The sequence below is a fragment of the Leptonychotes weddellii genome, chromosome X, assembly GCF_054177405.1.
Source record: "Leptonychotes weddellii isolate Sample4059 chromosome X, ASM5417740v2, whole genome shotgun sequence".
In the NCBI taxonomy this organism is placed as follows: Eukaryota; Metazoa; Chordata; class Mammalia; order Carnivora; family Phocidae; genus Leptonychotes; species Leptonychotes weddellii.
The window spans coordinates 66,115,345-66,185,913 of NC_138385.1; the positions used below are offsets into that span (position 1 = coordinate 66,115,345).

Consider the following 70,569-nt stretch of genomic DNA (forward strand, 5'->3'; position numbering starts at 1 on the left):
AGGCAGGGGATCTAAGCTAAAGGGAGTGAGTCAACCCCTCACTCATATACGCACAAACACCGGCTGCCTTAGTTTACCATCTATACCTAGCTCTAGTGAATGGCTGCCATTTGGCACTTCACGTTGGAAAGCAATTGCAGTTCTGGGACTCTAGGCAGGGGAAACTGTAGCATCAGCAGCACCCACCACAGGGCCTGGCCCAAAGCAAGGGCTCTAAAAGGTGTCAGCAGGGTTTGTAGAACGAGGAGGAACATGGAGGGCAGTTCAGGTAAGAATTTCAGTGGGAGGGGCGCCTGGGTGGCTCAGTTGGTTAAGCGACTGCCTTCAGCTCAGGTCATGATCCTGGAGTCCTGGGATCGGGTCCCGCATCGGACTCCCCGCTCGGCGGGGAGTCTGCTTCTCCGTCTGGCCCTCCCCCCTCTCATGCTCTCTCTGTCTCATTCTTTCTCTCTCAAATAAATAAATAAAATCTTAAAAAAAAAAAAAAAGAATTTCAGTGGGAGCAAGGGCACTGAGGCTTGAGGCATGCTGGGAACTGGGAGTGGTATTGAGAGGCCTAAGGGATAAGGCTAGGAAAGGAACTTTATCCTGAGGGCAAAGGGGAACTATGGAAGGGTTTATTAAGCAGGGGAATGATGTGCTCAGAGGTGGGTGTTTGGGAGATCCCCATAGCTACATGTGGAGAGTGGATGGTAGGGATGCAAGAATGGGAACAGGGAGACAGGCAGGTGGCGGTCATAGTCATCCCAGTGATGGGTGATCATAGCTTGGGTTAGAGTGATGGCAATAGGAAGGACAATAAGATCTGAGAGATATTTAGGGGCTAACATGGACAGGCCTTGGTGGTGGCTTGGATGTACAGGCCAAGGAAGAAGGAAAAGTCCAGGATGAGTTTGGGTTGTTGTCTGAAACCAACTACAGTGACCCAGTGGTTGGTGCTGGGGCCATCTACCTGCAAGAGAAGGAGCAGGTTTGAGGGAGGATATTGAGTTTGAAAGGCCTTGGGGGACATCCAGGTGGAAGCGGCCAGCAGGCATCTCGATGTAGGGTTGGAAAGCTCAAAAGAGAGAGGACTGGGCCAGAGATGTTTGGGAATTCTCACCACCAATGCATACCGTGGATCACAAAGCAGCTCATGGGGAGAAGTGTGTGCAGTTCTGGGGGCCAGTCCCATCCCTGAAGACATAGATAGTGAGGTCAGCAGAGTCACACTCAGGTGGGTCATTCATTACCCGCCGAAACTTTGCCTTAGAAATGCCTTGAGGGGGGAGGGCAGTGTTTTAAAGCACATTGGCATAAAGCTGAGACCCATTTCACAGATACCCAGGCTAGTGGCTTGTTGCAAAGAACTGAGGCAGTACTCCTGAAAAGCAAATCAAACACTGATAAAGGAAATTCCTGTGGCTCCCTCAATGTTCTCCCTTTTGAGGGCATCCTGAGAGGTCACAGAGGAAGGTCGCTTTTGGGAAGAAGAGGGGGCTTATGACAGGGGGCGGGGGTGGGCTCTGCTGGGGGTTTTTGGAGAGCAGCAGTTTGAGATTCTGAGGGAATGTCTGGGAAAAGACCCAGATTTGGTTCAGTAAGCTGGGGTCTTCCAAACAAACACAACAAAACATAAAAGACTCTGGATAGCTGGAAAAAGGACTTCCCCAGACAGGACTAAAGGAATTGAAGCTTCCAAGTTGCAGATGGTTGGTACCCCGTTCCTCGGCCCTTTCAGGTACCTCTGTCCCTGTGGGAGGGCCTGGTGGGAGCTACCTGCCTCCTCAGCGGTGAGTGGCAGCTGTGTCCGAGACAGACTCCAACCACAGCTTTCTGGGGGCCAGTTAGCTAAATGCCTTAGGCAGATGTTGAGCTGGCCAGATCCTGGCTGGGTGGGGCTAGGACCTGTCTGGAATGAGGGCAGGAAGCACAGTCTGCCATTGGCCAGCCCAGCAGAGTTATGTTCCCTCCTCTGGAGAGAGCAGACATCCTTGGAGCAGTAAGTCCAGACTCTGGGTTCTAATACCCAGTTCCTTGGACTTGGAAGGCATTGCATCTCCAAAAGGTGCTTCAAAACCCACACAGAGCTGAAGACAAGGATGCAGGACAGTAGCTGAAGGAACCTCAGTGCTCCTGGCTCTGCCACTGGCGCACTGTACCCCACCCCGGGGTCCTTTCCCCTCTCAGGGCCTTAGTTTCCCCATTTATAACCCTGGGACCTGATTATCACATTTGTCTGGTGTATAACACGGCATCAATGAATACTTGGTAATAAATAGTTGGCAGATAAGGGAAAGTGAAAGGGGAGGAAGAAGGGCATTTCTTTATTCAACAAATGTTTATTGAAGAGGTACTATGTGCGTGGCCCTGTGCAAGAAGACAGAGCTTCTTCCTAGCAGGGAAGATCTACATGACAAGTAATTGTGAGCACAGATGCTGCAGGAACATATGAGGAGTGGCGTAAGCAGGGAAAAGAGGACACTTGAGTTGAGACTCCAAGGATAAATGGGAGTCCAGAGGTAAGGCAAAGCGGAAAAGCCATTCAGGCCACGGGAACAACATGTGCCAAAGCCCCAGGCGGAAGAGAGCACTTTCGAGGAACAGACAAGAGGCCATTGTAGCTGGAGGGTGGGGGCGGGGAAGTGTTCTTGAGCTGGGCCTTACTTGTCCCCAAGCTCAGGAGGTTGGCGTTCACCCGGGAGGTGAGGGGGAGCCCTTCACAGGGCCACAGGAATTGAAGCCGACTGTTTTCATAGGCTGGTTGTGGTGTGGAGAACGCCTTGTAGAGAGGATGAGAGGGAAAGTAGTTAGGAAGCTGGAGAGTGGGGCAAAGCTTATGGATTCTAAAGCTATGAAAGTCAGGTCTGCTAGGGGTTGGGGTCTGGCTGGATGTGTGAGTTGAGGGAGAGGGAGGAGACCTGGAGAAAGCCCAGCCTCTGGCTTGGAGAACTGCAGGGCTGGATGTGCCCCTCTTGGGATGGGGAAGGCAGGAGGAGGTGCCCCTAGGGGTTGGGTGTGGCTTGGGACGCATTGAGTCTGAGGGAGCCCGAAGACAGGGGATGGGGCATCCCGGTGGCACTGCCCAGCAGGCATCGGCTGTGCCCCGGCCCCTGGGCCCCAGAGTTAAGGGCAGGAGGGTGAGGGGCACAGGTGTGTGGCTGAGGCCCAGAGGGAATTGGGAGGCTCCTCGGGACGCTGGCAGCCTCCAGCCATCTGTGGTGCCTTCTTGTATGTAGCCTGGGCACGGAAGGGGTTAAGTCACAGAGGGAAGGCGCGTGTAGAAAGCGGCCAAGGCAGGACTGGCAAGGCTGGCCCCAGGGAGCTGCAGCTGGCATAGCAGCCCTTCCGCTTGGGCCTCCTGGGCGCGCAGCAGCTGCCCACACCTCTACCTCTGCCTTCACCTTCACCTTCCCTGCTCCCCCGCCCGAGCTTCTTCCCAGTTCCCCTAGGCAGGGCCTCCCTGCCTAATGCATTCCAGGTGTTGACACAGCCCCAGGGGCGGCAGGAAGTAGGGCAGGGAAGGTGTGGGTCTCTCTTGCTGTGCATCTCTTAGGGGCTCCAGTCTCCAGGCCTCACTGACTGCTTCTGTTCTCTGGAAAATTCCTTCAGGGATCTCTGTTTGGGTCCTGAGTCTCCGGCAGGGTCAGGCAGTGGTGAGAGCGCCCCCCGACCCCCCGGCCCCAGACCCAGCTCTGGCACTTTCTAGCTTCACGTGACCTTGAGCAAGTCTCTTCACCTCCCTGAGCCTCAGTTTTAACATCTGTAAAATGGGGTTATCATGCCCACCTCTTAGTGTTGTCTTAAGAATTTGCCACAGGTAGAGAAAACCCCGCAGCACTCAGCATGACACATTGTAGCCATGTTCAACAAATGGCCGTGGTCTGCCTTGGTCTGCCCTTTTTGTTTCTTCACATTTGCCTCTCTAAGCCTGCATCCCTCACTGTCCCTGTCTCCCTTCTGACTTGCCCCCCCCTTTACCGTTTCCCTCCCTAGCTGTCGGGCTCTCCGCAGTCTTCCTTCCGGTCTTCTCCTTCCTTGTCTTGGTTCCAGTGCCTCTCTCTCTCTTTTTCTCTCTCTCTGCCTTTTTCCCTCATGATCTCTCTGTGTTACTAATTCTCAAATTTGACCAGGCTTCTGGTGACAGGGGAAGGGAAATGGGTGGATCTTGGGATCCCTGGGGTCACACACAGCAGGGGTCAGAGGGGCCATCCCCTAGTGGCTTTGTCCTCACAGGAAGGGAAATCCCAGCCAGCGTGGTAGCCCCAGCACTGGGTAATTACTGCCCCCAGTGCTCCCAGCTGCAGCTCCACTCCCTTCCCTTCCTGTCCTCTGAAGTCCCCAGCCCCTCCTGGGGGTGGAGCAACCACCCCCATCCTTCTCTGGCCTCAGGTCCAGAGACACAGGGAGGAGGTGGCCAGGCCCTTACAGCAGTCCAGCAACTGGAAGAGGGATGGGCTGCCTGTGCTCCCATGTGGCCGTGTGGTGTGTGTGTGTGTGTGTGAGCGCGCGTGCGCGTTTGTGTGTGTGTGTGTGAGCGCACGCATGTGTGCGTGCATGCACGTGCATGTGTGCACATGTGCCTGGCTGCCTGGCTGTCTTTGTCCCCAAGGGTCTGTTTTGTGTGTATCTTAATGTTCTTATTTCTGTATGTCTGTCTGTATGTTTGAGTGTGTGTCTGTATATGTCTCTCTGTGTCTATGTGTGTCTTTGGGTCTGTATTTGTTGTGTGTTCCTGTTTGCCTGCTTGTGTGTCACCTTGGTTCTGTCTAAGCCCCTGGGAGTTTCTAGATGTTTCTGCATGTGGGTTTCTGTATGTAGATCTCGTGCGTGTGCGTGTGTGTGTGTGTTTCTGTGCCCATGTCTGTCTCTGTATGCCCCCTATGAGGTCTGTATCTTGGTTGTGGTTGTAGTTGGTGTGTGTGTGGGCAGGGGTGCCTGCCTGTCTTTTGGCCCTTCCTGCCCTCTTCCTCCTGTTCTGGAATGTTTTTTTTTTTTTACAAACCCAGGACTCTGTTCATTGTGCCCTCAAACACACTCTTCACCTTCCCACCTAGTATTCCCACCTTTGCTCAATTTCTTCCCTTGCCTGCAGGACCATGCCCAGTCCACCTAAAACCAAAAAACAACAATAACAACAACAAAAACATACCCCATCCTGGATGGCTGAACTCAAAAACCGCCTCCGTTAGAAAGTCACCCCATTCCCCCCTCCCAATGTCATTTCTTTCCCAACTCAGCAAACATTGGCTGAGGATGTGCTCTGTGACTCTGGACACAGACATGCTTGGGATCCCATCCCAGCTCTAACTGTGTATCCTCAGACAAGTTATTTTGCTTCTCTGTGTCTCGCTTTTCTTGCCTATAAGATGGAGCTAATAGTACATAGGGTTGTTAGGAGGATGCCATACCGGAAAGCATCAACACAAAGCCTGACCCAGAGTAGGTGCTTAACAAACAGTTGAACCCCCATACTTTATATCCTCCACTAAGAAGTGAACACCTTGAGTTCCAGGCAGTTCTGGAGGTTCTTGAAATGCCCTGCTCTCTTCTCCAAGGGTCTTGCACAGGGCAAAGTGTAAACTGGACCAGGTGGAACCAAAGGATCCCAGTTCAGGGAACTGCTGACAAGTGTTGCATGAGCCTGCTCGGGCCCAGAGAAGATTGGGCCCTAGCAGAGGGTGGAAGAAGGGACCTCCAAGGCTGCCACCCAATGGCCAGAGCATGTCAGATAGGGCAGGAGGTAACCAGCAGAGGTGGAAGGGGCCTAAAGGACCATCTAATTCGGATACCCCAAAGTGGTGGCCCACAAGTTGAATTGGACTCACAAATATTGTTTGACCTACTCACTGTTTTCAAAATTAGGGGGTTTCACGTAAAAGTCTGGATTTCTGATTCTCTTGAAATATTGGAAGATCCGAAAACACAGGGCCCTGTTCCTGCAAAGTGACAATTAGATAGAAGGGAGGAACTTCAGGTGAGGTATGTGGTCTCCAGTTTACCCCAGTCCCTACCATTCCCTAATGGCTGGTACTGTTCCATTTTACAGAAAGGTCCTCACTTTACATGAGAGTACACACTTTACAGAAACATCCTTCACTTTACAGAAGGGGCCTCACTCTATAAGAGACTTCCTCCATTTTATAGAAAAGCCTTCTGTTTGGCAGAGAGTCCTTCATTTACAGACAGGTCATCCGTTTTACAAAAAGGTCTTTATAGAACTCTCCTCGCTTTACAGCACGTCCCTCCATTTTGAAGAAGTCTCCTCCACTTTCTAGAAATTTCTTCCCTTTACAGAAGGGGCATTCTTTTTATCAAAAAGGCCTCCATTTTGTTGAAAGTTTCTCTATTTTGCAGGAAGGAATACTCTAGGAAACTCTTGGAAGTGGCTCCCACTTTCCAAAATCGCCTTCACTCTGCAGAAGGTGCCTCTGTTTTTCTGCAGAGTCCTTATGTTCAGAAGACCAGTCCACTTCAGGGAAGGAACTTTCAGATCTATGCACAGGGTTCCTGTAGAACAGCTCCCCCTGCACGTCTCACACTTGACAGAGCTTCGTGTTTGAGCTCTCAGAGAGAACATCTGTCAGGCCAAGCAAGGCCTGGGTCAGTCTGGCCCCAAGGGTGTAGGGCAGCAGGGCTGGACCTCACATTCAAGGGGAAGGTGGAAAAAGTGGGGCAGCTATGCCTTTATCCTCTGCTTTTTTTCTCAAACAGAGGGGCTCCCCTCCCCCCCCAAACTGAGCTGGCTTTCCAAAAGGCACTTTCTTATTTGCTGTTGTTCTTTCTTCTCCACTCCCTCTGTTCCCTTTCTCCACCCCACCCCACCCCACCCCCAGGAATTCCAGCTGTCCCTGGGGCCTACCTCTTAGCCTGGAGAGACAGAGATCTGGGGGCTGTAGGGAGAAGTATGCAGTGGGGGGTCAGGAGGCCTGAGGGCTGGGGCCAGCTTCTGCCCACTCTAGCATCTCACCAGGTCCTCAGAATGAGGAGCGCACACATATTCTCCCCCATTTTGCAGATGGGGAAATTGGGGTCCAGAGTTGTGAAGCAACTCCCCAGGTCACCATGGAGTTAATGGCTGAGGTCCAGTCTGAGGCCCTATTAGCTGACTTGAGATTAAGCCAAGGCTACAACTAGGAGATGGGAGAGGGGGTGTTGCTGGCCAGGGAAGGGGGATGCTGGGAGCTGAAATTACCAGAAAGAGGTGAGGGAGAGGCAGGGTCATTCCAGTGGAAATGGGCAAAGGCAAGAATCCTTATCTTCCAACAGCTAGAGGACAGACCTGCTCTGCTAGGAGCCCCAAAGCATGCGCTCAGGGCACCTGCCAAGTAGGGGCATGCAGCAACCAGAAACAATTTTTGGAATGATTTTGTTACTTCAATAATAAAATGTTGTCACGGAAAAATTCAAAACTCTATTATACTTCTGAAAACTTATATTACAGTTTTGTATGATTTGTATTTTCAATTGAGTTTGAATTGCAGGATGGGGTACCATTGTCTTTTCTTTGCCATGCCACCTCTAGTAGGAATCCTGCCCTGATCTGAGGAGCTGTCGAGGAGAGTGGAGCTGGATTCTGTGTCCCTCTCTGACTGGGTTTGCTCATGTTTCTTGGTGTGTCAATAGCTTTGTGTTGGGTTGCAGCCTGCGGCCTGGGGGTTTATTATCTGTGTGCATAGTTTTGTGTCTTTGTGGATGTGTAGTTCTGTGGGATTTCAAGTTTCACTCACATTGCTGTGTGGGTGGGGGGCACTATGCTCTCTCCCTTTTTTGTTTCACGGACTACCCCAAATCAGGGGCTGTGATTACTATCCAATTTTCCAGACAAGGAAACTGAGGTTCAGTAGATAGAGAGGCTTGCCCAGGGTCACACAACTAGTAAGTGGGGGTGTTGGGATTTAACCAGGTTCTCTATGACTCCTGAACCAGCTCTTCCTTTTTTTTTTTCTTTTAAAGAGAGGGAGAGAGTGGGGGAAGGACAGGAGGAGAGGGAGAGAGAACCTCAAGCAGGCTCCACGCCCAGGGCGGAGCCTGTCACAGGGCTTGATCTCACAACCCCGAGGTCATGCCTGGAGCCAAAATCAAGAGTCAGAAGCCCAACCCACTGAGCCACCCAGGCGCCCCCTGAATCAGCTCTTCCTAATGAAGGTGCCACAACACCTCAACGTGCACAGTCCAGTCAGTGAGTGCAGTCATGTCACCCCTCTTTGGGATAGTCATATACCACAGGTTCTAATTGACTGTCCTTGTGTTTTTAATAAATAAGACCAGATTCAAGGTTATCCCTGAAATGTCACTGTCATGAGCACTCAGGTGCCCACTGCAGGGAAATTGGGTAGAGTCCCCAGCTTGCCTGAGGCTTAACTGGACAAGAGACTAGGGGGCCCTGGTTGCCAGGTGCCGCCTCAGAGGCCCGGCTCTGCCTCATTCACTCTAAGCCCTCCTTGACTGAGGTTGCTAAAATTTGCTCAAATAAAGTACAGGTAGATTTGAATTTCAGGTATTCGACAAACAATATTTTAGTATGGCATAATAAATTTTTAGTGTAAGTATGCATGAGACATGCTTATACTAAGAAATTATTCATTGTTGATCTGAAATTCAAATATAACTGGGCATTCTGTACTTTATCTGGTCGGACCTGTCCGTGGCCTCTCCCTCCCCTGAGCTTCCCCATCCCAACAGACTGACCCGCCCCCTACGGCACTTCCTGAGCCCCACTTAGCTTTTCCTAAATGAAAGTCTCTTGTCTTTGAGATTGGGAGCTCCCTGAGGGTTAAGATCAAGATTACCTTTTGCCCGCTGAAGGCTTGCTGGGATGGCACACCCCCACCCCCGCAGAAGAGCTGAGACAGTGCCCAGGATGTGCTTCCGGTCGGTGACAAGAGATGCCAAAATGGCAACAATGGTGGTGTGTGAGCATAACGTGCCGAGCACGTGGCATATGGACATGTGAACAGCTCTGCGGCTCTCGTGAGGTCTTTGAGGGCTCTGCATTGCCAACGTGTGGCTGGGTACATTTTCACAATGTATTATAAAGTTCAGTGGTGTGACTTTCTCTCTGTGGGGTGGGGCCCTTTGTGGCCTCTGCTCTAATGGGCCCTGGGGATTCTGGTAAACCCAGTAGTGGAGGGGGCAGTGCTGGTGGAAGACTCCATCAGGTGTGTAGGTATGCGCACGTGAGAGATAATGCCGGTGACGGTCAACTATAAAAAATGGGCTGGAGAAAACCAGTGCAGAACCTAGCCAGGTGGGGATGGGATGGAGCAGTGGGAAAGGCTGTGGCATCCAGGAAGGGAGAAGGCCTCCCTTGGGAGCTCCCTAGGGGCAGAGATGGGATTTCACATCTTCCAGCAGTGAGTCTACTGGGCTCAGAGTAGGACTCAGAAATACCTGGGGGAACTGAGCTAAGCCTAGGGAAACCAGAGAGTTCAACAGAACCGTGAGGTGCCATGGGGGCCTAGCTGAGAAGTTCCTATCTTCCCCATGGGCAGTGGGAAGTCATAAAAGGCTCTTGCGCAGGTAAGTGTCATGCCCTGAGCTGGAGGTCCATCTACCCTCATGGAGGAAGCAAGACCTGGGGACCAGGAGGACACTGGGGGAAAACATAGGCAGAGACAAGGAAATGGAGGCAGAGGGACAGGCATGAGGAGCACTGACACAGGAGAGGGAGGGATCTTGAACCTTCTTCCTTCAGTGGAGCCTCAGCCGTTCTTGGCCAGGCCTAGGCTCCTTAACTGGAACCCTGATGTCATCTCCCTGGAGGTGGGCGTAAAGGTATTGTACTCACTAGCCACACTGCAGCTCACAACTTTCTGAAGCACTGGGGTACAACCCTGCCCCTCCTACTTCCCCCCTTTTCCAGCTTCCCCTTGAAGGGCAGGGTTCTGAAAGGAGTCCAGTGCAGGACCCATCTGCTGAAGCTCTGCCATTGACTTGCTGTGTGACCTTGGGCAAGTCACTGCCCCTTTCTCGGCCTTCATCTCTTCATTAGATCCTGAGCTCACGGTCCCTGCCCTTCTCTCCTGCGAAGCCAGAGTGTGCCAGAATATCTGAATTTTATCCAGCCTTCCATTCTGCAGGGCTGCCCGCAAGGAGGCAGAGAGAAAGGAGAGCAGGCCCACTGGTGGGGTGGGTGTAAAGGGAGTAGAGGGTAGGCCAGAGCAGGGCCACAAAGAATGGTATGGTCACCCTATCCCCAGAACAAGCAGTGGAGTGGACAGAGAGAGAAGCCCAGCCAGGGGCCCCCCAGCTGCTCTGCACAGACTGGGTAGGGAGGGCTCACCGGGGAGGCCTGCCTGCTTTGAGGTGTGGAGACAGGGTGAGAAGGAGCCCTGAGGAGGCAGACAAGGGGCACCTGAGACCCTGGCATCTATGTGTGTATCTCTCGGGGGGGTCTCTGCACAACGGGGTGCCTGGCTTTGCCTGCTGGGTCTCTGACACTGTCAGCTTCTCTGTGTCTCTTTTGCTCTGGCCATGTGTCTCTCAAACTGTGTCTCGTCATGTGCCACCCTCCAAGTGATTCATCCTCTTCAACCCCACACCCAGGGGGAAGGCAGGGCAGGACCAGGCCAGGATGTGCTGAGCAGGGCAGGGTAAGCCGAACTGAGAGGAGTATGTCCTCCCTCCCCGTCAGGGCCCTGCCTGCTCAGGTGGGAAAAGAAGGAGGAACCTGCACCCAAGGCAAAGTTGCAGGGTGGAGGAGTGGGCGCGGCCTGGGGCCTGGAGCACCATGTTCCTGCAGGGCTGGGAGCGGACCACAACCCAGGTCCCCTGGGGCCTGCCTGGCTGGACTGGGGCCAGAGTGCAGCCAGGGACCCAGGGAAGCTGCTGGAACACTGTGTGTTGGGCTATTCCTTCCCTCCAGGACTGGGAGACCTAAAATTCCCTGTGCCTTTTTTTTGCCCATGCGACCCCACAGGGTGTCTCTGCATGTTGTAGCTGTATGTTTTTGCAACGGAGGGCACATGGGACACCGTGACCATTTAGACCAGTAAGCAGATGTCAGGTGTGTCAGTGTGCCTGAGCCCCCAAGACCTACGGACACCTTGGACATGTTTGTTTCATGAGTACGACATGGGAGTAAAAGAGGCCATACGTCTGTGATCGTGTGTCTGCGTTTCTGGATACATGGTGGTGTGTGACTTCGGGATGTTATCCCATTGTGTGCAGTCATATCTGACAGGGTACAATGACCCTGCATGGCTATAGTCCTCATAGCTGTGTGAACCACTTGCAGGTGTGTGAACCCGTAACACCGTATTACGGTATGTGTGACACACTGTGGCCCTGCGATTGTGAGACGCAATATAAATGACTCTGTATGTCTTTGTGACTCAGTGTAACCATCTTTGAGGAGTGTGTATGATGGTAAGTGGTTGGGAAATTATCATATGAAACTGCATAAAACGATGGGCTTGCCACCGTGTGGCTGTCTTTGTGAGTGTGTGTGCCTGTTTGCTTGTGTACGTGATACCGTGGGGCCGCGTGATAATACGTGAGTTTGTGACTGTGGGTCTTGGTGACTGTGTGTGAGCAGGCTTTCAGGAGCGTGATAGCATGTGATTGATTGGATATTTGAATTTGTGGGGCCCTGCAGTTGCCTGAGACAGTCTAAATAACACCATGTGGCTCCGTAACTGAGTGGGCCCTTTTGTGACTGGTCAGTATGAGACTCTGTAACACAGGGTAGCAGATCCTGTGGCTGTGAGAGGGTGTGTGGCTGGGGCCCAGCAAAACCAACACCACGTGTGGGTGGGCAGGGGCTCTTGGCCGCCACTCACTCTCCTGTCCTCACACCTGTTTGCCTACGTCCTTCCCTACGCCGTGGACTTTCATGACTTCCTTCTGCCCGCAGGACGGTCACCTAGCTCCTCAGCCTGCCTCCAGGGTTGGCCCTCTCTGCTCTGTCCCCCCACCCCCCACTGACTTCTCGGTGAAGACCAAGCCAGGCCCACCTGAGCGCCACACTACTTCCCTTTGGGACATGTCAGCCTGGAGGGTCCCTCATTGTCTTCCAGATGGAATCTTCTCTCCCAAAGGCAACCATCGTCTTCCCCTAGTACCAAAGACAGAGGTGGACTTAGGGAGCCCACAGTGAGGGAAGAGGGACAGTGCAAAAAGGCCTCCCATTTTCTGCATTTGTTGCCTGCCGTTTTAAAGCCATTCCCGTGACCTGAACTCTGCGTGCTGGGTGTGTGTGGTTGTATGTGGGTGTGGAAGTGGAGGAGGGTAGTAACAGATTAGTGAGAGGCTGGGTTTTTAAGGAGCAAAACTTTTGTTCGTGAAATCCAATTTTGTCATTTTTGAGCACACTCAGCTGAATACAATTGTAGACAAGGAAGACCAAGTATCCTCAGGACCTTAAGAAAAAGGATGAATGGCTTAGGCTCAGCATACTCACTGTGGCCATATAAACAAGGGCTGCAAACACGTACACAAACTGGAGGGTGCTCGCATCCACCCCCAGTCTGGTTAAACGCCCTAATAATAATGCCTGCTGACATACAAGGAATCAATGCACAGATCACAAAGAACTCTTGTCTATTGATGAAAACAGCCAGCCACAGCCCCGGGCCTGGCTCCCCATCTGAGGGCTGTGGTAGGGGCTTCCCAGAAAGGCAGTGTGCCCTGGAAAGGGGTTCAGGGAAACCCAATACCCCAATACCTGCTAAGACATACAACTCCCCTGGCCCCTTTGGGGTAGCATCAATCGCTTCACACCCAGGTTCTCCCTTTCTGCAGGGCTACACCAAGGAAACCGGATCCTGGTTAAAAGTTTGTCCCTTGACCCTGGCCAGAGCCTTGAACCTCATCCAGAAGGTCCCCAGCGGCTTCGCTCAGACCCAGGCCCCCCCACTGAAACCCCCAGCCAGCGTCCTTCGCCACTGAAGCGGACACCCGGCCCAAAGCCACAAGGTAAGTGGTTCCAGCGAGGGGCAGAGAAATGGCCCAGGAGAGGGGATGACAGAGGGGAAAGGCTGACCAGTGGCAGAGGAGAATGCTTGTTAGAAGGCTAGGAAGAAAAAAAAAAAAAAATTTAAAAAAAAAGCACCTCTTGGCCAGAAGGCAATCTTAGGAAAGCATCCATAAAACTTCCAGTTTTAAGCAATACAACTTCCTGATGAGTCCTGTGTAATAAAGTAACTACAAAATGTGGAAAAAAAAAAAAAAAAGAAGGCTAGGAAGCACCACGGTCTAGCGGCAGAGGGCTGTGGCCTGTGGCTGATGCGTACACGCTGGCATTTTGCCTCAGGCTTGCTCTGTACCCGCCTTGGGCAAAGGTGCAGACTGGGGGTTTGCGGAGGGCCTTGTGGCCTGACCATGACAGCCACCTCCAAACTCAGCTCACTGGGATCTCCCCTCTCTTCCCTGTGCGTTTCTCCAGTCCCCCCAAAGCCCAGCTACCTGCAGATGCCCCGGATGCCCCCCCCACCTGAGCCCATTCCCCCTCCACCATCACGCCCGCTGCCTGCAGACCCCCGAGTGGCCAAGGGCCTGGCCCCCAGGGTGGAGGCCAGCCCCAGTTCTGCAGCAGTATCCTCACTGATTGAAAAATTTGAAAGGTGAGTCTGGTCCCCGGGGGACCCTGTGGGGGTGAGGGTGGGCCTGGGACAGGAAGGACAGCTCTAAGACGGGACTCTCAGTGAGTTCATGCCCTGCCTCCGTGTGTGTCCACCACCCCCCTCAGAGAGCCTGTGATTGTCGCCTCGGATAGGCCAGCCCCTGGCCCCAGCCCAGGTCCCACAGAGCCAGCCATGTTGCCACAGCCACCCGCGCAGCCTCCAGTGCCCCAGCTTCCCGAGGGCGAGGCCTCCCGCTGCCTGTTCCTGTTGGCTCCCGGGCCCCGGGATGGCGAGAAGGTGCCCAACCGGGACAGCGGCATTGACAGCATCAGCTCGCCATCCAACAGTGAGGAGACCTGCTTCGTCAGTGATGACGGGCCCCCCAGCCACAGCCTGTGCCCCGGGCCCCCTGCCCTGGCCAGTGTCCCTGTTGCCTTGGCTGACCCGCACCGGCCCTGCTCCCAGGAAGTTGATAGCGACCTGGAGGAGGAGGATGACGAGGAGGAGGAGGAGAAGGACAGAGAAATCCCAGTGCCCCCGATGGAGAGACAGGAATCTGTGGAGGTACTGACCCATGTTCACCAAGAGACGGGACCATGTGGAAAAACCAGGAGCCTGGCTCTTACACTTGGTTCTTCCCCAGCTCGTTATTTCTCAAAACAGGGCATTGTTTCCACTTTGGGTGTTTGGCTTCCCTGGTCCCCTGGTACTAAATATCGGTAGCAAACCCGTACCTCGCTGCCCCCCCGCTTCACTGTAACTACCAAAATGACCATGCATGGTCCCAAATGCCCACTGGGAAAATTGTTCTTCCCTCATCAGAGAACCACTAGCTGGACCTCAGTTTTTCCGTCTTAAAGATGTGCATCCTGCTTGGGGATCCTTAAAGTCCTCCTCCAGCTGGAAAATCCCAAGACTCGGTAGCTATGTGACACTGGGCAAGACTCCACTCCCCTACCACGAGCCTCGGTTTCCTTATTTATAAAATGGAAAGTCTCTCACATCCAGAGAGACTTCCCAGCAGCTGGCCACCAGAGGGGCACGAGAGCTAGAGCTCCTCCTGCCTGAAGGACCTGAGGCTGTGGTCATGAAGGCCCTTGGCAGCAGGAAACCCTTTCTGTGCCCCAGCAGCTAAGGCTGCTTTCAAAGGCTTCCTCGCACTTAAGTTAGGTTGCCTCCAGAACACCTTCTTCACCAGAACCCAGCTCAAATGTGGGGGCTGAGGCCAGGGACTCAGCAAATATGTGTCCAGTGATTTGGAAACTGGGCCAACAGGTGATGAGTCGTATACATTTTTGTACTTTGGTGTTTTCTTCACACCCCGGGTACTCGGCAAGCTTTTGCTGACAGTGAACTGAGTGGGTGAATAAATAACATTTATAGACTACTTAATCTGTAGTCTGCTATGTTTTACTTACATTAAATCATTTAATTATCTCAACTACCAATGGACTTAGGTCCTATTACTATCAGTTTATACAGATGAGGAGACTTAAATACAGAGCAGTTACACAACTTATGCAAGCTAATGAATGGCAGAGCTAGGATTTGAACCCAGGAAGTCTGACTTCCTGGCCCACACAATTAACCACTGCGCTATGCTAAATGAATAGAGAGAGCAGATGCCTGGGTGCACGAGTGGCCAAGTAAGAGAGTGCGTATCATCGGAATCGAGGAGTGGCCTTTAGGATACACTGGGGAGTCAGAGATTGAAGCTGGGAGGCTTATGGGTCCAGAGATGGGGAAGTAGGGTTCACCCAGGGTGGCACTGGGCTTAGAGTAGCATTTGAGCTGTTCTGAGAATTCTGTAGGCTTGGGTGAAGGTTAGGGTACGGGGTGATGGATGAGTGGTTGCCTCTTCTCCTTTCCAGTTGACTGTGCAGCAGAAAGTGTTCCATATTGCCAATGAGCTCCTGCAAACTGAGAAGGCCTACGTTTCCAGGCTCCATCTCCTGGATCAGGTGAACGGCCCCTTGGGGGTCCCAGGGCCCCAGGACCTGGTAGGTGGGTGCCAAGGGGGAAGTAATAGGGCCTGAGCCCAGCCGTACCATTACCAATCTAGAGTTGGTAAGACCCCTTTCTGACCTTGACCCCCGTCCTGTCTCTGAAGTCAATTCTGATTATGACCCCAAGCTTGATCTTTATACCAACCCTCATTCCTAACTTTGGGGGGGTACATCAGCCCTGACTGCAACTCTGACCTAGATCCTGAATTGACCCCAGCTGTAAACCAGACCCTGATCCTCATTCTAATCCTGGCCCTATTCCTGCCCCCAAATCCACTAGAATCCATATGGGTAGGAATTTTTGCTTGCTTCGTTCACTCTGTTATCCCAGCCATTGCAACAGTGCCTGGCACACAGTAGGCACTCAAAAATATGTGTTAAATGAATGAGTCTGACCCTGAATCTAATTCTGACCTTGACCCTGCTCCTGACTTCTCCTTGTTCCCATGCCTACCTCCAAGTCCTAACCTCGATGACCCGAAATCCAACCCCACATAGAAGCCTAACTCCATTGCCTCTCTCCTCGGTCTCAAGACCAGTGCTGATCCCAAAGATCCACAGAGCTGCCCACAAACACTGCCCTCACCTCCAAGCTGCCCCTTCCCCAGCCAAGTCCCAGGCCCAGCTGGGCTCAACACTCCTGCCCTGCCCCACAGGTGTTCTGTGCCCGGCTACTGGAAGAAGCTCGGAACCGCAGTTCCTTCCCTGCTGACGTCGTCCATGGCATCTTCTCTAACATCTGCTCCATCTATTGCTTCCACCAGCAGTTCCTGCTGCCTGAGCTAGAGAAGCGCATGGAGGAATGGTGAGGGACCCCAAATCTAGGCTGCCTGCCTTCCTGTCCGTGCGCCTGCCAAGCCCAGGGCACAAGTGTGCACTCGAGGTCATTCCCACCCGTCCTCTCCTCTTAGCGCCTTTCACAAAGAGAATCAGACCGAAGCTCTGCCCTCCACGCCGTCCCAATGTAATACGAAACACAGACCGGGACTCAGAAAATTACAACAGAATAGCACAGCCCTTAAGAGTATGAGGTTAGGAGCCAAATTGGCTGGGTTCAAATTTCAGCTCTGCCGTTGGCTCGCTTTTTGATATTAAGCAAGTTTCTTAAATTACTATGGTTCAGTTTCCTCCTCTGTGTAATGAGGATAATAATAATAGCCTACCTTGGAGGGTTGTTTGAAGGATAAATGAGTTGACACATGTCGAGAGCTTAGAACAGTATCCTGCGTATAATAAGTGCTCAATGTGAGCTGTTGTGTTTTTTTTATCAGACCTATGATAGAGCTGAGAACGGGAGGCTGTAGGAATCCAGACGAATGGACCAAACCTAGGCTGGGGTTAGAGAAGGATTCAAGGAGGAGCTGATTCCTGAGCTGAGTCCTGAGGTAGAAGGGCAGGGTTTACAGGCAATCTCCCAGCCGCCAGGCCCTCCTTTTCCCATCCATCCTTTGGAGTCTACACCACCTGCCATAATGGTCTTTCTGAACAATCAGACTGCGTTACTTCCTGCTTGAAAATCATCTCCATGCTCCCCACACACACAGGATAAAGTGTGTCTCCCTCCCTAGACTGTCACCACTGAGGGCTGGCATGAAGCCAGTTCCTGCATCTTCCTAATTGACTGTTACCCCTGAGGGATAGGCCTGGCCCGGTTCTTGTGTGTCCCCCAGCAGACCGTGACCAATGAGGGCTAAAACCAGGTCTAGTGCCATGTGTCCCTCAGCGAACTGTGACTCCTGAGGAGTATGACCAGGCTTGTTCACTTTGTCTCCCCTATCAGACAGTGACCCTGTCGGGCTTAGCTCAGTGTGACTCATTTGTGTCTTCGGAATCACCCAGCATACAGCTGGGCACAGAATCAATAAGAAATGTATGAAGTGGCCCTCACGGTGAGGTCTGGGCAGGTATTTCAGGACATGTTATTCCTGGTACTTGAGAAAGGCAGAGTCGGGGCCGGTGGCAGCCCGGGCCATGGTTTCAGGTCAAGCTGAGCCTCTTGGCCTAACTGGCCTATAACATAAGCAGCAATTCCAGAGGAGCAGAACTGGCTGACGAGTAGATTTCCAGGAATGCGATGAGAGTAGCTTCCCTGGGACTCGAGACCTAGGAAGAACCCTGGGAGAGTTCTGGGGGACAAGGCTCAGCAGGACCGTGCCAGCCCCCGCTTCCACCCCAGGGACCGCTACCCACGCATCGGAGACATCCTGCAGAAGCTGGCACCCTTCCTCAAGATGTACGGCGAGTACGTGAAGAACTTCGACCGGGCCGTGGAGCTGGTCAACACCTGGACAGAGCGCTCCACCCAGTTTAAAGTAATCATCCATGAGGTGCAGGTAAGCAGCGAAGCTGGATAGGACAGACTGGGGAGGAGAGGTCTGCAGGGACCCAGTGAGGGGTCTGTGGCCGGACCTGAGCCCCTCTGCTTCTGCCCGTCACAGAAGGAGGAAGCCTGTGGCAACCTGACGTTGCAGCACCACATGCTGGAACCCGTGCAGCGCATTCCCCGCTATGAGCTGCTTCTCAAGGACTATCTGTTAAAGCTGCCCCACGGCTCCCCGGACAGCAAGGACGCCCAAAGTGAGTACACACATCCGGGCCCTGCCCCACCCCAGCCCCCAAGACTTAACTCACAGGGTCAGCCTTCCATTGCAACATAATGAGATCCCAGAAGAGGATCTCCAAACTGAAAGGCCCACATTGAGGCTCTAGAGTAAGACCCCAGGATGTACCTCCGGGTTGAGTCTCTGCCTGAGTACCCAGACAGAGCAGTCAGGGGTCTCCCAGTCTGAAGTCCCCAACTGGAATCCCAGAGTTGGAAGAGTATACCAGAATGATCCCCTAGAGGGAGCCATCTGTTTTCTAGGCCAAGACCCCAAAGCTCACCCCTAGACTCATCCTCAAATGAAGTTGTCCCAAGTCCAAAATGAAACTGAGCCTGAACCCCCAGGGACTGAGCCACCAGGCCAAGAGCCCAGACTGACCCCTCAGGCCAAGCCCTCTTTACTGAATCTCCACAGCTGAGCTCCCTACAAGGAGAGGTGTCTCATCAAGACCCTGACTTTACATCATCCACGTTTAGAGCTCCACCCTGTGTCGCCAGCCGCTACCTAAAATGAACCTCATAAAGAACCTCCCAAGTCTGATCAGAGCCCTACAGAATCACCTTTTCAGAACTGAGCACCCCAGACTGGACCCCAAATTTTCTGCCTCCAAGATTTGGATCTCTAGGCTGAGATACCATCTCCTCAGACTGAGTCTTCACACACTGAACCACTAGGAAAGTATTTCATTCTGATTCCTCCAGTATGAGACCCACCCCGCTCCCAGGTTCACGCCTCAAAGAGTGCTTCCCTAGAGTCTCCCCAACTTTCTCCCCCCAGAGTGTTATTTCCATTCGTTCCTTCATTAATATAGCAGCTATTTACTGAGCACCTTATTCTGTGCATTGTTGTAGGCACAGGGGATATGGAAGTGAACAAGACAGACAGCAGATAATAAAGAGAAGTAATAAATACACAGGAGAACATTGGATAGGTGCTACGTGTAATTCAGAGAATAAGAGGGTGATGTGACAGGGACTGGGGGGCTTACTTGAGGTTGGGTGGCCTCTCTGAATAGAAGATATTTGAGTCAGACCTGAATGACATGAAGAAGGGAGCCACGTGCCGACTGGGGAGGAACATATTCCAGGTGCAGAGTTCCTAGGGGGGAGGAGGTGGCAGCTTGCATATCTCCGGACCAACAAGAGGGCCAGTGTGACCTGAGCATGATAAGTGAGGGTAGAATGGTAGAAGTAGGGTTGGAGAGAGGAGCAAGACTTTAAAGGCCTGGATAAGGAGATGGATTTTTTTCTGAGTGCAGTGGGTAGCCAAGGGAAGATTTGGATCGGGATTACTACCAGTAAGAAGCCTTTGCAATAATCTAAGTGAGAAAAGTTGGCTTGGATGAGGGTAGTAGCAGTGGAAGTAGAGAGAAATGGTTAGATTCAGGATATATTATATTTGGAAGCAGCACTGAAAGAACCAGGATGGAGTGGGTGTGAGACTTGGGAGAAAGAGTCAAGAATTACTTGCAGATTTTTGGCTAGTGGTGATGGTTCTTGAGATGAGCTTAGGAGGTTGATTTTGGACATGTTCAAAGTGAGCTGCCAGGTAGGCAGTTAGATGAGTCTAGAATCCCAGGGAGAGAGATTTGGATGTCACCGGCTCATAGACAGTATTCAGAGCTGTGAGGCTGGCCCCAATCACCAAGAGAGTGAATGTAAATGGAGAAGAAATGGGGACCAACGACAAAGCTGAGGGAGGTTGAATCAGCAAAGGACTTAAGAAGGAGCAGCCCTACAGGGAGGAGGAAAGTTAGGAAAATGTGGGATGCTGGAAGCCACAAGAATCAGGAGCAGACAGTTGTGTCCACTGCTGTGTCTACTCCCCAAACTGAGGCCCCGCCACCCTACCACATGGGACACTTTGCTACCATGCCTGGACCTCTAGAAAGAGCGAGAACCCTAGAACGTTTGACAGCTAAACTCTACAAACAGACATCTGCAGACTAAGGGCCTCAATCCTCTCCCCAAATGAGAGCCCCCACTGAAGTGCCAGGATGAGCTACATTAACCTAAACCTTGAGAAACAGCCTTCCAAACTGATTCCCTGGGAATAGTTCCATGGGGTGACATCTCCAACCTGAGCCCTCAGGCTGAATCCAGTATGAGGTCCCAGTTATAGGACCTCCCACACTTGGTTTCCCCAAACTAAGATCTGGGCTTCCAGAATGTTCTCCCCACCCTGAGCTCGGAGAGCAGGTTCCCAATCTGAGCCCTCAGCCTGAGGTCCCACAGGGAGATTCCCCCAAAGAACTTCCCGGTCTGATCTCCATGGCCACCATTCTATAAACAGGTATTGCCAAACTTAGCACCCCAGATTCATCCCCCATTTACTGTCCCTCAGATTGAGACATCTATCCTAGCCCCAAAGATTGACTCTTTTGTCAGGGACCGATCCATGCCACAGACTGAGACCACTGAGGCCTCAGACTGATTTCTACAGTACTCCAGTGTGAACCCCAGAGGGAACCCTGAGATTAAGCTGCCCGATCTGAGCTCCAAACAGAGACTCCAGATTGTGTTCTTGCTAACCCCAATCCCCCAGACTGAAGACCCCTGTTTTCCATCCCCTTCACTGCACCCTGGGACTAATGCCCTAGATTTTCTCCCAAATTAAGTCTGATCCTCCAAGTCTGATCTTCCCAGTCCTGACTCCCAGACAGACTCCCCACAAACAGTGCCCCCCCCCCCCGCAATTTTCTACATCCCAGCCTTGGATTCACAGATTGAGATTCCCAGGCTGAGTCCTGCAGAATGAGGTCTCCAGATTGGGCTCCATCTTGAGACCCAAGAAGGACACCTCACTGCCACACTGAGTCTCCACATTTTATAACCCTCCAACTGGGATCCCCAGAAGAAGCCTCCTGGCTTATTTCTCCACTCAGAGCCCATGGATTCTACAGAATCACATATCCACAGTGAGCTTTCAGGACTGAGTTCTTTCAATTTTATTTCCACACTGGATCTCTAGCATGACATTTCCAAACTGAAATTCCCCAAATGAGCTCCCTGTACTGAACCCCCAAAGTGAGTTGCCAGTGTAATATTCCTAAACTGGGCACCAAATAGAGTCCCTTTTACCAACTATGTGTCCCTGGGCAAGCTGCTTGGGCTCAGTTTTCTCGTGTGTAGAAGGGGGATGATAAGGATACCTCCCTCATAGAGTTGTTCTCAGGATAAATGAGATAATCCAGGTAAAGCTATTAGCACAGTGCCTAGCGCATGGCAAAGGTCCAATAAATGTTAGCAGTTTTTATTACTGAATGCCCTGACTGATGCCCTCCATACTGAATGCCCATAAAAGTAGATTGAGTTTACCTAACTTGGGTTCCTATTTTGTACCAATCTCAACCCTATCTGAGTCCCCAGATTCAGCCTCAGGGCTTGAGCTTGCCCAACTGAGCTCCCCATGCTAAGCCCAAAGATGAACACACCCCCACCACCACCACCCAAGAAAGAATTTTCCAGTCCGGTTTTCTGAGCCACTCAGAATGAGAATCTCTGAATGAGAGCCATTCCAAGATATGCTCACTAAGCTACCCAGCCCAAGATCTTAAACTGACCGCCCAATGTTTTACCCCTCAGACTAAAATCCCCAGAAAGTGCCTCAGGGTCTGAGCCCCACTGAATCACATCTCTGGTTCCCTAGACTCACTCCCCCCACTTTCTTTTTTTAAAAAATATTTTATTTACTTATTGGAGAGAGTGAGAGAGCATGAGAGAGAGAGAGAGAGCACACAAGCGGGGGAGAGGGGGAGAGGGAGAGGGAGAAACAGACTCCCCACTGAGCAGGGAGCTTGATGTGGGATGCAGTCCCAGGACCCTGGGATCATGACCTGAGCTGAAGACAGATGCTTAACCGACTGAGCCACCCAGGCGCCCACTCCCCCCACTCTCTACTTCCTAGACTGAACTCTGGAACCTGGACTGTAGACTGGGCTCCTCAAACCAGGCTAGAGGGAACTACTGTCTGAACTGCATACCCTGAGCCCAAGACTGAACTACAAACCCAGGCTGCCAAAGCCCCACCAGAGCTTCCAGACCAAGCCCCTACACTCAGTTCCCCAAACTGCACTCCCTAGTCCACACCCCCAAATGAAATCCTAGCCTGACATCCCAGACAGAGCCTACATATACTGGACCCCTGGAAATACCAGTTTGTACTCCACACAAGGCATCTCCAGACAGAGTTCCTGATAGGAAAGCCTCTAGTCTGAGCCCAGTGATCTGCCCTGGCCTGAGTGTGTATGCCCACAGCTTACCAGAGTCTTCTTCCTGTCCCTTCCCTGGTTACCTCCTACCTCTACCACCCAACATGCCCCCTGCCTTGGGGTGGGGGAGATACAGAACAGCTAGGAGAAAAGGCAGATGGCGGAGCAGTTCCAGCTCTGATGGCAACTCGGCCACTTTCCAGGTAGACAACCTAAGGCCACCACCTCTTCTCCCTGAGTCTGTTCCCTCATTTTGGATAAACAGGGCACAAATCACACCTATCTTACAGAGTTGTTGTGAGGATTGAAAGGAGCTAATTTATGCAAAGCATCTGATGGGGAGCCCTGGAGAGGGTGGGGGGACTCTGGCCCCATCCTAGGGAGTTCCCAGTCTACTGAGGGATGCAGATTTGTCAATACATGATGAATACACAGTGTGGCTGGTGGGACAGAGGGGAGCGCAGAGGAATGTGGGAACCGAGACAGGGTCTCGGCCCAGCCTGGGAACTCAGGGCAGGTTTACTAGAGGAGGTAAGCTGAATCCAGAAGACTGAGTGGCAGTTAGCCAGATGAAGCAAGACAGGACGTGTTTAGGGAGGTACAAGTGGAGAAAGTTGGAGAGGTCAGCAGAAGCCAGATCTCCAAGGGCTTTCGATGACAGGCTAAAGGGCTGGGTCTTTTCCCCTGCAGATACAGGGGAGCTATTGACAGATTTAAGCAGAAGAGTGACAGCAAGCTATATGTGAGAAAGATCCCTCTGGCAGCTAGGGTGGAAGAGGGGTTGAAGATTAGAGACTCCTGAAAGGCCTGAGCTGAGACAGGGGCTACAGATCTTGAGTACCAAGACTTGGTCATGGAGGCAGAGCCTCCTAGAAAAGCAAGACTTGGTTTGCCAGGCATATGGACCCTCTTGAGAAGCACCTGTACTCCTCCATCACAGGCAGATTTTCCAGTGGGAAAATTTGGCATCATACAGACAAGAGTGGGATGCAGTACATCTGTAGCAGGGCCTCAAGTGTGGGCAGGATTTTCTAGTGTGGGGATATGTAGGGACTTACTTCAAGATTTTTTTTTTCCCCTGATGATACCTGGTCACTATACCTGAAATATGGAAATTACAGGAAAGACGAAAGAGGTAGGGAAAAAGATCACCTGTGATACAAGCCCCCAGAGAATAAGCACAATGAACATTTTGACATATTTTCTTCCCAGTGTTTTTATACATATATATTTGCGAAATTGAGATCACTCAGTGTACACAAGTTGGTATCCTTTTCTTAAAATATCCTGAGTATTTCACAAATTATGAAAAACTCTACATAAGCATCACTTGTAAAGGATGTTCAGTATTCTGTTATATGAATGCACATGAATTTATTTAACTGACCCCCTACAGGGGGACTTTTTTTTTTTTTTTTGAGAGAGAGAAAGAGAGTGCGTGTGCAGTGGGGGGAGAGGGAGAGAGAGAATCCCAAGCAGACTTCCGGCTGAGCATGGAGCCTGACACAGGGCTTGATCTCATGACCCCGAGATCATGACCTGAGCCAAAATCAAGAGTCAGTCGCTTAACCGACTGAGCCACCCAGGCGCCCCTACAGTTGGACATTTTTGTTTCCGGTTGACACTGTTGTAAACACAACTGCAATGAAAGTGTGTTTGTACATAGAACATGTATTTTCTCTTTTTATTTATTAAGTTTTTATTTTATTTTTATTTTTTTAAAGATTTTCTTTCTTTATTTGACAGAGAGAGAGCACAAGCAGGGAGAGCCACAGGCAGAGGGAGAGGGAGGAACAGGCCCTCCGCTGAGCGGAGAGCCCGACGCGGGGCTCGATCCCAGGACCCTGGGATCATGACCTGAGCCGAAGGCAGACACTTAACCAACCGAGCCCCCCAGACACCCCTAAGTTTTTATTTTAATTCCAGTATAGTTAACATACAGTGTTATATTAGTTTCAGGTGTACAATACAGTGACAATTTTACACATCACCCGGTTCTCATCAAGACAAGTGCACTCCTTAATCCCCATCACCTACTTAACTCATTCCCCACCCCTCTTCCCTCTAGTCTGGAACTGTGATACCTCTGTTTTGTTTTTCTTTTTCAATTTGCTTTGGCTATTCAGGGTCTTTTGTGGTTCCATACAAATTTTAGGATTATTTGTTCTAGTTCTGTGGAAAATGCTGTTGTTGTTTTGTTTGTTTGTTTGTTTTTTATTTATTTATTTCACAGAGAGAGACACAGCGAGAGAGGGAACACAAGCAGGGGGAGCGGGAGAGGGAGAAGCAGGCTTCCCGCCGAGCAGGGAGCCCCATGCGGGGCTCGATCCCAGGACCCTGGGACCATGACCTGAGCCGAAGGCAGACGCTTAACAACTGAGCCACCTAGGCGCCCCGCTGTTGTTGTTTTGATAGGGATTGCATTAAATGTGTAGATTGCTTTGGGTAGTACAGACATTTTAACAATATCTTATCTTCCAACTCATGAGCATAGAATGTCTTTCCATTTCTTTTTTTTTTCTTTGTGTCATATTCAGTTTCTTTCATCAGTGTTTTAAAGTTTTCAGAGTACAGGTCTTTCACCTCTTTGGTTAAGGTTATTCCTAGGTACTGTGCAATTTAAATGGGATTGTTTTCTTAATTTCTCTTTCTGCTGCTTCATTATTAGTATGTAGAAATGCAACGGATTTCTGTACATTGATTTTGTATCCTGTGACTTTACTGAATTCATATATCAGTTCTAGTAGTTTTTTGGTGGAGTCTTTAGGGTTTTCTCTATAGGGTATCATGTCATCTGCAAATAGTGAACATTTTACTTCTTCCTTACCAATTTGGGTGCCTTTTATTTCTTTTTGTTGTCTGATTACTGTGGCTAGGACTTCCAGTGCTATGTTGAATAGAAGTGAGGAGAGTGGACATCCTTGTCTTATTCCTGATCTTAGTGGAAAATCTCTCAGTTTTCCCTCATTGAGTATGATGTTCCTTGTGGGTTTTCCATAGATGGCCTTTATGATGTTGAGGTATGTTCCTTCTAAACCTACTTGTTGTGGGTTTTTATCAAGAATGGATGTTGTACTTTGTCAAATGTTTCTTCTGCGTCTATTGAGATGATCATATGAATTTTGTCCTGTCTCCTGTTGATGTGATGTATCACGTTGATTGATTTGCGAATATTGATCCACCCTTGCAGCCCAGGAATAAATCCCACTTGATTGTGGTGGATGATTCTTTTAATGTATTTTTGAATACAGTTTGCTAGTATTTTGTTGAGGATTTTTCATGTATGTTCACCAGGGATATTGGCCTATAGTTCTCTTTCCTTGTAGTGTCTTTATCTGGTCTTGAAATCAAGGTAATGCTGGCCTCATAGAATGACTTTGGAAGTTTTCCTTCCCCTTCAATTTTTTTGGAATAGTTTGAGAAGAATAGGTATTTTTTTCTAGAAACATAATTTTTCTTTTCTTTTTTTTTTTTAAGATTTTATTTATTTATTTGTCAGAGAGAGCGAGAGCGAGAGAGTACAAGCAGGGGGGGGCAGCAGAGGCAGAGGGAGAAGCAGACTCCCGCCTGAGCAGGGAGCCTGATGCGGGGCTCGATCCCAGGATCCTGGGATCGTGACCTGAGCTGAAGGCAGACTCTTAACTGACTGAGCCAGCCAGGTGTCCCGAGAAGAATAGATATTAAGTCTTCTTTAAATGTTTGGTAGAAATCGCCTATGAAGCCATCTGGGTCCTGCACTTTTGTTTATTGGGAGTTTTTTGATTACTGACTCAATTTCCTTGGTAATAATCAGTCTGTTCATATTTTCTATTTCTTCCTGCTTCAGTTTTATTAGGCTATATGTTTCTAGGAACTTATCCATTTCTTCTAGGCTGTCCAATTTGCTGGCATATAGTTTTTCACAATATTCTCTTACAGTTGTTTGTATTTCTGTGGTGTTGGTTGTTATTTCTCCTCTCTCATTTGTGACTTTATTTATTTGAGTCCTTTCCCCCCTTTTTTCAATGAGTCTGGCTAGGGAGTTATTGGTTTTGTTGATTAGAACATGTATTTTCTTAGTATAGATTCCTATAATCAGTATTATTGAGACAAAGAATAGGCTCATCTCTTTGTTTCTTTTTCTTAAGATTTTATTTATTTATTTGAGAGAGAGAGAATGCACATGAGACAGAGAGGGAGAGAGAGGGGGGAGAGGGAGAGAAAGAGCATGAGCGGGGGTGGCGGGGGAGACAGAGGGAGAAGCAGACTCCCCGCTGAGCAGGGAGCCCGATGCGGGGCTCCATCCCAGGACCCTGGGATCATGACCTGAGCCGAAGGCAGATGCTTAACCGACTGAGCCACCCAGGCGCCCCTCTTTGTTTCCTTATATGGCCTTTTTTCTGATTATAAAAGTAATACATGCTCTTCATCAAAAATATGGAAAATATAGAAAAATCTAAAGAACACAATAAAAAGCACCCATAGTCCCACCATTCAGAGACAACTTGTTAAACATGGGTATGTTTCTTTCTAGTTACCGATGTAATTATTATTTTTGCTATTTTTAATGGTAATAATAATCCTGTTAAGCTTGCATTTTATTCACTGCCAGTTATTCCATGTACTGTGATTCTGCTGTTGTGGGATTAATTGAGATAGTTTCTGATTTTAAGTGATGTTGCTATGGACATCTTTGAGGCTGGTGCTTTCCGGGACGGGGCGGGTGTAGTCAGGCCAGGAGGAGGTACTCAGGGAGCAAAGAAGCCCTCAGAGCCTCTCCTCTGCTGGTCCCCCACTTGACCTCCCACTCTGCCCACAGAGTCTCTGGAGCTGATAGCCACAGCAGCAGAGCACTCTAACGCTGCCATCCGCAAAATGGTGAGTGGCCCTTCCAGCCCCTGCCCTTCCTCGACCACCCACCTGTGGTGTCTTTGTCCTGGGGGACTTGTGACGTGTGGACACGTCAGGGGAGGCCAGCACCTCAGCCCTGCCCTCTGCTTACTGTCTCCTGCCAGGAGCGAATGCACAAGCTGCTGAAGGTATACGAGCTGCTAGGGGGTGAGGAAGACATTGTCAGCCCCACCAAAGAGCTCATAAAAGAAGGCCATATCCTTAAGCTGTCAGCAAAGAATGGGACCACTCAAGACCGATACCTCATACTAGTAAGTGCCAGGCGTGGGGTTGCACACATTGACTTGGTACTCACTCAAGACTGTACCTCCTGCTGGCCATTCTTTCCTCTATTGATTCATTGTATTTTCACTACCTACACTAGGAATTTTTTTTCTCTACTTCAGAGGTGATGTAACTAAGACTTAGAAGTGACTTGCCCAAGGTCAGCCAACTAGGGGGTGACTCTCATGCCTAGGCTCTTTCCTTGTGACCCTTGTGCCCAATCTGGGCTGTGCATTCTCCATCTATTGCCTTGATTCCCCAGCAGTAAAGCTTCAGGAGTCCCATAAGGGTAGGGAGCTGGGCCACACCTCTCCTGGGTCTTCCACACATACATCCCCAAACTTTTCCTTCCTAGTTCAACGACCGCCTCCTTTACTGCGTGCCCAGGCTGCGGCTCCTTGGCCAGAAGTTTAGCGTGCGGGCACGCATTGATGTAGATGGCATGGAGGTGAGCACCAGGAGGTGGGAAATGGGGACCTGGAGTGGGGCCTTGGTGCTGGGAGGAATAAAGTTGTTCTGACTTTGACCCCAAGTCTCTGTGTGCATGTGTGCAGAGGGTAAGGGCCCCGTGGAGCTTAGTAGTCCTCACAAAGCCTCTTTCTCCCTCCATTCAGCTAAAGGAAAGCTCCAACCTCAATCTGCCTCGGACCTTCCTGGTGTCAGGAAAGCAGCGCTCCCTGGAGCTCCAGGCTAGGTATTTGCCCTTACCTATACCTTCCCTCCAGCCCCCTCTTTTCCTTCAGATATGAGGCATTCTAGGCCTAGTGCCAGGCTACCTCCCCAAGAAAGAGATCCTTCCAGAGAAAAGATGGGCACCTTTTCCCAAAGATGCAGGCTTGCTCTTCTGGCGGGTTTTGTTAGAAGAGAGGGAAGAATGAGATATTAATCCAAACAGGAAGAATAACAACACGGTTTATTGAAGATTCAGAGATTTAAGAGAAATAACAACCAAATGCAATGCTTGGTCCATGATAGGAGCCTAATTAGAGCAAAACCCTAAAATACATTTGCAAGACAATAGGGAAAATCTAAATATGAACTGAACAATAGCTGTTGGGTAATTACTGCTAACTTTTTCAGGTGTGATAATGGTAAATGTTTATACAGGAGAATGGCCTTGTTTTTTCGTGAAGCATGCTGAAGATTTAGTATCATGATATCTGTAATTTATTTTTAAATGACTTATCAACCAAAAAAATACACACATATATACATATACACACACATATATACGTACCTATATGACTATATGTGAATATATGCATATATATGAAGTAAATACAGCAAAATATTTTTTAAATTTGCATCTATATAATAGGCATACATTTAATGAATTTGTGCTATCCTGTCTGCTTTTTTGTATGCTTGAAATGTTTTATAATAAAACTTTTTAAAATAATGTCTAGCCATTTTACAAAGGGGCTTTCATATCCATCCTCTACTTGGATGATAATAGTAGCTCACATTTAGTGAAGACTTGCTCTTATGTTAGGCACTGTTTTAAGTTAATTTTAACTTAAACAATTTAAGTTTAAACTGACTAGTTGAATCCTTAAAACAACCCTTGAAGTAGCTACTGTTACCATCAATCCCATTTCACATATGAGCAAACTGAGGCACAGAAGAGTTATGTACCTTGCCCAAGATCCTATAGCTAGAAAGGAGCAGAGCTGGAAATCAAGCTCATGCTGCCTTCTGAGGGCCCAAGTGATTGATAGGGAATCGAGGTCAGGGTCAGGGCCAGGGCATGGATGCATATGGGTAGATGATTTGTTTCTGACAGGCTGCAAGGAAGTGAAAAATGAGAATCAGAACCCTCATTGCTGGGACTGCATGGAGGCAGAAAAGAGAGATGAGTGTTACCTTTGAAGCTCTGGGAAGACCAGAGAGCATCCCCGAGGCCTGCAGCCAGGAAGCAAGAACAAAGCCAACGTTGGGCACATCCAGGAGAGGGCTCAGTAGAACCTGAGTGACAAGTCACATGACTCAGGTCTTCTGCTAGGAGGATGGGAGGGAGGGGGCTGCTGAGACAATGGAGCCAGAAGGGAGCACTAAGCAGTGTAGGGTTTCCTCCTAGTGGCAGAGGAAAGGCATGGAGGGCTTACCTTGCAATTGCTTGTACTGCCCTTTAAAAAAATTTTTTAACGAAAAATTTCAAATATCCAGAAAAGTAGAAATAGAACAAACACCCATATACCTACCATTTGGACAACTGGTGCTCAACCTTGGCAACACAGGAATCAGCTGGGGAGCTTTTAAAAAATAGTTATGTCTGAGGGGCACCTGGCTGGCTCAGTCAGTTAAAGCATGCGACTCTTGATCTCAGGGTTAGAGGTTCGAGCCCCATGTTGGGTGTAGAGATTACTTAAAAATAAAATCTTGTAAAAAATACCAATGTCTGAAACCCACCCCCAAAGACTGATTGAATTTGTCTCGGGCATAGCCTGAACATGAGGAGTTTTCAAAGCTCCCTTGGTGGTTAGTGTGTGCACCAGGGTTTAGAACCACTGACTTAGGAGTCAACAACTATTGACATTTTGCCATATATATCTTTGGCTGAACCATTTTAAAGTAAATTAAAGACATGATACTTCACCCCAGGCCTTTCCTCTATTTGCATATATGTGTGTATGTGTATACACACACACACGTTTTCTTTCTATATTTTATTATGAAAATATTTCAAAATACAGAAAAGTTTAAAGAATTATACAGCGAACAACTGTAATCCCACCATACAGATTCTACAGGTGTTAACATTGCGCTATATTTACTTTATCACAAATCTATCCTTTTATCCATCCACCAATCCATCTGGTTTTTTAACATGTATTTCAAATGAAGTTACAGACATCACTACACCTCATCCCTAAAGACTTTGGTGTGCATATTATTAACTAGAGATCAGTATTTAATGTCCTCTCCTTTTCTTGAGGCCAAATTTTCACACAGTGAAATGCACAGGTCTTAAGTGTGTACCATCAGTAAGTTTTGACAAATATAAACACTCATGTCACATGTTTTTCAACAAAAATGGAATGCTATGTGTATTTTATATGTTTTCACTTAACATAAAGAGCTTTCTATACCACTTAACATACTATATTTCACTTAACATATTATAAGCAGCTTTCTATACCATTTTTGTTGTCTGACAGTACAACAAAATGATGTACCATCATTTCTTTTTCTTTATCTGATCCCTTGTTGTTGGACACTTAGGCTGCTTCCAATTTTTCATAATAAATAGCATTGCAAACCTAAATATTAACTCCTATCCTTAATTTTTCATGAAGTGGTTCTAAGGATGTAGTCAGATTTTCATATTAGAAAAATACTTTTGATGTCTGGTGGGTAGATGTGGAAGGGGATTAGAAGGAGGCCAGGCAGGAGTCAGCCAAGAAACTGGGTCCTATTCCTAGTGAGAGGTTTATGGAGTTATCCCAGCATAGAGGCCTTGGAGACTACGGGGCAGACAAGGAGAGGTGGGAAAGGAAGGCAAAAGGAAGACGTAACTCGCATTGACTGAGCACCTAGTGGACCAAGGATTGTGCTGGGCACTTTACATACCACTTCAGTTACTGCTCAGAACAACCCAGACTGATAATTCTCTCCATGTAAAATGGAGAAGAAAATGGACTAAAGGAAAACAAACTGCCCCCCTTTCTCAAATTTGCCATTCCGACAACAGGGAACTATTTATGGTTTCTTGTATGTTCCATACTTTTACACACACCTCACCCATAGCCCTCTGAGGGCCAGCACCTCCTTGAAGAAACCTTCCTTAACAGCTCCACCCAAATTCCAGGCTGGGGCAAGTCTCTTCTTCAGGGCTTCTCAGCCCTATTTTCCCTCTGTCACAGTGCTGATCCCCCTGTATTGTCCCTGTCTATCTCCCCTCCTAGACCATGAGCTCCTTGAGGGTAGGGTCCTCTCTAAGCCCCAGGTTCCTAGCACAGGGTCTGGAAAGTATTAGTAACTATTGAGTAAATAAACTCAGACAGGCTACATGACTTGCCTAACGTCACACAGTAAGTTAAGGACCAGAGGGTCAAAACCCTGGTCTGTCTGACTCCAAAATACCTACTCGTTACCATTCCTGTTGCTTTTGGTTGGCCTGCCTAACCCAACATTTTTCTTTCCGCCCCCCCCCTTCCCCAAGGACTGAGGAGGAGAAGAAAGACTGGGTCCAGGTAACATCCAAGAAGGCTTTGTGGTAGGGGGCTGGAGGAGTATTAACAGGTCTCCTTGGGGTTGGTGGACTCTCCCCTAAAACTCATATCAGACCAGAATGGGCCTGGACACCTGCTTTCCAACAAACTTTACCATCCCCGTTTTACAGAGAAGCAAGCCGAGGTCCAGGAGTTAAACAGAAACTCACAAATTCTCCCCTTAAAAAGCTGGCTCCGCTGAGGGTGTAACCCCAGTGAGTTAAATCCTGTAAAACCTTAAGCCCAGAGAGTGGCCAGGAAGACCTGAGTTTTTTCAACCACTGATCCCCTCCACCATTTCACAAATTTAAGAACTGAGAACTGGATTTGGGATTGGGCTTGCTCAAGATCGTATGCCTAGCAAGGGGCAGAGTTTGGCCTAGAAGCCAACTTTTCTGACTCCAGGCTAAGTCACAAGAAGGTGAGGTGAGGGTGGAAGTGGGTGCCTTGTGAGGTGATCTGACCTCTTATTTCTTACAACCTCCTTTATAGGCCATCAACTCCACTCTCCTGAAGCATGAACAGACGCTGGAGACCTTCAAACTCTTGAACTCAACAAACAGGGAAGATGAAGACACACCCCCTAACTCTCCAGTAAGAGTCCCCACCCTCTCCCCCTGCCCTGGGACCCCTTCCAGGTTTCCAAGTCCCCACTTTACTTTGAAATGATCCTTGCCCCTTCCCAGAGAGTAAAGACCAGAGAGGCAGTGCATGACCTCGGAAGCACAGTCTTCTTTTGGTATGGCCGCAGAGAAATCACGGGGGAAACTGAGGCCCAGGAAGTAAAAATGACAGTGAGGTAGGGACAGTGCAAGGACTCAAAGGCAGGTCTTCTGAACGTATGTGCTGCCTCCCAATGATGATCCAAGCCTTGGGGCAGAGGGCAGGGGCTGGCTGCACTGGGCTGGGGAGTAGCTATCTCTGACCTGGGACCTGGCCCTCTCTCCAGAACGTGGATCTTGGGAAGCGGGCACCTACACCCATCCGAGAAAAGGAAGTCACCATGTGCATGCGCTGCCAGGAGCCCTTCAATTCCATCACCAAACGCAGGCACCACTGCAAGGCCTGCGGGCATGTGAGTTTTGGCAGGCAGGGGCAGAGCTAGGGAGGGGACAGGCTGGCAGCCCAGAGGCCCACTTCTCAGCGGGTTACCCTCCAAGCGCGGGAGGCCACGAGGCCACTGTGGGAGTTGGTCCACTGAAGGGAAAGACCTGCAGGAACCAGGCTGTTTTTGCCCACTTGCCACCCCAGGTGGTTTGTGGGAAGTGCTCCGAGTTCCGGGCCCGCCTCATCTATGACAACAACCGCTCCAACCGTGTGTGCACGGACTGCTACGTGGCCTTGCATGGGGTGCCCGGGAGCAGCCCGGCCTGCAGCCAGCATACACCCCAGCGCCGGAGGTCTATCCTGGAGGTAAGAGCCAGGTCCCCGACTAACGCTCCCACGCTGACCACAGGGGCCCCAGCCACCCAGCCGGTGTGACTGACGCCTGGGCATCTCTGAAATGCTAGGGTGCCATGTGCATCCACTGAGCAAGTGACCCAGGCTCGGAGTGAGTAAAATGAGTGCAAGAGTCAATGAAAGACCGATTTTTATTAAGTGCTTTAGACGTTTAATCCTCACAGTAACTAAACTATCCATGCTATTACTATCCCTGGGTTACAAATGAGGAAACTGAGGCCCAGGGAGTTATTTGCCCAAATTACACAGCCAGCGAATGGCAGAGCTAGGATGTTTTCTCAATTAACAAATTATCTTTTCTTATTACAAAGTAGGATATGTGCACTGAAGAAAATTAGACAATATAAACAGAAATAATAAAACACCATATTGCTTCTACCCACTAGATCACTACTATTAATAGCTGTGCTATAGCATGTACACACATTTTTGGTTTTGTTTTTTAGCCAAATTGAGGTATTTATTTTATTTAACACTCAAAGAATGCTTGCTCTGGGGGCGCCTGGGTGGCTCAGTCAGTTAAGCGGTTGGCTCTTGATTTCAGCTCAGGTCACGATCTCAGGGTCCTGAGATTGAGCCCTGTGGTGAGTTCCTCACTCGGCGGGGAGTTTGCTTGAAGCTTCTCTCCCTCTCCCTCTCCCTCTGCCCCCTAACTCCCACTCGCGTGCACGCGCACTCGCTCTCGCTCTCTCAAATAAATAAATCTTTTTTTAAAAAAGAATGCTTACTCTGTGCCAGGCACTATTCAGAGCATTTTGCATACATTAACTCATTTAATCCTTACAACGGACCTGTATGTTCTCCAAGTCAGTACATTCTCATCTCGAGCTGGGATTCTGAGCCAGACTGCCTTACCCAGCTTCCCAGTCCTCTTCACCACGATGCTAGGTTGCCTCTTGCTAAATGTAAGGCACAAGTGTATGATGGAAGAGGACGAACAGGGGAGGTGTAAAGGCCTAAGTGACTTGAGGAATGCGTGACTGATGGAAGAATGCCTGCGCAGCAGCCAGGTGCCCCTGCTGAGACACCCCTCCCACCAACTCTTCGGAGGCAGCAGCCATGGCAGTTCAGCAGACAAGCCTGGCTTTTGGTCTCCAGTCTAACTCACTGTGGGGGGAGGGAGGGCGAGGGGCACTGGACAAATCCCTCCTGCCATCTGAGCGTCAGCTTCATCAATCCCTATGCTGAGGGGGTGTCAAAGCCAAGAGGAGCCAAGCCAGGCCTTCTATTGACACTGATGTCCCCCATGTCTCTGGCCACAGAAACAGGCCTCAGTGGCTGCGGAGAACAGCGTCATCTGCAGCTTCCTACACTACATGGAGAAAGGTGGCAAAGGCTGGCATAAGGCATGGTTCGTGGTGCCTGAGAACGAACCCTTGGTGCTGTACATCTACGGAGCCCCTCAGGTGTGCATCCTATTCCTTCGGGTCCTTCCCGCCACCTGGCAAAACCAGGCTGTTCCTCCTCCCCTTCGGTCCTTGACCTCTCCTTGGCCTTGGGGGATTGGGTAAGGCTAAGAGGAAATCAGAACCCCTACCCTTGTGAGACAAAGACCAAGTAGAGACAAGGAGTGACTGTGGGCCAACATGTGTAGGGAAAAGTGGGGTGAGCTGGCGGAGCTAGTTTCCTGGAGGAAGCCAGAGTGGAGGTTAGGCACTGCTAGGTCCAATTGGAGCGGGGAAGAACATGTAAGTGGAGGCAAGAGCCGAGACAAAGGCCTGCAAACATTATTTGGTATGTGCTAAAGAGACTAGCCCAACTGGTTTTGGTTGTGGGAGGAAACAGGTATTTGAACTAGCCTGCATGCTAGTTGCCTCAGTTGACATTTTTCTATTGCTATCAGTGGAGCCACGGAAGGTTCCTGAGCAGGGGAAGGAAAAGAAGGGTTCAGCAGATGCAAAACTAGTGAGAAGCCCAGACTCAAGGTGACCCCAGCTCTGTCCTGTTCCCTAGGATGTGAAAGCCCAGCGCAGCTTGCCCCTCATTGGCTTTGAGGTGGGACCTCCTGAGGCAGGGGAGCGGCCTGACAGAAGGCACGTCTTCAAGATCACCCAGAGCCACCTGAGCTGGTACTTCAGCCCCGAGACGGAGGAGCTGCAGCGGCGCTGGATGGCAGTGCTCGGTCGGGCAGGCCGTGGGGACATGTTCTGCCCAGGGCCCACACTGTCGGAGGACAGGGAGATGGAGGAGGCACCGGTGGCAGCTTCAGGAGCCACTGCTGAACCCTCCGAAGCCCCCCAGACCCGAGACAAGACCTAGAGGGTTTGGGAGGAACTGGGGCCCCCTGCCCCACACCCTAGCTGCCCATGTCCAGTTGGGGGGCCCCAGCCCCCTCCCTCCCAGCTCAGTCAATACTTGAACTCCCATCATGGGCACTTTCAATCCCCAGTGCTGGGTCTTGGGTTTTTTTAATTCATCTTTTCACAAAACATGGGCTTTAAAAAAAATTCCTACAGTGATGTTAATTTTTTTAAAATCCCTGTCCCCAGGAAGGGTGGGAGCTGTTGCTAGACCCCCCCCCCGAATTAGGCCATTTTGTCCCCCATCCCCTCAACACCCTACAGATCCTGCCTCCACCCAATTCCCCCCAAAGCACTGGAGGCAGGAGATCTGGATTCAAGTGCCAGCTCTGCCACTGACCCTACGGCCCTGGCCCAGCCCTGCCCCCTCAGCCGGTGTCTTTACATGTGTTACATGGGGCGGGGAGCAGACCCCTCCTGCCTCTCCCATGGCTTACAGCTTCCACCCGGCCCCAAGACTACCCAGTATTTTATCGTCCAGACCCATGGCAGGGCCACAGGGCAGGACAGGGGAATGGGTGGGGAGGACAATGGATACTCTTTGTTTTGTTTTGTTTTTTTAAAGAAAAATACAGTTTATTTCGGGCTTATGGAAACTTTCAGAGTGCTGCTGTGTTCCATTTGTCCATCTGTTTGTTTGTTCAAAGTAACAGGCTGCTAGGATGGGCCCAGAAACTGCTCCCCTACGGAGCTCTGAAGCCCGGCTCCTAAAAGGCTGATTCCAAGGCTCTCCATGGGTCAAGTCACAGATTAAACAATAAGGTACTATTCATTGAGGTTTTAAGCCTCATCCCAGGATTTGGATAAGTGTACAGAAAGAGGTTGGAGGAGCCAGAAAACAAAGCCCAGGTCCCCCAAGCTCACCACCTAGCCAAAGTCTTAGACTTCCTGAAGGAACCCAGGACTGGAGGCTAAGCTGCAGAAAGGGAGTGTTCCTGGGAGGTTCCAATTTCTGGCCAGGGGTACAGAGCTGCTCTGTGCGTGTATGGGCGGGGGGAGAAGGAGAGGTACCACAGCTATCTTCGTTCACATCTTCGACTCATCTCGCTTCTGGTTTGCAAGTTCATCTCACCATTCCTGACCCAGCAGGGCTATTGGTTCTCCTGCTGGTCCTCTCCCTTCACAGATCCACCTGGTCACTGTCAACCAGTGTTTAGCTTCTCCAGTCACGCCCTCACCCGCTCATCCCTCCCTCTTCACACTGACCGCATCTGAGAGGCAATGTGCTGGGAAACCAGGCCTCATCGTGCAGATAGTAACTTAAGGCCCAAGGGGCTGTGGTGAACCAGGCCACACTACCTAGAGAGCAAGGACCCTAGCGCTCTTCTTCCCCTGGAGGAAACTGGACAGGGGAACAGGAAGAGGGTGGAGATGGGGCAACCAGTCCAGGAGTCCACAACCCTCCCCCAAACCCCTACAGACAAGTCTCAAAACAACTAGCAAGCAAGGGCCCAAACCATTTCCAGCCCCACTCATTTCTTTCTCCGGACAATGGTCCAGCCATCCTCCACTATATCCTCTTCTTTAATAGTCTGGGAGTCTGGACCAGTGGATTCAGGCTGGGGGCAAACCCCATCTGTAGCTGCCCCATCATTCGTAGCTGTGACCTGGAGGAGAAATACAGGAGAGAGCTAAATACAACACCTGCTGGCTGTGGCCACTGGAGACCCAGGCTCTCTTCCCAGCTTTGCCAGGACTGGCTGTGTGACCTTAGGAAAGTTCCTTGCCCTCTCTGGATAATATAACCCCCCCCATCATTTCCCTATGAAACTAGCTGATTTCCTAGAAAATTGAAGGTATCTGCATCTCCCCACCCAAGGGGCACCCCTTTCACCTCCATCTCCTCCACGCTGTCCGCATCATCTTCATCCGTTTCTCTGGCTGTTGTAACTGCAGTGGCTCTGACCCTGCACTTTCTTTGGGTGATGTGAGAGGCCATCTCCTTCAGAGCAGCCCCATCACCCCTCTGGAAGTGGTAGAACATGGTCTGTAGCTGCTGGCTCACCTACCAAGAAAACATTCAACCAGGATTTTCTAGATTTTCTAGAGAGATTTTCTAGATTTTCTAGAGATTTTCTAGATTTTCTAGAGATTTTCTAGAGAACCTACAATACAACCAGCACGTGTTTGCAGCAAGAGTAGGGAGGGGTTTGGGATTTTCCAGAAGAGAATGGGGCTTTTTCTTCCCCAAGGAGTTCACTAATGAAGGAACCATGTATGAAAGACTCAGGTAAGAGCCTAAAGTACAGAAGGAGAGCTTCCTAGCAAGGAAGGCACTAGAACTCAGTTTGAAAGACAGAAGAGGTAAAAGAGAAGGCAATCCCAGCAGGAATTGATGGGGAGAAATGTTAACCAGAAGAGGGGTGGAAATGTACCTGGCCTGACCTGTCCTTGGGATGGGGGTGAAGAACGGACCCGGCTGAGAATGTTGTATGGAGAGAAATAAAGGAGAAGAGGCAGAGTTTGGAAAGACCTGGGAAGACGAGACTTTTCCCTTTAGGCAAAAGGGAGTCACAGAAGGTTCTTGTGCAGGACTCAAGAAAAGAATGGTTAGACCCAAGAGTCTTGGCCTAAAAACAGACAGGGAGAGGAAAGACTGCGGGCAGGGAAATGGCAGTTATGTCCACGATATGCTCACCTGGGGCAGACTCCCATCCTCCACAACTGTATCAAATTCGTTCGTCATGAGCTCCCCGAGGAAATCCTCCACCTCATCTAGCTCCAAGTCAGCTGAGTAGGAAAGCAAAGACCAGCCAACTGAATCACTCTGGCCCACTACTATTCAATACCTACTTGGTGAGTCCACATGTGATTGGTGGGTAAAGGCCCAAACAGCGAGCCTTATTCACTGTAGTGCTCTGTACTCCAGGTTTTTACGTGATTTTTAAAAACCCACCAAACAAACACTAAATATAAATACCTAATTTCCAATCTCCTGCGTCCTACCAAACCCTCTTATTCCCACAGCATCCCAACCACACTCACCCTCTTTCATCTGACCTATTTTAACTGGCCTCCTCTCTGTGACCTTGAGCAAGTTACTTATCTCTGTGCCTGTTTTCTCATCTACAAAGTGGGGCTAATAGTGGCCTTCTTGGAGGTCTGTTATGAGGAGTCCCCTAAATAATGCCTAACATAGGAGAGACCCATAATCCATGTTAATCTCCATCACTCAAGGGCTGAAGTTTCTGAAATGTAGAAACCCTTCACAACTGTGGCTCCACTGAACGGGACAGGTAAGAAAAAATGGATGTTACGTACTTCCAATGATGAAATCATCACAGCCTTGCCATCAACATCCTACTGTGTGATTTTGGCTAATCCCTCCCCTCTAGGCTTCAGTTACCTTCTGGGCCCATGCTCTACTTTTTCTGAATTAGAGAATTACTCAAGAGAGTCTTCCACAAAGCTCCTCACTCGCCCTTCCCTCTGGGAGAGCTCAATTCACTCCCTTGACTTTCCTTACCACTCTCATCTAATATCCCCCAAAGCTGTCTCCAACCCAGACTACACTCTACCTGTTTCACAGATGCCTCAGGCCCTCCATATCCAAAGCCAAACTCATCACCTTACCCTTCAAACCTACTTCTCGTCCTCCAGGGTTCCTCTATTCCATGAAAGGCACCTAATCCACCCAGCGACTCAAACCAGAAACCTGCCTCCTTTTCCCTCCCTCTTCACAGCCGAACAATCTCCAAGGCCCTAATCCATTGCTACTGCCACTGCCCTAGTTTGGGCCTCATTATTTTCTAGACAGAAATAACCTTCTCATCAGTCTTTCCCTCTCCAGTCCACCCTCCATACGGATTATTTTCTGAACTTTCTAGTCAACAAATCCCATCCCATTACTCACCTTAGAAAGGGCCCATGAATTTTTATCACCTACAGCAGTGTTTCATATCCTGCTTTTCAGAAATAGCTGTCCTGCTCGTTTTTAAAGGAAGCTATCCATAGAAAGCTAATGTGAAACAAAGGAAAAGAGGCTTCTTTTTTGTGGTTCTTATCTTTATCCAAGCTTTTATTATGTTCATGATTATTATGACTCCTAAGGAGGAGCTGAAAAAAAGTTCTTACATAATTTGACTGGAGAAGCTTTTTCTTCACAGAACTAGTCTTCCACAGCCTACATTTTGGCAAATGCTGGCCTAACAGACAAAACCAAAGGCATGTAAGGTCTTCCACGTCTTAACCTCTTCCTGGGGCCTCCCCACCCCCCCAGCTTCATTCTCAACCACTCCTACCCTCCTTATACCCACAAGCGCACCCACACCCTTACTCCAATACTGAGCTCCCTGCCACTTTCCAAATATAACACATCATCTTCTCATACCACAGAACTTATTTGTGTGTTGCTCTCTGTCTCCCCCACCTAGTTAACTCCTTTTCTTCCCTTAAGACTCAATCCAATCACTACCTCCCTGAACAATCTCCAAAAGAAGCCTCCTCAGTCTCAGGCTACCCAAGCACCCTGAGCTCCTCCTTATTAGAACATCTATCACCCCGAGTGTAAAGGCCTACTTACTTAAGTGGATCCACCACTAGATGGTAAACTTCCTTGACAGAACTCTGCCTAATGTCATCTACAAGACTAAATACCTGAATAAAGAATTTTGTAAAAATCTTAATATGCAAAAGACCCTCTACAGGGTCCCCTATTCTTACACGACCTTCAAGACACATCAAAGGTGTAGATCTTTGCTGTCCAAATAACCAAATGTGGTTACTGAGCACTCAAAATGTGGCTAGGCACACGGCAAACGTGCTAAAATTGTAAAATACCCACCAGATTTTGAAAACTTAATACTAAAAAGGGATGTAAAATATCTCATTAGTAATCTTTTATACTGAATACCTGCTGAAATACTTTAGATATACTGAGTTCAGTAACAATTTCATCTGCTTCTTTTTACTTTGTTGAAGCGGCTGCTAGAAAATTTTAAATGACATGATGTGATTCGCACTGTATTTTTATTGGACAGTGCTGAGATGGGTACTTTAATATCCATTTCAGGAATTAGGAAACGGAGTCTCAGGTAAAATAACTTGTCCAGAGTGATACCGCGGGTCAATGGCACAGCCTGTAAGGCATCAGAACTCAAGATTCTGACTCCCAAAGCCTGTATTCATTCTACTTCGACCTTAGTTAGGTACCATCCCACAACTGTTCAAGAGGAAGTGCGTGCTCCCTAGGACCCGCCTCCTCCTCCCCACGCCCCCACAGACAGGTCGCAGCGCCTCACATTCACTCACCATTGCGGAAGAAGTACTCCTCTACTGCACGCCCCAGCCACTCGGCCTTCTCCTGGCTGTGCACGCCCCCGAAGCCATTCTCCACAGCGATCTGCGAACATAGGCCCGAGCCCACCACGTCAGCCTGGAAGCCGGCCTGGGGAGGTGTAGGGTTGGCTGTTTATGCGGCCCGGTGGAGCCTCAGGCGCGAAGTCCAGCCAATTCCTGTTCTGCCCCAGACCCTAACCTTTATCCTAGCCGTGGCCCCACTCACTTGCAAGGCCGGCCAGGCTTCCAGCGCCGCGCGGACGCCAGCCCCGAAGAGCGCCCGCGAATCTTCCCCAGCTCCTGCCATCATCCGGCCTCAGACCACGTGATGCCCAGGAGGCCCAATCGCTACGCAGCACGGCCCAGGCCGAAGGAGCCGAAAGCCGAACCTGAGAACGCCGATGTGCCTTTCCGCGGACCTGGCAGCAAGACTAGAGCAATAGAAAGGTCTGTCAGAGCAATGGATGACATCACCTCGGTTACGCCTATGTAATAAACCAAAGGAAGCCAGGAGTGGAGGTCGCGCGGGGCCATGGGTTCTTGAAGAATGTGGGAACTTAATAAAGATACGGATTCCAGACCTTGGAACAGAGGAATCAACCTCAGGGAGCATCGCCTTAAAATCCGCATTTTAAAAAAAAGCATCCTAACACCCATAGGACACTGCACCCAACAGCAACAACAGAATATACATTTTTCTGAAGTGCACCTGGAACGTTCTCCACGACAGACCATAGGCTAAGTCATAAAGCAGGCCTCAATAGACTTTAAAGGGATTGAAATCATACAAAGTGTGTTCTCCCACCACAATGGAGTGAAATTAGAAATCAATAACAAAGAAATTTGTGAAATTCACAAATATGTGGAAATTAACACACTTCTAAATAACAAATGGGTCAAAGAAAAAATCATGAGGGAAACTGGAAAACAAATTGAAAGGAATGAAAACGAAAGCACAGCACACCAAAATTTATGAAATGCAACTAAAACAATGCTTAAAGTGAATTTTATAGCTATAAACACCCATATTAAAAAAGAAGAAAGATCTCAATAACCTAACTTTTCACCTTAGGAAACTGGAAAAAGAAGAACAAAGTAATCCCAAAGCAAGCAGAAGGAAGGAAATAATAAAGATTGGACAGAAAATACATGGAACAGAAAACAAAAGCTATAGAGAAAATCAGTGAAACAAAAGTTGGTTATTTGAAAAGATCAACAAAATTGACAAATTTTTAGCTAGGTTGGCTAAATAAAAAAGAGAGAAGACTCAAATTACTGAAATCAGGAATGAAAGAGGTGGCATCACTACGAGCTAGCCAAAAAAGACTACATATTGTATGATACCATTTAATATGAAATGTACAGAATAGGCAAATCTACAGAGATAGAGAATAGGTTAATGGGTTGCCCAGGTCTTGGGGAGGGGGAGAAATGGGGTTTCTCTGGGGGGAGATGAAGATGTTCTAAAATTAGATGTGTGATGGTTGCTGTTGGGGGCTGAGTTGTGTGTCATCCCCTCCATTCATATGTTGAAGAGCTAACCCCCAATACCTGAGAATGTGACTGTATTTGGAGACAGAGCCTCTAAAGAGGTAAATAAGGTAAAATGAGGCCTTAGAGGTACATGCTAATCCAATATGATTGGTGTCCTCATAAGAAAAGGAGATAGGGCATAGAGAGAGACACAAGATACACAGAGAAATGACTCTGTAAACACTGAAGGTAGACATCTGCAAACCAAAGAGAAAGGCCTCAGAAGAAATCAAACCTGCTGACACCTTGGTCTCAAAGCTTGAGAAGTTCGAGAAAATAAATTTTTGTTGTTAAAGCCACCAGTCTGTGGTACTTTGTTATGGCAGCCCTAGCAAACGAATACAGTTGCACAACACTGTAAATATACTAAAAACCACTGAATTTTACACTTTACATGGGTGAAATTTATGACATATAAATAATATCTCAGTAAAGCTGTTCTTAGAAAAATAGCGTAGGTGCTTTCCTCTCACAGCAAGGATTGCAAAATTTGGACTAGACCATGTTAACAAACAGTACTGAAACTTCTGTGCCTGGGCCTGTGCTGAATGCTGCTGGGTTACGCATGGGGTTTGATCAAATGCCTAAGGAGTTTACAGTCTGTCATGCAAGACTGGCCAAGGACCCTAGAGAATGATCAGTGCTCTGGGTGAATCTAGGTGTTAAAGGGCTTGAAGCAGATAGAATTTTGCAAACTGTGTTTAAGAGAAATAGTACAAATTAGGTATGAAAGTATTGCTTTATTTTTATAAAAGAAATCACAAATGTTACAAATTACAAAAATTTTAAAAAACTGACAAATACCATAAACATTCTCAAACCCCCCCAAATAAAATATTTTTATCAATTTTTTGACTTGCCTCTCCACTAATTTTTTTTAAATATCTTATTTATTTATTTGACAGAGAGAGAGCACAAGCAGGGAGAGCAGCAGAGGGGGAGGGAGAAGCAGGCTCCCCCGTGAGCAAGGACCCCTGTGGGGCTCCATCCCAGGACCCTGGGACCATGACCTGAGCTGAAGGCAGCTGCTTAACCAACTGAGCCACCCAGGCGCCCCATCTCCACTAATTTTTGCTTTGGTTGCAAGCTCCTTGATACCCTCTTCTAAATGAATAGGACAATTGTTTTATAATAACATTTGCTAGAGAGAATACAAAGAATTCAATTGAATTCAATGTCATTCAGTTGATAAAAATTTTTATTGGTAGGTTAGAAAAGTTTTGACTTCACAATTTGTTATTAGTAAGGTAAATTTTAAGGTTGTTGTTAAATTTGGGGGAATCTCTATCTAGTTTCTTTACATGTGAGCTGTAAAATTTCAGAGTATTTTAACTGTTCTTGTGCAGTGACAAATCTTAAATGCTCTTCCAATTGACAGTGCTCAATAATCAGGGACTCGGAAGTGGCCTGTGTAAGTATGGGGTGCTGAGGCTTAAGCTTTACTAGTTCTATAATAAATCCATCTCTGTGCAACGTGAGGAGAAGGGAGCACAGGGGGCTCATGAGAGTCCAGCAGAGGGGGCCCCTGACCCAGCCTCGGGGCTTGTGGCAGACTCTCAGAGATGATGCTTGAGCTGATTCTTAGAAGTTTGAGTGGAATTTTGCCAGGTGGTGGGATGTGTTACTAAAAGAGAGAGAGAGAGAGAAAGAGACTTTCATGCTGAGGAAACAATGTATATACAAAGACACAGAGGCAGAAAACAACATGGTGTGTAATGATAACCATGAGCGTTCCCAGGCTGATAACTTCAGGAGCCATGAACTCCTACAGAACTATTGAGACTCATTCCAACAGACTCAGCAACTTAAACTGAGTTCAAAGAAGCCCAAAGATATTGAGATTAATCACCTCTGCATGAGTTTCCAGGGTCTAAGGCCTCAAATGTATATGGAGAGAGTAGGTAAGATGCTGGTCACCAGTTCCAGTGTGTTGTGGAGGTTTTTCCCACACCACCAAGTAATTCTCTGACATCAGCTGTGTGTCCTCCAATTCAACTCACTTCTGATACTGCCTACCTGGAGATAGCCTCTGATCCCACAGGTTAAAGGTTCAGTCTTACAAAACTGCCCCCCTCCACACACACACACACATCACATGCCAAACACAAGTGCAGGTTGTCACCTGCCCTTCTGACCAAAGAGCTACATATGGATGGGCACAACAACCCCCTCCTCTGGTTCAATTAATTTGCTAGAGTGGCTCACAGAACTCAGAGAAACATTTTACTTACTAGATCATCAGTTTAGGGACACCTGGCTGGCTCAGTCAGAAGATCATGTGACTCTTGATCTTGGGGTCATGAGTTGGAGCCCCACACTGGGTGTAGATAGATAAATAAATAAACTAAAGTTTAGATTATTGGTTTATTATAAAAGGATATAAGTCAGGAACAGCCAGATGGAAGAGATGCATAGTGCAAGGTGTGTGGGAAGGAGCAGGGAGCTTCCATGCTCTCTGTGAATCTCCCTGTGATCATCAACCCAGAGGCTCTCTGACAGGGTTTTTATGGAGGCTTCATTACATAAGCATGATCAGACATTGGTGATTTGTTGTTGGTGCTGTTGTTTAGCTTTTATTTCATAATCATAAACTTCATTCTGCAATCCAACTAGACTTGGAGTAAGGAAAATATGGAACCCAGAGAACTGCAGCAAGAGCACAAAGATTATAGGATATTTCGAGCAGATGGAGGTGAAGGGGTGCTCTCCTGAGCTACAGAAGGAATGGTCTGGAGGTTAAGATAAAACACAAGTCAAATTTATTAGATTTGTCCACAGTCAGCAATGGTGATCTTCTTGCTGGTCTTGCCATTCCTGGTCCCAAAGCGCTCCATGGCTTCCACAAGATTCATGCCCTCGTTCACCTTGGCAAAGACCACATGCTTGCCATCCAACCACTCAGGTGTTGGCAGTGCAGATGAAAAACCGGTGACTGTTCATGTTGGGTCCAACATTTGCCATGGACAAGATGCCAGGACCCATATGCTTCATGATGAAACTCTCATCATCAAATTTCTCCCCATAGATGGACTTGCCACCAGTGCCATTATGGCGTTTGAAGTCACCACCCTGGCACAGAAATCCCAGAATAATCCTGTGAAAGCAGGAACCTTTATAACCAAATCCTTTCTTCCCAGTACTCAGAGCATGAAAGTTTTCTGCTGTCTTTGGAACTTTGTCTGCAAAGAGCTGCAATCTGTTAAAACAGCTTTATGGATTAGATGAGCAGTCACTTCTTGGTTTCCAGGTCCCTTACCTCAAAGGAGATGCAGCCCAAGGGCTCACTATCCACGGCAATGTGCACAGTGTGGTTGACCATGGCTGGTGGCATGGGAGGCTCCAGGGCAGTGGTGTCTGCAATGCCTTTGGTGATTGAATTCAACCTCCAGCCCCTCTCCTCTCCCAAGAGGACTGAAACTTCCAAACTTATAATCACAGGGTTGGCTCTATAGGCAACCAGCCCCCATCCTTTGTTACCTACGGGCTTTCCAAAAGTCACCTCACTAACATAACAATAGATACCTTTTACCGTTCTCATCACTCAGGAGGTTACAAAGATTTTAGGAGCTCTGTGCCAGGAACAGGGTCAAAGACCAAATATGTATTTCTTATTATAAATCACAATATCACAGTAGATCTTCTAGAAATATCTACACTTGGAGCCCCACTCTGGGCTCCAACAAACCAAGACCTCCGAATGAACCCTGAGATTTAGCCTTGAGACTGAAGTCCAAGGTTGAGTATACTAAGTGACAAACTTCACCTTTTCTGTGCCTTGAACCCATCTGGCAATCTGGTGAAGCCAATATGTCCCTTCCCAGATTAATGATTTTAAGTGCATAAAATAAAATCTAGGTTACAAAGGAAACCAATTATATTAAAATATAGTTATCAAAACATTACAAAAATTAATTGTAATATACATGTTTCTTTATTAATGCCTTAAATACAATGCTCTACTAGTAGGTTAGCAGTTAAGTGACTACTGTGATTTCAAATTAATGATGATTGTAAATAACATTTTAAGAGATCTGCTATTAGGGGTGCCTGGGTGGTACAGTCAGTTAAGCTTCTGATCTTGGTTTTGCTCAGGTCATGATCTCAGGGTCGTGAAATCGAGCCCTGCGTTGGGCTCCATGCTGAGCATGAAGTATGCTCAAGATTCTCTCTCCCTCTCCCTCTGCCCTCCCCCTCTATAAAGTAAACAAATAAATCTTTCTTAAAAAAAGATCTACTATGAAAAATATGTGTGTTGGTGACAAATTAGTATTACTGCTAATACTACTGTGGTTGGTTGCCTACATTTATTATTGAAAGAAATGCCTAATTTCATTGGAGGTTAGTGAAAATAAGATGTATTTTTTCACATCTAAATGCTCACTCAGTTCTATGCATGACACTTACTCTACTCCTACTCTAGACCTTATTCTACATTTCAGGCTAGATTAAGTGTACATTTCAGGCTAGATTAAGCCTTCAGATGAAGAGGACCAGATTGATGTGGTAAAGACTGAACTCCCAAAACCTAAGCCTAAACTCAATTCCCAACATGAGACCTGAGACTAAGCTCCAAGATTAAAACACAGATTGAGTTGCCAAACTGAACTGCTAGTGTCTAAATGCAAGCAGGTGCTTCCAGATAGAAATTTTTCATACTAGAACCCAGCCTGGAATCCCAAGACAGAGCCCACCAGACAGAGATCCCCAGGTGAAGTCATCATACTGAAATTCCCTAGGCTTGGCTCCTCAAGCTAAAATATCCTGGACTGAACTCCAAAAATCTGATTGTCCCAAAGCAGGCCAGACCCAGCCACCCAGACTGAGCCTTGAGCCCGGCAATCACTTGGTGAGAGGCTCAGTCATATCTTAGACCAAAAATCAGGCTTCCATATTGAATCCTTGGGCGTTTCAAGAGTGAACTGTCAATGTTTAAGCCCTCAAAGTCATGTCCCTGTAATGAGCTTCTAGGCAGAGGCATGGGATTGAGACCCTAAATTTAGCTCCTTGAAGGAGGATAAGGATGATATCTGGAAGTAGTCCAAGGCTGAGTTCCCAAAAGGACCCCTCACATGCTGAGGCCACAGATACCTCTCCTCACTGTAAGTATAAAGTGAGCCCATGTTCTGAAACAAGTTCCTCCAGAATGAAAACCTAATGTCTGAGCCCCCAATTAACGTGCCCAGAATGAGCCCTAGAGGGAATCCCCAGAAAGAACCACCACTATTTATCCAATGGTAGCCATGAGAAAGCATCTCATAGACTTTTTATTTTTTTATTTTTTTAAATTCTTTTGTTTTAAAAAGATTCTATTTATTTATTTGAGAGAGACAGAGACAGAGAGAGCACTAGCAGGGGGAGAGGCAGAGGGGGAGGGAGAAGCAGACTTCCCGCTGAGCATGGAGCCCAATGCAGGGCTCAATCCCAGGACCCCAGGGTCATGACCCGAGCCGAAGGCAGACGCCCAATCAACCAAGCCACCTGGGTGCCCATCTCATAGACTTTTTAGACTTCAGGGAGCATAAGTAATCAAGTGCACAGCTGCTGTGTTCTGAAATCCATCCCTACATTTCTGCAAAAACCATGCTTCCCACAAGCTACTCCTAGCCTGAGTATGGCAGAGATACTTTGATGACTTTGGTTCAGGAATCCCAGACAGCCTTGCCAACCTTCCTTGAACTGCACAGCCGTCTAGAACACTTCCATTCAACCTCTCCCCCTTCTCTCCTTAGCTGGGTCAGACTACACTGTGTTCTGATAGCTCTCTCAGCTTTCCATGGCACCTATCCCATTTTTTGTCATGGGCATTTCCCCTGATAAAATCTTGCTCATTTAATCCCATCTTGGTGTTTGCTTCTCAAGACTAACATGAGCTCCTGAGCATGAGATTGTGTTAATTGCTCCAGACTGAGCTTCCATTTTTAGAATGAGCATATAGATGGAGATCAGGAGCCACGGTGTTCCCAGATGAGCTAACAAGGTCTCAACCTCAAACTAATATCCCAGTTTGAGTCCTCAAACTTGTATGGAAGAGGGAGCAATCTAGGTGGACTCCAGAGGCTGCCAGATTGAACTCCCACTCTCAAAACTTTAGGTTTATGTTTGTAGAATTAGCTTCCAAGACTGAGCCCTCAGTCAAAGTGCCCCAGAATGAATTACTAGATTATCCATTTAACTGACTCCCCTGAGGAAGCTCCCACACCAAAGCCCTAGACTGAGCTCCCAATATTAGAGCTCCTAAGACATATGCCAAAAATGGATCTCCAGATAGGTATGCAGAGAGAGGGGGTCCTTGACAATTCAGACTGAGGACCCCACACTGAATTCAAATATGATGAATAAAGGCTGATCCCCCAAATTGAGCTAGTTCTCTTAGATTGAGCCTCCAAAAGCTGGGCTCACAAACCCAATGCCCAGAATGAAGCACCAAACTAGCAATTCAGAGACTCAGACATACCCTGGACTGAGCCCAAAGGTAGAACACCAAAAATCAGGCTCCCAGACTGAACTCTTATATTGAAATACTAGAATGATCCCCTAGTCCTAGTACCCCCAGACTGAACTTCCTATAAATGGAAGACCAAGAACGGGAATCTGTAGACTGATTCTACCAGACTGTCTACAGACTCAGAAATTGAACTGAATCCTTTAATGTAAGCTTCTAGACCGAGGTCCCCCAACTGTGATCATGGAACTGATTTCCCAGAATGAACTTCCAATCTCTCAGACCCTAAATTCATACCCCCAGAATGAGTACTCAAAATGGTATCCACAGAATCAGGGGCTTAGACTGAGAATCCCAGGCTGAGACATCTGTGCAGCAAGGCTGCTAGCTTCACATTCCAACTTACATTTTCCCTTTTCTCCTTTGGAACAGAACCCATATTTTTAGCTGGGTGGACATAAGTCCAGCTAAAAGACTACATTTCCCAGTACCCCTTGCAACTGATGACCATGTGATATAAGCTTTGGCCAATAAGATTTAAATGGAAGAGTGAGGCAGTTCCTTGGGACTGCTTTTACATGAGAGAAATAAAGGCTTCTATCTTGTTTGAACCATCGGTATTTGTTGGCTCTCTGTTACATGCAATTACATCTGATGCCAGCTGAGCTCCCTTGGCTGGGCTGAAGTCTGATGCACAACGACTCAGCATTCTAAGCCCAAATCCTGATGCTGAGCACCTAACAGTGAGTGATCCAGACAGAGCTCCTGACTGATCAGTACAGTGAGACTAATCCCCAGTACTAAGCTAGCAGTGCCTTAGCCCTTAGACAGGCAACCATAAGGTAAGTGGTTCAGTTTCTAGACCAAATCCCCCAAAATGATGTCTCCAGAACAAATATCCTGCCTGAGCTCCCTGAAGAAGTTTCCCAGATTGTGTACAAGAGATAGTTTGCAGAACAAAGTTTCAGATCCCCATACTGAGGCCACACTCAGCCCCCCAAAAGGAAACTCCTTACCAACCTCAGAATGAACCACTGGATGGAGCACCAGTCCATTACATCCACAGTAAGCCCCTTCACTGTGCCTAGTAAACAGAATCCCCTAATTGTAGCCTCCAAACTGAGTTTTCCAGATTAGAATTCCCAGATAAATCTCTCTGAAGCTGATCTGCCAAACTGAGGTCTCAAGATCAAGTCCCTCAAGCTAAAACTCCAAAATCACGTCCAATGATAGCACTAGGTGGTCTACTCAGGTTGTTCAGTTGAACCCAAATATAGGCCCTCAGAGTGAGTGCCTAGGCTAGGCCCCCAAATAGATTCCACAGATTGAAATTTTCAGATCAAGGTCCTGTACTAAAATTGAGATAACCAGTGACAATGTCAGAACTTATCTGAGTCCTGTCTTCCTGGAAAACAGCCATGGTCCGAAACTCCTCCACGCTTTGTGCTCTGAGAAAGGACTACCAAGGACTTTCCTGCTCCCACATATTCTGAGATAAGACTCAGCTCTCCCTTTCTTCAGTGACTCAGATAAGATCAGTCCCTACTCTTCCTAATCACCCTGTAAGACTCCTAGACTGTCCACCCTTGTCTACTTGCCACCATAAAATTTCAGTCTCCCTTCCTTTCCTTTAAGACATTTCTCATTAATGTATGGTCTCTCTATTGCAATAGGCTGAATAAAAATATCCCCTTAATTGTCCAGTGTATTCTGTCTTTCATGCCAATCTCAGTCCTCACATTGAAGTACATTGCACTTAAATCCTCAGTGCCTCATTCATTCATTCATTCATTTACTCATTCACCAAATATTGATTGAGTGCTGAATATATGCCAGGCACTACATTAAGCTCTGAGCTAACAAGGCTCTGCTTTCACAGAGCTTACATTCAAGTAGGATAACAGGGGAGGGAGGAACAGTTTTTAATATGGTGGTCAGGAAAAACACTTCTGAGGATGTAACATTTAAATTGTTCCCATAAGGAGGAGATAGAAGGCCAGAAGAAGATGGTTCCAAAAAAGGTAACAAGCACAAAGACAAGGATAATGGAACTTAGTATGAGAGGAAAAGAGGTACAGGTGTGAGGTGTGAGGTGTGTGACAATGGCAAGGGCCTTGTTAGTCCATGGCAAGAAATTTGAATTTTATTTGAAATGCTATGGAAAATGTTCTATGCAGGGGAATAAAATGATATGATTTACCTTTCTGAAAGACTACTCTGGCTACTGGGTGGAAAATGAATTATAGAGAAGCAAAAGCAGAAGCAAGAGACTGTCAGAAAGCTATTACAATAGTTCAGATAAGAGACAATGGTAGTTTGGTGTAGGTTAGTGATAGTGGAGACAGACAGGTGGACAAATTCAAGACAAGTTTTAGAGATAAAACCCATAGTACTCTGTAAAGTACTACTGAGTGTGAAGGAGATGAGGGAAAGGCATGATTCTCAGTTTTCTAATTTAGTAACTGGTAGTTGTACTGAGATAGAGAAAGGTGGTGGGAGGAACAGACTTGGGGAAAATACCAAGATTTATGTTTTAAACATGTTTAATTTGAGGTGCCTATTAGATATTCAAGTGGAGATAACAAGAGGGCAATGGGTCTACAAGCTCAGAACGTCAACATTTAGAGGCCAGCAAGGAAGGATGAGAAGACATAGATATGTTTCAAGAAGGAGGAACTGGTTGACCAACCATGTCAGAGGCTACTGAGAGCACAATTAGGATGAGCAAAGACAAGTACCCGTCTGTTGGATTTGACAACATGAAGTCTTTGGTGACTTTGACAAAAGCAGGTTTCATGGAGTGGTACAAAACTAGACTGGAGTTAGTTGAAAAGTGAATGGGAGGTGAAGTGGGGACAGCAATGCGTAATCCATGTCTTGAGAAGTTTTGCTATGAAAGGAAGAGAGAAATAGGCAGTAGCAGGAGGGTCTCATGGAATTCAAGGAGTACTCTTAAAAATGGTAGATAACAACAACAACAACAAAATGGTACATAACAGAGCACATTCATGCACTATTAGGATGGCCCAAAAGAGAACCTGGTGATGCAGGAGAGATGGGAGTACCTGAGGGAGTAAAGACCTTGAGTAGGTGAAAGGAGTGTAAAGCAGAAGTGGAGGGACTGGTCTCTGATATGAAGAGGGATAGTTCCTTCAGGTGACAAGTCAGAAGAAAAGGAAGTTGCATGCAGAGAGGATTGTAGATCCGGTGGTGAGATAAGGGAATTTCCATTTGAATGCAGCTATCTTCTTAATGGAAGGTCATGTGAAACCAACAAGCTGAAGGTGAGAACAGAGGCTGGAATGTGGGAGGTTTGGGAGGTGCAGAGAAGATATAAAACAGTAATCTCTGAGAGTGGGGAAGTGAGCATGGCAGGATTGCTATGCTATTAATGCCCATTTGAGGTCTGCAATCAATGAATTAGAGTGAAATCAATTGACTTGTTGTGTGGTTTTTGGTTTTCTCTAATAACATTGAGGTGCTCAGATACAGATGTAGCGTAGGTGGGGCATTCATTGTGACTAACCTGGGTTGTGTTTGGCCAGGCAAGTATTAAGATGGGAGGGAGGGGCTGTATTAGTTTTCTATGCTACAGAACAAATTATCACAAACTTAGAGGCTTAAAACAAAATGTATTTATTATCTCACAATTTCTATGTATCAGAAGTCTAGGAATAAATTAGCTGGGTCTTCTCTAGGGTTTCATGAGGCTGCAATACAGATGTCAACTAGAACTGCAGTCTCATCAGAGGCTCGACAAGGGAAAACATCTGCTTCCAGGCTCCCTCAGGCTGTTGAAAGAATTTACTTCTTTGAAGCTATAAGACTGAGGTCCTCATTTTCTTGCTAGCTTTCAGGCGGGGATGGCTCTCAGCTGCTAGAAGCCAAGTTCCTTGCCACATGATCCTCTCTATAGGCCTTTTCACAACAAGGCAGCTTACTTCTTCAAAGCTAGCAAGAGTGTCTTTAATTCTAATCTGCTAAGATGCAGTCTTATGGGAGCGACATCCCATCACTTTTGTCATATTCTATTGGCTAGAAGCAAGTCACAGATTCTGCTTACACTCAATGGGAGGAGATTACACAGGACAGTGAACACCAGGTAGTGGGGATTACTGGGAGTTGCTTTATGGTCTGTTGGGCACAAGGGCTAGAATAGTAAGGATGTTTGCAAGGGAGTGATTATAATGATGGATAATGAAATCTAAGCTGAGTGTATTAGTTTTCTATTGATACATAACGAATTACCACAAAATTGCAACTTAAAACAACACACAGTTATTATGTCACAGTTTCATGTGTGAGAAGTCCAGGTACAGCTTACCTGGGTTCTCTGTTCAGGGTCTCACAGGCTGCAATCAAGATTTTGGCCAGAGCTCAGGTCTCATATGAAGCCACATATTATTTCATATTCTCTTCCAATCTCACATGGTTGTTGGCAGAATTCACTTCTGTGTGGTTACAGAACTGAGGTTCTCAGATCCTAGGGTCTGCCCAAAGTTCCCTGCCATGTGGCCCTCTCCGTAGGCAGTTCACGACATAGCAGCTTGCCTCTTCAAGGCCAGCAGTTGAGTTCCTTGCATGCTAGCAAGATGAAGCCAGATAGATAGCTAGATAGGTAGATAGAGATATCTCCCAACACCTTTGCCATATTCTATTGGTTAGAAGCAAGTCATAAGTTCTGCTCATACTCCAGGGAAAATGATTATACAGGGCATAATACCAGGAGGTAGAGATCATGGGGACCATCTTAGAGTTCTGCCTACCACACTAGGTAAGGAGGGAAGTGAGAGCACAAGGGGAGTGCAGGGCAGTGAAAAGGTGGTGGGGTGAAAGAATCAGAGGTTGAGATGTGTTTGAAGAATTCCTATGCAAGGTAGGTATGAAAGTAAATCAGCTAGAGGACCAGGAAATGATGATTAGAGGGTGGTATGTTTGAACTCAAGATTTGGGGAAGAGGTTCCATTTTTGCTGAGGATAAGGGTTAGGCTGTGACCATGAAAGTGGGAGGCTGAGGTGGCTGGAGAGGAAGGTTGGAAAGGAGGAGGTCAGAGATAGGCCAGTATGGTGGATTGCTCATCTACATCTAGGACCTAGCCATCCAGGAGAGCCTCATAAATTGAGCCCCCCCTAAATGGAGCTCTCAAATTGAGATCCTAAGGTAGAGCCCCATAGATTTGATGCCCCCTAAACCAAGCCCCTTGATTGAATGAAGAAGCTCACATAGGCCTGAGTAAATTCCCATGGAGAGGATATGCCCCTAACTTGTCCTTTTCCATACATAATCTCCTACCCTGAGTATCTATCTGGGTATCCTGCAAGGTTTCGTCTTGTTTCCCTCAGTCTCTCTCAAGCTAACAGCCTTTTATCCTATGTTGTCTCATCCTTCCCAGCCACCCCTACCCATCCCCTCCACAACCTACCCCAGGGAGATGCAGCAGGTAAGGCTGCTACTAGCCCATACAGTAATGTTCTCTGAATGTAGTGAAAGAGGCACTCCCCTGGCTGGACAAATTACAAAAATGAGCCCCTTCCACTGGATAGGCACAAGTTTATAAAGGGGTAGCTGCCTTGTTGAGTGCATCACAGGTTAGATTTCAGCCCAGTCCCCACTGAGCCTCTAGATTGGGTATTCTTGTAAATGCATAAACTACACAACCATATACAGCAGCCAAGGCAGCATGTGTAGGAGAAATGACCACTGTGAGGGAGCCTTAGCTCTGCCATCTCCTAGCTAAACAACCTAATGCCAGCTACCTCCCTTCTCTGAGCCTCAGTTTCCTCATTGGACGAATGAGACATAATCATACTTATATTACAGGGCTGTCCTGAGGATTAAAAGGACTACTTAATGCAAAGCATTTGATGGGGAGCCCTCGAGAGGGGCATGGGACCTGGGCCCTGCCCTAGGGGGCACAACCTGATAGTGTATGTATGTGACCTCATGTGGGTAGGGACCACCTCTGGTCATCTAATGTCTCACAGTGTACTCTCACACTCATTTCTGCACCATATTTCCTTATCTGTGAATGGTCTGTTCATATCCCTTGCTTATTTTTATGTTGGGATGTTGGGGCTTTGTATCCAGCAATGCAAAGATGGGGAAAATGATTGGTGTTCATTCACTTCTTCCAGGAGTGGTGCCTGGGGGAACCTGTTAATAATTTTATGCTATTGTCAAGTTCCCTGATGGGCTTTTGTCTGTCCAACCTTCCTTTCAATCCTGTGAGTTTCTCTTACTTTCTGTTACTTGCAGCCAAAGAATTCTGATCAAAATCCACATTTATAAGTGGAGAGATGAAATTGGGCTGGCCTTCTGCTAACCTTATAAGAATGATTTTGAGGGGAGACCCTCAAATAGCATTCTGAATACTAATGAATGAAGTCTTACAGATTCAAGTTTTGCTTTTTATGGGTGGACTCTAATAAATTACTATGTGATATGGAGTAGTAAGCCTATTGTAAACCAAAGTTTGAGTCAACATAATACTTTATACCATTCACTGTCAGAAAATTACTGGAGACTTGGTGACAGAGTCATTTGGGCAAAATATTGGGCAAGCTGGAACTACCAATTGTGAGAACAGTTCAGACAAGCAAAACTCACCCATATTTTTGCTTCCTCCACTATGGAATCTGCTCCATACCAAATATGGCCCTAGATGGAAATCCCATAAGAGTGTCCTGTTACCTTGCCAGGGAGAAACCAGAGCTGAACAGTTCCTGGAATTCCCAGCTGCTGGGCCTCATCCACAATAATGCCTATGTCCTTAGGCATTCATTCCATCTCTGGGAACCAGGGCTTCATTTGAAGGTTTTATTCAAAGATTAACCCTCATGGAGAAGTTAAGGCTGTTTTTATTTTTATTTATTTTTTTAAGGAAGAACTTTCTGAATTGTCCTTATCAGCTGGTAGCAATATCTTGGGTACACACTGAGAAACTTGTACTTTGTCTTGTAGCTGTGTATCTGAATTGTGAGAACGGTGAGTTTGGGACACAGAGTTCAGATCACCCCTTAACCATATCTCCCTTCTGCCACATACCCTTTAATAAGCTACTGCATTTTGTAATGCCAAATCTTTTAAACATGGCCTTCCAGCAACTTAATGAACCAAAACAATTATTAATGGAGACTCTGACATCAATGCGAAGAATCTTAGTGATGTGCAGACCTTCTTTCTTTACCAAAGCAGTAAAACTAGATGAACAGTCATGCATCTATGCACATAGTTTCCCAAAGTTTTCTTCCAGCTGTTGCTGGACAAAGAAACGTTCAACCCCACCTTGAAGATGCCCAAGAGCCTTTATAGTCCCCCAAAGGGGCTCACAAAATAGAATGTCTTTGATGACATCAGCAACACATAAAGGCTGAAAACTAGGTGCTGGCTAGAGGGACAGACAATGGCACTTTGACCCAGTTGCGTGTTGAAAGGAAATTGCTCCTCACTCTCCCTCCTTACTGCCCTCCCTTTCTACTTCCCTCCCTCCAGCTTTCCTTCTTCCTTCCTCTAGAAAGGAGGACCAGATCCAGAGCAGCTCTCGACTGATAGTCTTTTAAGGTTTGCTGCATCTGGATGAAGGTATTCCAGCTGTTTGCCCACTCTGCTCTCTTTTTGCTCAAAGGGCGACCTGTTGGCATCATCTGGGAGTTTTTTAGAAATGCAGGATTTCAGGCCTCACTGACTCAGAACCTGCCAGACTCCCAAGTGATTCATATGCATATTAGATTTCAGAGAAGCCTGTCTCAGTCAAGATCCAGCTGGTCTAGTTTGGGCCTTCTGCCCATCCCTTGACGGAGGAGGGCATATACTATGGTTGAACTTCCTGCCAAACTATATCCAGTAGGGGAAGTGATCATTTAAATTTCCCAAGTCAAGGTGCTATTACCAAAAGAATGGGGAATAAATGCTGGGTAGCCAAGAACCAAATAAATATCCATTTCACCTTTGGTCTTCTTTGGGAGGGTGAGGTTTGGAAGGTATTTTTCCCCCCAGGAAGGGTTAATAAAGCTTTGTGTGTTCATTAGCTCTGGTTCTTCCTTGTAAGCAACGGAAGTTACTTTGCCTATAAAAGGGAATTTCAGGGGCTTGAAAAGGAAAGCCTCACAAGGCCTGGGATAAATCCCTAGGGAATGGAAAGAAGAGGGGTCTATGATGGGCAAATACCCGATTCATTCTGAATCCTGTGCCTCTGAGGCAGTGAGGTCTCCAAGAAGAGCTAAGTGTAAGCTCAGAAACACTGGTTACTTAAAGTTGCAGTTTGGGGAATATTTGAAGGACCATAGTGACCTATGCTGGAAGGTGGAATCAGCAAAGCTTTGCTCTGGAGTGGACCAGAAGTGCGAGATGGAAACAGACCAGTGTTCAGGAGTGTTACATTGTGGCATTGAGGCACAATGTCAGTGGAGATTTTTCTCTGCTGAGGCATAGACAACAAGTCAACCTCCTTTGTGGACTGTGGTCTAGTCCTTTGTGGACTTACCGTTCTGGATAAGCCAGAGGAAGAGAAGAGCCAAAGCAGGTGGTATTAAATTTGTTGCTAATCTGGCCCATGAAGGTTCAAGCCTGTTTTCGTTTATTTTGGAGAAACACAAAAGATAGGACTCTACTTGCACCTCAAGAGTTCTAAAGCTATTAATAGAGTCTACATGTGTTTGTATGTAATTGTTAGTTCGGTGTCTTTCTTCCCAACCAGAAAATACCAAGAAGGGCAGGGATTTTGCCTGTCTTATTCATGCCTGCATCCCCAGAACCTAGCACATGGTAGATGCTCAACAAACATTTACTGAATGAATGAATATGATGGAGTATCAGTGTTGTGGGGCTTCAAGACAGGTAATGATACTGGCCAAATCCAAAAGTCATTTAAATGCCTTCTGCCTAGATGTACCCAAAAAGTACGGCCTGATATGGTTTCCTAGTTCTTTAACATTCTCATAAAATGGCTGAAATCCTAGCCACTTAGAAAATCCAGTATCTCCCCTGAAATCTCTGAAGATTCTTGGCAGAATCTCATTTATTCTGGCCGGATTTCCTACTTCTTCTGGGCCCATCTGCTACTTTGCACTGCCCTGCGAGGTGCCATAGCCACTCCCGTTGTTACATACACCAGGAGCAGTCCTTTTCACTGGGGCTTCCCTGAGCTGCCACCAACAGTTCTTGGCATCGTTTTTACCCTGTACCTACTTTTCTTCATGGTCCCCCTCCCATTCAATCCTTTCTTCTTAGACCTTTTAACCTCCTCTAAGGTCACTGCCACTACTCTTTCCTCCCCAGACCAGATTAAGTGACTGTCAAGTAATATCTGGCAGTAGGGGGAGAGCCCCACAAGATGGCCTCTATTTTCCTCTCTTCTCTTTCCAATCTTTATTATAATATGTTCTGCTCTAATTAAGGATTTCTCTTTTGCAGAGTCAAAGTGCATTATCTTTGCACAAAAGCCTAAGTTAAGAGCAAAACAAAACAAAAAACTGAACATTATCTACCTCTTCCTCTTTATGTTTCTTCTCTAACAATTCTAATTCCAAATTCCATTTGGGGCAATAATGTACTGCATTGAGCTGTCCTCTCTGCAAAATCATGTGCACTCAGAACCTACAAATATGACCTCATTTGAAAATACTATTTTTGCAGATATAATCAAGTTAAGATGAGGTCATACTGGATTAAGTTGGGCCTTAAATCCAGTGATTGGTGGCCTTATTAGAAGAGGGAATTTTGAACACAGAGACACAGAAGACAGACACACAGGGAGAAGGCCATGTGAAGATGGAGGCAGAGATTGGAATGATGGATCTATGAAATAAGGAACACCAAGGATTGCCAGCAACCACCAGAAACTAGGAGAGAGGCATGGATCAGATTCTTCCTCAGAGCCTCTCAAAGGAACTAACCTTGCCAATACCTTGACTTTGAACTTCTGTCCTCCCGAGCTGTGAGAGGATGAAATATCTGTTGTTTTAAGCCATTCAGTAAGTATCATTTTGTTATGGCAGCCCTAGGAAACCAATACAAACGTGGATGCTCTTGTCTCCTGGTAGAAGAGCTAGGAAAGGTAAGACAAAAAAAAGAAAAGCACAAAGATTAAGATTTCAAGATTGTATCCTGAGATTTTTAATATGGTCTACAACCTTGCTAATCAAAGTAGGTCCAAAGAGCAGCAGAATTACAGTTTACGAAGGGCTGACCCAAGGAAATTCTGGCACATGCTGCAACATGGATGAACCTTGAGGACATTATGCTGAGATAAGCCAGTCATAAAAAGACAAATGCTGTATGGTTCCTCTTCTATGGGGTACCTAAAGCAGGCAAATTCATAGAGACAGAAGGTAGAATGGTGGTTGCTCAGGACTGCAGAGCAGGGGGAAATGAGAATTTATTGTTTAACGGGTACAGAGTTTCAGCTTTGCAAGAGGAAAAGAGTTCTGGAGATGGATGGTGGTGATGGGTGCACAACAATGTGAATGTTAATGCCACTAAACCATACACTTAAAAATGGCTAAGATGGTACATTTTTTAAAAGAGTTTTTATTTTTATTTTTTTTAGTAATCTCTATGTCCAACGTGGGGCTTGAACTCACAGCCCCGAGATCAACAGCTATTTGCTCTTCCAACTGAGCCAGCCAGGTGCCCCTAAGATGGTAAATTTTATGTTATATGCATTTTACCACAATTAAAAATAAAAAAAGAAGGGCTGGCCTATAAAGTCACTTCTGGCTTCTGCCACCTCTCTAGACTCATTTGGCCCATTGTCCCCCTTACTTTGTGCCCCAAACAACCTGGAGTTTCTTCTATTCCCCGCATGTACCACCTGTGGACTTTGACAAGATGTGGTTCTCTTTGCCTGGTGCACTTCCCCTATCATATTGCCTAATGTCAAATGTCCCTTTCTCGGGGCAAACTTTTCCTGACACTATAGACCAACTCAACCTCCAACTGGACGTTCTAAAGACACCCTGTACTTTTCCTTCCTTATGTGGATTGCATCAAATATTTATACAATCCATTGTTTAAAGTCTGTGTCTCCAACTAGAATGTCAGCTCCACAAGGACAGGGATTGTGTCTATTTTGTTTACTGCTGTATCCCTCTCCTAGAACAGTTAGATATTCAGTAAACATTTGCTGACTGAATGAATGACCTACTCATTGATGGGTTCAAGCTCCTTACCTCCTATAATCCAAGGCCTAGGAACTTCAGTTATGTGGATCCAGAAACCTGACTTTGAAGGAACACACAGAGATGATCCAACTCAGAGCTGGGTGACACAAGCAAACAGTACAATCAATTACTCCACAATACAGATCCCATTTAATTAATTTATGGAGTGGTTGCTTGTTGAGCAGAGAACCAGTGCCAAGAGAGATCAAGAGTCTTGATGATACTTGCCTGATGAAACAAAATGAAACAGAGAGTACCTCCTAGTGATTGGTATATTTCTGTCTCTGGGCCTGCACCTCTGTTAAGGTTGTTGGTTGTGAACAATAGAAATCATGTCTGTGCTTGTAGAATCCATGCTCTCCTGGAGGACCAGGCTGAGAAGGGGGACGGGGACTACAGGAATGCTAAAGGAAATGAACAACTTCACACTCTTCCCTCCATCCTTGTATTCTTTGCTCATGATTCAAAGATAGCATCTGGTTGGCTAAGTTTAGTTTATAAGCCCACTCCCCTCAACATACTAGGGAAAAAGAGGTAATGTATTATTTCGCAAAACAAGAAGTCTTAAGGTGACTGGGGGACACCTCTGGGTTGGTTAATTCAGTACCTCAAGGACCCAGTCCTTTCTACCTCACCATTATGTGAAACTCAGTGCATTGACTTTGTTCTTAGAGGCTACCTTGCCTTGCTAGCTGCTAAGTCCCTGCATCACTTCCAGACAGGACAATATTAAAAGACAAACAAAGGAATGGTTGCTTCTTCATGTGTTTCCTTTTCAGATCAAGGAAACCTTTCTTATAATACCACCCCATAGAGGACCACCCTTTCTGTCCCATGAGTCAGGACAGTGTCACATTCTCCTTCTTTAACCAATTTCTGGGACAAGGAATGGGAACCCTATGATTGGCTTAAACCAACTGTTCTCAAAGTTCTTGGCTTCAGGACATCTGTATACCCTTAAAAATTATTGAGGACCTCAAAAAGCTTTTGTTTATATGAGCAATAGTTGACAACTTTTATAATATTAAAAATTCAGACTGAGAAATTTTAAAAATATGGTTGCAAAACAAAACAACAAAATGTACTAACTTCTTGTGTGTTTCTATGTAGATGCACGAAAAACTTTGGGATTTAAAAGTAATGATGGGTGCCTGGCTGGCTCAGTTGGAAGAGCATGTGACTCTTGATCTCAGGGTTGTAAGTTTGAGCCCCACTTGGGTGTAGAGATTACTTAAAAAAAAAAAAACTTTAAAAAAGAAAAAAAGCATATGCTAAAAAATTTTTAAAAATAAAAGTAGTGATGTATTGGATGATAATAAGGTTGCAGAGATTATAGCTAGTAACAGCACAGAAGTACTGATATTAAACTGAGTTAATCTGTAAAAACACATATATTTATGTTAAACCTTAAAAAATTCTAGAAAATACAAGAATACACAAAGACACATTCTATTCACTGTCAGAGTGATGACATCATATGTCATGTAACCTCTAGAAAACTCCTTCATATACTTGTAATTAGAGTGAAAAAGGAAAAGAACATCATGAAAAGGGTTAAGTAATGGGAGTGAAAAAGGAAAAGAACATCATGAAAAATGTTTTGACCTTGCAGTATGAAAAGGTCTTGGGGATCCCCAGGAGTCCCACGTACACCTTCAGAACCAGTGGCTTAAATCAATCAGGACTTAGTCCTGAGTCACACAGGGGAAGAGTGGGCCCTGGAACCAAAGCAGGGTCCTGACAGCCTGGAAGAGGAAGGTAATTGACAGGGCCTGCTACAGTGGGTCAGAGAGAATTCCCCAAAGACAACAAAGGAAGGGGAAGAAGTGCATCTGAGCAAACATAAATCAACAAGCAGTATCCCCACTCTCTCTCCCCCGGACAGGACTACTGTCCATTGGACACACTCTTCTAATTTCTGCATCTCTCCTTTTCATGGCTGGGCATGGTTGTCCATGGAACCATTTTTCCTTCAGATGTGTTCATAGCCCTGATGAATTTGTTTAGGCACTTGGCTGCCTCCCATTATATATTGCTTTCATTAGATCGGTGTTTGCTAAACAGCAGCTGCTGGAGAAGAACCTTAGAATGTTTGCCAAGATCAAGCACCACCTTGGCTATTATTTATTTAATCTTCATCTTTAATTCAACTCAATTTATTTCAAAAAGAACATCTTATTCACTATCCACACCATTGATTGAAAGTCTCTTTAAGCCTCTCCAAGGAGTCGCAGGAAAAATGATCCACTAGACTATTGATTCTTCCTTAGAATTACATTTGTGTGTGGGTTAAATTGGTTTTAAAAGCCTTTTCTGTTTTTATTGTCTCATCAGATGATGTGGTCCAGGCAAACCTAGCATTTCAATGATGTGGTTTCTTAGAGGAGTTTTTTTTTTTCCTAGAAAGTCAAACCAAACTCTGACCATCATTAATTGTACCAGGGGCAAGACAAAAGGAGAGTTTTAAATTCCTCATTCGTTTCACTTTTCCCCTCCAAAATGAATGGTAAAAAAGAAGACTACAAGTGTAACAACACCCCCTTTTTCCTGCTTCTCCTCCCCCTCCGCCCCTCCTGAGGGTCAGCTTCATTCAGGCCTGGGAGGTGGGAGGCCCCAGTGGCTTTGAACAGCTGCGGAAGCTTCAGAATCTTGGAAGTTGCTCATCCTTAAACCTGGGAGGAGGGAGGAGTGTAGAGAGGGGGTGGGGTGGTCACAAGAAAGATTGCTGAGGGGTGGGTGGGGCGTTAGATTGACCCAAAGGCCAACAACCCATTGAAGGGAAGGAGAAGAGAGAGACAAAGAAACAGAAAAGCAGAAATCTGAATCACAGAGAAGAGAAAGGGCAACACATAGAGGGGCCAAGAAGGAGAAAAAGTCAGAGAAAGACAAAATAGAAGGAAAGACAAAAATAGAGGAAGACAAGAAAGAGGAAAGAAAAGTAGCAGGAACTAGATCCTCTAACCTCCCTGACGGAATGATCACCATTTTCTGAGTACCACTCCACTCAACTTTCTTAGGGTAATCTCATTTCTCCCACATCCTAGTCCTTGCAGGGCTTGCGGGGCACCTAGCTGTCATCTCTCTGTTCAAATCTGGTGGACTTTAGGGATCCAATGCAAGTCTGGGAACAAGGGCAGACATACCTAGAGCTGAGATTCAGGAAAACTGGATCAGGCAGCAAGGAGACCAAAGTTGAGGTAACTAGCGGGAAAGCTTTTTCAGAAGTTCTGGCAAAGGGATAAGAACTGCACTAGTGGGATAGTGAGGAGGGAAAGAAGGGCTGCAATATCATGATGTCACCAGTTACCTCACGGCCAGCCTTCTAAGAGCGTTCTTCACATCCAGGATTTCATTTTATCTGCTCCAACAATTTTTTCTTTACAGGGAATATTATATCAATTGTACAAATGAGGAAACTGAGTCTCAGAAAGTGAAAGAGATTTGTCTAAGATCTCTTAGTGTGTCTGTGGAGGAACTAGGACTAGGGCCAAGGTCTTCCGAGTGCCTGTTAAGTACCAGGCCCAGTCTTGCTGCTTTGAACATATATTTGATCCTCACAGCAACCTTATAACATTAAGGAGGTATTAATATCCTCATTTCTCACAATTTGCACAAATGTACAGCTGCTGCTGGACTCCTTTGGGAGGGCGGCCTATTGGCTATTATTCTTTCTGGGGGTCAAAGCTTCCTAGGGGCTACAGCTTCTTTCCATGAGGAGAGAAACCCCTCATAACCACCCCTACCCCTCCCTTGGGGTAATTGTTCAGGGCTGGAATGAGTCTGAGCCTACATATTTGGTAGACCTTAGAGCTGCTCTTAGAAAAGCAATAATATTCCATTCTTCCAAGGGCTAGGGCTGGGACCCAGGGCTAGGATTTCCTCAGCATATCCCTTGTGCATTTTCCTCCCTCTACCCTGCTTCCACCCTCATCCAAACCATCACCGTCTCTCAGAGGATTACTGCAACAACCTCCTACTAGTCTCTTTGATGAGGACTGTAGACAGTAGTTGTGCAGTTCATGCACTGCACAAGGGCATCTGGTTGAGGGGCCGAGTAGGGGCTGAAATCCAGCCTGTATTCTGGTGCTAAGTCGTGCATGCTGGTGTGGGGCTGCATCTGCAGGAAGAAGGGGCATATTTCTCTTTAGACAAAGGCCCTCTTCCCCAAGCCAAGTGCCATAAGGCTATGTCCACTTGGAGATGGCACCTTTTATAAAGTCATACATTGACAGGCAAATAACACCTAAACAGCAACCTTGTTCTTGCTTTCACCCTTGCCTCCTTCAGTCTATTCTCACAACAACCAAAGGGGTCCTGTGAAAACTTAAGTGAATCCCATCTCTCCTTTGTTCACAATCCTCATGTGGCTTCTACCTTACTCTGAGTCAAAATCAAAGTCCTTACAGTGGCCTACAAGGCCCTACATGATCTCACCTCCCAATACCTCTATAATCTTAACTCTTACCTTTCTCTCCCTCATCACTCTATCCTAGCCACACTGGACTTCTCACTGTTTTCTAAACACACCAAGTCCATCTCATCTCAGGATCTCTGTACTTGCTTTTCTCTCTGCCTGGATTCCTTTTCCTCCAGATATCTGCATCACTGATTCCTCATCACAGACAACATACCCTCAGTTCTACAAGATCCAAAGTAGTAAGAGCACATGTTTCTTTGATTATTGATCCTGAGGAGTGGGAAGAAAAAAAGGTTTGTGACAGGGGTGCTTGGCTGGCTCAGTTGGAAAAGCGTGCAAGTCTTGATCTTAGGGTCATGAGTTTGAGCCCCATGTTGGATGTAGAGATTACTAAAAATAAATTAATAAATAAACTATTAAAAAAAAGGTTTGTGACATCATTGGAATTGCAGCGAATGTTCTCACTTTCAAACTTTCCTCCATCATTGCATTACTCACTCAGGATTCAGTCTTAAAAGAGAGCCAAATTTGGGTCAAGTGCCCACATAGTGTCTATACCACGGGGAGGTAAAAAAAGGATCTGGCCCCATTGGCTTTTGTAATGGGAGCCAGTAGTGGGGAGCAGGTGTTGGGAATTCCCCTCCTGCCAGGACTACATGCAGTGGAAAGTATGAAACTGGATAGCCCAAAAAACAACAACTGTCATATTTTTAGGCAATGAAGTAGGAGGCTCAGTCTAAAGCAATTGCTGGACAATTGCCATGAGGAAGTAGAAGGAGGTGGTGAGGTCCTTAAAGGTACTGACTACGATGGCCATCTTGGCAGGCAATGTAAAGCCATGCCAGGGCAAGTGTCAAAGCTGGTCAAGGAAGCAAGAGGCCAGCAGAGTCCTCCTGCCACCAAGTTGAAGATGAATCTCTTCTCGGGAATTTTTCTTTTCTTTTAAAAAATTTTAAAAGTCCCTTAAAATTGTTTTAAATCCTGGCTTTCTGGGGCCCAGAATGGGATTGATTTGCTCTATCATGTGGCAGATAGATCCTAGGATGAGCCCCAAAGATTCCCACCTCCTGATGCTCATGCATTTAGGCAGACAGAACTTGTAACTTGCTTCTAACCCACAGAACATAGCAAAGGGGATGGGCTGGTCACTCCTATGATAACAGAATGTTATACCTGACTCCACCTAAGACTGGAGTCAGACAGACTCTTCCTTGCGGGGCCTGAGGAAGCCAGTGCCTGTAGCGCAGCCTGGTGATATTCTGACAGAGAACTCAGCTTAACTATGCAGAGACTCCTGACCCACAGAAACTGGGAGATAATAAATGCATGTGTTGTTTTAAGCCCCTAGATTTATGGTAATTTGTTACACAGCAGTAGAAAACCAATGCAATCATACTCCCCAGTTAGTGACCTCATCATCAATCCAGGCATGCTACCACATGGAGATAATAATAGCATCTTTCTCATAAGGTTGTTATAAGGATACCTGAGTTTAATTTTATAAAGGACTTAGAACAGTTCTACGCACATATGTATGTATTTAGGGTTTTGTTTGTTTTTTAAAGTGGCGGATGTGGTCTTAATTTTAATTGTATAAAGGGCTTAGGACACTTCTGGCACATATATGAAAGTTTTTAGGGTTTTTGTTTGTTTTTTAAAGTGGGGGGGTGTGGTCCCATCTTCATCCCAATAGCTTCCACATTTGCATTATTGAGACTTGCTTCTATTGTCAATTTTACCATCTCTGCAGAGCTCACAGGTTTCTGGACTATTCCATACCCTATTTGGTATATCACAGACAGAACCATCTTGTATTCTGGCTTAGAGGACAATATATTTAATTTAGCTGTTTTGACAAGATCTCTTCATTTTTCTCTTTTTTGGTCATTTTTTATTGTGGTAAAATACACATAACATAAAATTTACCATTTTAACCATTTTAAAGTGCACAGTTCGTTGGCATTAAGTGCAGCCATCACCAGTATCTATTTCCAGAACATTTTTATTACTCCAAATAGAAACCCCATGTCCATCAATCAGTCACTCCCTATCCCCCCATCCCGAACTGCTGAAACCACAAATATGTTTTCTGTCTCTATGAATTCGCCTATTCTAAGTATTTCATATAAATGGAATTGTTGTCCAAAACCAACCTCTGTGCTCTGGAGCCAAAATATAACATAAAGACAGAGTTTGGGAATAAAGAGGAGCAATAGTTTTATTACTTTGTCAGGCAAAGGAGGCTGCAGGAGTCTAATGCCTTCAAAACTGCAGGCCCACCAGGGGTAAAAGGCTGAGGGGTTTTATAGGAAAATACAGGACCTAGGCAGTTGCAATAGAAATCTGTTATGTGTTGCCGGCTGCGTTTGTCATGTCCTCAGTATGGTCTCATGATTAGTGCTGGTGCCGGCAGGCCAAGGTTCGTTACTAACTATACATTGAGGTCAGCAAGATGTCAATATCGATACTGAGTTCCTGGAACAAAGGATTCTACAGAAAAAAAAAAGTGAAGGGGAGGAGGAGGCTTCAAGAATGAGGAAGAGAAAAATTGGTTCAGTTTAAAGTCAAGCCTTGCTGAAGCATTAGTATGTCTATCTTAATTTCCTTTCATCTTTACGTTTCTATAATGGTTTCAGAATCATATGATACGTGGCCTTTTACGTCTGGCTTCTTTCACTTAGTGTAATGTTTTCAAGGTTCATTCACATTATGGCATGTATCAGTTGTTCAATTTTAATGGCTGAATAATATTCCATTGAATGGATATACTACATTTTCTTTATCTACTCATCAGTTCATGGACATTTGGGGTGTTACCACCTTTTGGCACTTGTGAATAGTCTTGCTCTAAATGTTCATGTACAGGGATTTATTTGAAAACAAATTTTCTTTTTTTTTTTTTAAAGATTTTATTTATTTGTCAGAGAGAGAGAGCGTGAACAAGCGGGAGAGCGTTAACAAGCGGGAGAGCGGCAGGCAGAGGGAGAAGCAGGCTCCCTGCCGAGCAGGGAGCCCGATGCGGGGCTCGATCCCAGGACCCTGAGATCATGACCTGAGCCGAAGACAGACGCTTAACTGACTGAACCACCCAGGCGTCCCTGAAAACCAATTTTCAATTATTTTGGGGATGTACCGAGGAGTAGAATTTCTACTATGTGGTAATTCTATGTTTAACTTGTTGAGAAACCATCAAACAATCCAGCATGGCTACACCATTTTACATTGACACCAGAAATGTTAGAGGGTTCTAATTTCTCCATATCCTTGCCAAAACTTGTTAATTTACTATTATTATTATTATTATTATTATTATTGCCATCCTGGTAGGTGTGAAGTAGAGTAGTATCTTGTGTTTAATTTTTTAAATTTAAATTCAATTTAATTAATATATACTATATTAGTTTCAGAGGTAGAATTTAGATTCAATGCAGCTGAATTTAGATGTATGCAACAGATTCATCAGTTGCATACAACATCCAGTGCTCATCACTTCAAGTGCCTTGCTTAATGCCCATCACCCAATTACCCCAGCCCCCCACCCACCTCCCCTCCAGCAACCCTCCGTTTGTTTCATATATTTAACAGTCTCTTATGATTTGCCTCCCTCTCTATTTTCATCGAATTTTATTTTTCCTTCCCTTCCCCAGTGTTCCTCTGATTTGTTTCTTAAATTCCACATATGAGTGAAACCATATGGTATTTGGCTTTCTCTGACGGACTTACTTTCCTTAGCGTAATACCATCTATTTCCATCTACGTCTTTGCAAATGGCAAGATTTCATTCTTTTTGATGGCTGAAAAATATTCCATAGTGTGTGTGTGTATATATATACATACACACACACACACACACCACATCTTCTTTATCCATTCATCTGTCAATGGACATCTGGGCTGTTTCCATAGTTTGGCTATCGTGGACATTGCTACTATAAACATTAGGGTGCATGTGCCCTTTCCAATCACTATGTTTGTATCCTTTGGATAAATACCTAGAAGTGCAACTTCTGGGTCATAGGGTAGCTCTATTTTTAACTTTTTGAGGAACCTCCATACTGTTTTCCAGAGTGGCTGCACCAGCTTGCATTCCCACCAAGAGTGTAGGAGGGTTCCCCTTTCTCTGCATCCTCACCAACATCTGTTGTTTCCTGACTTGTTCACTTTAGCCAATTCTGACTGGTGTGAGGTGATATCTCATTGTAGTTTTGATTTGTATTTCCCTGAGGCCCAGTGATGTGGAGCATTTTTCAATGTGTCTGTTAGCCATCTGTATGACTTCTTTATACAAATGTCAGTTCATGTCTTTTGCCCATTTCTTGACTGTTTTTTTTGTTTGTTTGTTTGTTGTTTTTTTGGGTGCTGAGTTTTGTAAGTTCTTTATAGGTTTTGGATACTAGCCCTCTATCTGATAAGACATTTGCAAATATCTTCTCCCATTCCATAGGTTGCCTTTTAGTTTTGTTGACTGTTTCCTTTGCTGTGAAGAAGTTTTTATCTTGATGAAGTCCCAATCATTTTGCTTTTGTTTCTCTTGCCTCGGGAGACATGTCTAGCAGTTGCTGTGACCGAGGTCAAAGAGGTTGCTGCCTGTGTTCTCCTCTAGGATTTTGATGGATTCCTGTCTTACATTTAGGTTTTTTTATCCATTTTGATTTATTTTTGTATATGGTGTGAAAAAGTGGTCCAGTTTCATTCTTCTGCATGTGGCTGTCCAATTGTCCCAGCACCATTTGTTGAAGAGCCTTTTTTCCATTGGATATTCTTTCCTGCTCTGTCAAAGGTTAATTGACCATAGAGTTGAGGGTCCATTTCTATTCTGTTCCATTGATCTGTGTGTCTGTTTTTGTACCAGTAACTTACAGTCTTGATGATTACAGCTTTGTAATAGACCTTGAAGTCCAGAATTGTGATGCCTCCAGCTTTGGTTTTCTTTTTCAACATTCCTTTGGCTATTTGGGGTCTTTTCTGGTTTCATACAAATTTTAGGATTGTTTTTCCAGCTCTGTGAAAAAAGTTGATGGTATTTTGATAGTGATTGCTTTGAATGTATAAATTGATCTAGGTACTGTAGACATTTAAGCAATATTTCTTCTTCCAATCCATGAACATGGAACGTTTTTCCATTTCTTTGTGTCTTCCTCAATTTCTTTCATGAGTGTTCTATAGTTTTCAGAGTACAGATCCTTTACCTCTTTGGTTAGGTTTATTCCTAGATATCTTATGGTTTTGGGTGCAATTGTAAATGGGAACAATTATTTGATTTCTCTTTCTTCTGCCTCATTGTTAGTGTATAGAAATGCAACTGACTTCTGTGCATTGATTTTATATCCTGAGACTGCTGAATTCCTGTGTCAGTTCTAGCAATTTTTTGCTGGAGTCTTTTGGGTTTTCTACATAGAATATCATGTTGTGTGCAAAGAGTGAAAGTTTGAATTCTTCTTTGCTGATTTGGATGCTTTTTATTTCTTTTTGTTGTGTGATTACTGAGGCTAGGACTTCCAGTACTATGTTGAACAACAGTGGTGAGAGTGGACATCCTTGTCATGTTTCTGACCTCAGAAGGGAAAAGCTCTCAGTTTTTCCCCATTGAGGATATTTTCTGTGTGTTTTTTGTATGTGGCTTTTATAATATTGAGGTATGTTCCCTTTATCCCTACAAGGTAGAGAGTTTTTATCAAGAAAGAATGCTATATTTTGTCAAATGATTTTTCTGCATCTATTGAGAGGATCATGTAGTTCTTGTCCTTTCTTTTCTTTTTTAAATTTATTTTATTTTATTTTTTTAATGATTTTTTAAAATATTTTATTCACTTGAGAGAAAGAGTGAGAGAGAGAGAGCACGCACACAAGCAGGGGGAGGGGAAAAGGGAGAAGCAGGCTCCCTGCCGAGCAAGGAGCCCAACATGGGACCCGATCCCAGGATCCCGGGATCATGACCCGAGCTGAAGGCAGATGCTCAACTGACTGAGCCACCCAGGCGTCCCTCTTTTTTTTTTTTTTATTATGTTAGGTTAGTCACCATACAGTACTTCATTAGTTTTTGATGTAGTGTTCCAAGATTCATTGTTTGTGTATAACACCCAGTGCTCATTGATTGATTTGCCGATGTTTAACCATCCTTGCAGTCCAGGAATAAATCCCACTTGGTCGTGGTGAATAATCTTTTTTTTTAAATTTTTTTATTGTTATGTTAATCACCATACATTACATCATTAGTTTTAGATGTAGTGTTCCATGATTCATTGTTTGTG

General features: G+C 46.5%; 2 protein-coding genes and 1 pseudogene across 3 annotated transcripts; 1 reads left to right on the top strand and 2 right to left on the bottom strand.

Annotated features, from left to right (window-relative positions):
* The first annotated feature begins 12,708 nt into the window (after positions 1-12,708).
* On the top strand, positions 12,709-36,085 carry FGD1 (FYVE, RhoGEF and PH domain containing 1). Its single transcript, XM_081808801.1, has 17 exons — positions 12,709-12,897; positions 13,367-13,544; positions 13,670-14,108; positions 15,416-15,505; positions 16,207-16,355; positions 17,727-17,883; positions 17,989-18,127; positions 27,162-27,220; positions 27,358-27,504; positions 27,873-27,965; positions 28,132-28,211; positions 31,680-31,710; positions 32,221-32,322; positions 32,678-32,803; positions 32,980-33,141; positions 34,452-34,595; positions 35,143-36,085. Exons 2-17 carry the CDS (start codon positions 13,393-13,395, stop codon positions 35,446-35,448), a joined length of 2,376 nt encoding a protein of 791 aa, XP_081664927.1. The 5' UTR covers positions 12,709-12,897; positions 13,367-13,392; the 3' UTR covers positions 35,449-36,085.
* Positions 33,303-41,111, bottom strand: TSR2 (TSR2 ribosome maturation factor). Of its 2 annotated transcripts, none has more exons than XM_006729961.3 (5): positions 40,993-41,111; positions 40,740-40,830; positions 38,128-38,219; positions 37,324-37,494; positions 33,303-37,096 (listed from the first exon to the last, which is right to left on the bottom strand). In XM_006729961.3, the coding sequence occupies exons 1-5, from the start codon at positions 41,074-41,076 to the stop codon at positions 36,962-36,964; spliced, it is 573 nt and encodes a 190-aa protein (XP_006730024.1). In that variant the 5' UTR covers positions 41,077-41,111; the 3' UTR covers positions 33,303-36,961. The 2 variants fall into 2 exon arrangements, with proteins under 2 accessions (XP_006730024.1, XP_030880288.1); XM_031024428.2 differs by having other exon boundaries at positions 40,740-40,875.
* Positions 41,112-45,046: 3,935 nt separating this feature from the next.
* LOC102736126 (peptidyl-prolyl cis-trans isomerase A-like) lies at positions 45,047-45,618 on the bottom strand (annotated as a pseudogene).
* Between the last annotated feature and the right edge of the window lie 24,951 nt (positions 45,619-70,569).

Coding starts and splice junctions, on each gene's coding strand:
- FGD1 (XM_081808801.1), top strand. CDS start 13,393: ATGCCCCGGATGCCCCCCCCACCTGAGCCCATTCCCCCTCCACCATCA. Junction 17,884..17,988: donor TAATCATCCATGAGGTGCAG/GTAAGCAGCGAA, acceptor TGCCCGTCACAG/AAGGAGGAAGCCTGTGGCAA. Junction 18,128..27,161: donor GGACAGCAAGGACGCCCAAA/GTGAGTACACAC, acceptor CTCTGCCCACAG/AGTCTCTGGAGCTGATAGCC.
- TSR2 (XM_031024428.2), bottom strand. CDS start 41,076: ATGATGGCAGGAGCTGGGGAAGATTCGCGGGCGCTCTTCGGGGCTGGC. Junction 40,876..40,992: donor AAGCCTGGCCGGCCTTGCAA/GTGAGTGGGGCC, acceptor ACACCTCCCCAG/GCCGGCTTCCAGGCTGACGT. Junction 37,097..37,323: donor ACAGCGTGGAGGAGATGGAG/GTGAAAGGGGTG, acceptor TTTCTCCTCCAG/GTCACAGCTACGAATGATGG.